The sequence below is a fragment of the Nipponia nippon genome, unplaced genomic scaffold, assembly GCF_047370975.1.
Source record: "Nipponia nippon isolate SJK-2023a ecotype South Korea unplaced genomic scaffold, ASM4737097v1 scaffold_4, whole genome shotgun sequence".
Classification (NCBI taxonomy): domain Eukaryota; kingdom Metazoa; phylum Chordata; class Aves; order Pelecaniformes; family Threskiornithidae; genus Nipponia; species Nipponia nippon.
The window spans coordinates 46,257,028-46,316,754 of NW_028262358.1; the positions used below are offsets into that span (position 1 = coordinate 46,257,028).

Consider the following 59,727-nt stretch of genomic DNA (forward strand, 5'->3'; position numbering starts at 1 on the left):
ATTCAGAGTTGGCATATTTCTGATCTGTATTATATTATCTATTAGAATTCAGGGGAATATTTTGCCTGAATACATGTAGAATTCATGTAACTTCAAACCTAGCTACTTCAGTACAAGATGCATCTTTATATAGTAGGAAATTTGAAAGTGTTATTAGGGTTTTAAACGCTAGAAGGATTAACAAAGAGCTCTCTTGAACCTAGAGTGATTTGCCCACTGACACTTCTCTCTTATATGTCAGGGACAGGTGACAGTCTGGGGACAGCAGGAGGTGAATTTGAGTCCTTCAAATGAGAAAATGCGCTGTGTGAGTGAAGGAAGCTTTTGTGTGTGGTTTTGTGGGTTTATGTTTTGTTTTTTACCCTGTGAAAATTTAACGCTGGAATCCTAGTTCATGTTTATTAATTAAAAATACCCATTTCTTACTAAAGTATTTAGAGAGCTTTGGTCTTCATGGAGGAGCTGAAAATGATGCAAATCTTCCAAGAACTTAGAGATACGTAGCACATGGCTGTTATGTAGCAGTAAAGTTGTGGTGAGCAAGCCTTTCACAGCATTAAGGCTTTTATTCCTCACTGTTGGAGAACTTACCATATTTCAGTTGAGAAGGCACAACTATGTGATTACTGTGCTTTTGAAGCGATTAGGATAGGTGATAATTACGACTTTTCTAAAATGTCATTTTAGGAAGGGGGGCAGGAGGGAAAGTGCTACTGCTTAAAATTATGTTCGTTCTTCTTGGATTCAATCTGAGTAACGGAGAGCAAGATTTGGCTCTTCCAATTTGCTTAGCATCTCTCTGTTCCTGGCAACATATACAACTGAGAGAGCATCCAGATTTATTGCTGAAGAAAGAAACAGCAAAGTGAACCAGCTTTCTGGATGTCAGATCTGTTTGTCTCATTCAGTGACGTGGAGATCCTCAGCCAGCCAAGGGCTTAGGAACACGCTACTGAATGAAAGTAGCTCTTGCTGCTTATGAACAAGAAGGTTGTTGTCTGTATTATATTTTTCCAGGCTTCTAATTGATGAGCCTAGAAAGCTTGGTCTCCGTGTGCCTCTTCATCTGCTGTTACTAAGAGTCAGGAGTAGAGACGTCTTGCTACCACTAGCTGCTGTTGTTTTCAACGGTGTTTTCTTATTATAAAATGAATGTGTAAGTCGTAGCCTGAAACCGAGCTTGTAGTATTGTAAAGGCATCGTGCAACTTCTTAGTTTGGAAGGTGTGTATCTCTGTAAATGTAAATTTCTATAACAGCTGTCACAAAAGTAGCAGATTCTGGGATCTGCATACTGGTGCTTGAAAATAGAACAGCTCTGTTTCTATCCTCCGAAATTGGGGCAAAGGATGCAATCTGTGTACCAAACCACAAAGGCACGGAAAGGTTACTTGCACTTTTGTTGCACCTGACTTCCCCCATCTTCCTGCAGTAACACCGCTTCCTACTCATCCTCATCAGCCTGCTGAGCACGCAGGCTGAATTCGGCTCTTTTCCACCGGAGACCAGCTTTAATTTCAGGGTAGGAAATAACATTGTATAGCAAATCAAAATTATTGAATGGTCCTATGATTGCTGTAAACGTCTACATCACTGGTTTTATGTCAGTTCCCCATCTTTTATTTTTGTTCACTTGAATAGCGTTTAATTTTCTTTCAGTGGAATATGATGTTAGTTAAAGATTTCTGTGATACCCCTGTCGAAAGAAAGAAGAGGTGTGAATTGCCTTTGTTTTTGGTAAAATGAATTTTAGCATTTTCAAATACTGTGGATCAGTCAGGAGGAGAGGATCTACCATGTAAGTAAGGACGTTCTGATACAGGCGCCTTCTGCTACTAATCCTCTTTCTTCTGTTCCTCAGGTGTTTTTTTTAAGTGCATTTCACTTCATGACAGTAATGCAGATTTTGTGCCTTCTTCCCTTCTAGGACTCCTAGAAAACTTGCTATGCCTTTCTAAGTCTCTGGAAGGAATTTAGCTGGAAGAGGTTTTGTATAACAGTACTGAAGAGGGAAAGAGTGGTGGCGTATTTTCCTCTAAAATGGTAACTGGATTCTCAAGTTCGTGGGTTATACCAGAAGTGGACCAGAGTGTCTTAACCTCTTCACCTGAAGATAACTAGCAATAGGTTTATTTGGCGGAACCACCCAGTATTTAGGAATATTTACTCTCTTTCCATCAGCAATTGCATTTTCATGCTTGAACTGAAGGGATGAGGAAGCAAACTGCCTAGATTTTCTTTTTTTCTTAAGCTTATCAGCCTAATTGTCTGCTATGCTCAGGGATAAACTACGTTATTTTGATGAAACTTAAAAAGCCTGTCCTTGTCTTGTTTTCTTCCTCCAAATCTCCCGTCTGTTAGAGCATGATGTTAGGTGCTTCGTTCACTAGGCTGTTGAGCTGTAGACTGCAGCTGAGAGCTCAGTGTGTGGATGATGCTTAGGATGCTTGGAACGTGCATCATTGCCTGCCTAGCAGAGGAATTTGGTGGAACAGGAGGAGAGTGAGGATTATAAAATGCCGTAAAAATTTTACATGTAAAATTGATGTCAGAAACAAGTCTCAGGACAGTATATATTGTTGGGGAAGCGGAGAGATTTAGTTGGGGGGGGGGGTTGCTTGTTTGTTTTTACCATTTGAGTATCTGGGAGAACTGGGTACGTGTGCAGATAGCTTATCTTTTTGGTACTGTAGCGCTTGCTCCAGCACCTCTCTCTTCCCAGTCCTTGCCCTGGCCGGTATACTTCTAGTTCCCTGTCTCGGCCCTTCCTTCCTTCCTTTTCTTCTCCAGGGTGTCAGTGGAAAGGTGCTCTCCACCACAAAGTTTCTTTTTGGAAAAGTGTGTGGCTTTGCCGGTGGTGGGTTTTGTTTGGTTGGTTTTCTGCCTCTAACTACTGGACAGGGTATGGAGCCCTCCAACGGCATGAAGTCCCCACCGGAGAATAATGGTATTTTCACCCAGAACTTACTGGCAGCGTGGCCAGGGGCTCCCTCTCGTTATCCTCCATCTTCATCAGAGAAATGGAACATTCTGTGGTCTGAAATTTTATCTGTGGCTGATGCTACTTTCTGACTTCAGTGAGTAAATGGGATAACTTTTAAATTGGTATGAATGCTTGGAAGCTGCCTCTCTCATGCTTACAGCTATATCACTGGCTCTATTGCATGATAATTTGCAACTTACTGTCTTAAAAAACATAGATCTGACTCGGAGGAAATTTCAGAAGCCAGAAGAAGGGATGTAGTTATGGACATAAACCCAACTGAACTATGGACAAGCAACTTGGAAGTGGTTTTATTTGCATCTTTCCATCTCTGCGTATTTGTAGTTAATTGCTTCTGTATATAATACAAGTACAGTATTTAGATGTTAGAGCATCTGGAATACATACAGTGTAACAGGATAAATACATGGATGCTATATCATAGCACTTGAAATCGTAGTATTCTCGAGAACGAGTTGTGTTATTTATTAGTCTTTTAAGCTAGAAGGATCTGCCACGTATCTGCATCACCGACAGCAAGCCACTGGCACTAGTGGGTTCGGATTAGGTAGGCATTGGGCCACTGTGGATGACAATGAGCTACTCTGCTCTGTAGGATACATCTGGCATCATATACCGAAAGGTTTGCAGTTATTTTCTAAATGCCATCAGTGCTAAAGACGGATCTAGAGATGAGACGTGGGAGTCCTTGTTCCACTGAGAGAACTTTCCTTAGTGAGTTCCTCACTTCCTAATTCAAGCTTCATCCAATCTGTTGTTCCTGTTTAATGTTTCAAGCCTTTACGACTCTGTTAAGAGTTGGATTGGACCACTGAAACCGTTTTATTCATGTGTAGCAGCACATCCACCATTTATACTAGTATAGATTATTGCCATTAATACTATTTTTTAAGAACATATGGTTTGGATATGTTAAAAGTTTACAGATCTGGGCTCTAACCAATAATGTTCTTTTTCACTACAGGGCTGTAAGAAATGCCTCTCGGGTTAGAAAGTAATCCAAGAAATGGAATTGTATTGGAAGAGTAGGCCTTATTTTTTTTTTTCCCTAAAAAAAAATTGGAGATAATTCTGTCAGGCTATGAGAATTTATCCGTCACAGTTCATTAATGCTACCAAACCCTATTTTTAGCTTTTCCATAGAGTTAAGAAATGAATGCATCCATCTGGGCTGCAGAAAGAAGAAACTTCCTCTAAATGTGTTTTTGCTTCCAAGGCAAAAAATCTTGTCTCAGTGGGACAGGCAAAGCCTGCCCATGCTGTTGGCAGCATTTTAAAGGAAAATGTTGCTGATGAAGCTAGAAATCTGTGTGGATAACTGTAAAACTTTCACTGTAGCAAAAAAGGCGGTCTCTCTCGCAGAACTGACCAAACTAAAAATTAAAAAGTGACCCCTTAAGGAATGAAGAGGTCCTTTTCTGTACCTTTCTACAGTAAATGCTGCTTGTGCTTATAAAACTGTTTTTTTAGTCAATGCCCTGCTGGCTACTACTTTGTCCCCGCTGCATCGAAAAAGGGAGCTGGGGGCAGAAGGGAGACAAAGGGGGAAGAGGGAAAGACGAGGAGCTGGAGGGAGACTTTGAGTGACCTCACGTGAAACATGAACAAGGATGAAATGTTGCAATGTCTTAGCTTTCAAAAAGCCATATTTCAAACACTACCTGCTTCGTCTCAAAGCTAAGTAGAGCACTCAACAAGATCATAAAAATAGCTGATGAATAAGAAAAAGGTGATGGGAAATGTGCATCATTCCCCTCCCTCCCCATCCCCTGTGCTTGCATTTAAACCCTGGACAGTGGGTTTGTTACTCTGCCAAGGAGAAGCATTGCCCTTGACTTCTCTTCAAAAACAGCTAAAAGGAAGGGCTTGTTCAGCGTTACTTCCAGGAACACCGAATCTTCCTTCTGTGCTGCGGGGTCTTCTGGCTGATCTGTTCCATCACTGGCCAGTTTGAAAAAGGCTTTATTTATTACCTGTAAGGCAAAACATGTAAGTAAATCCAGAGTTCTCAGAGCATGATAGTAGAGAGACGAATGAGGGTTTAAGTGCTTCCTAGCACATGAAGTAATCAGTAACTTAGGTCAGCTGTAAGCAGCACAGGGTAGACTCCATGGATGTTTAAAAGAGACCTTGGAGTACTTGTTCCGTAACCTGTGAAAAAGCTCTACAACTGCTTGTACGCTTGGGCCGTATAAAATCCTGGTACCCTTGAAGCCCCTGTCAGAACTTGAAGGTAGGACACCTTCTAAAAATAAAACTAAATAAAAGTAAAGGCACTTGAATTATACTTCTGGAACATAATTTGCCACCTTTCTATGAAAGACAGCCCTCTCCTTCAAGCTCCCCCTTCTTCCCCTTGGGACTTGAATGCTGGAGCCTGTCTTCAGGTGAGGTTGTGTGCTGCATGCACCTCTGCGATTTCCGGGAGTAGTCCCAAAGTGATGGAGGATTATCCGCAACAGCCCCGGAGCTGCTGCCTCTGCTGCTTGCTCCCGCTGCGGCGCCTGGAGGCGTTTGAGCTGGAGGTGTTAACAAATGCCGTCTAATTCGTACTCGGAGTACCTAGCATGCTCAGACCTTAAACTTCATCTCTCTGTTGCACGTTATGTTTGCTGCAGTGACGAAATTTGAATAGTTTAAAGCAAACCTGTTCCTTCTGATGGGTTAATCTAAAAAGTATTCATTATCGCTGTCATCTGGAAAGTCCCCTACTAGCGTGTGTCCCACATGTCTCTGACTGGTTTGTTCTAGGTAAATTTATACAGTTACAGAGGCTGGAACTGCGCAGGAGGCATATTTTTTAAATGCCAGTGATGTGCACTGTACCTTTCCAACTGTTAGATTGGCGTCGCGTATTTTACTGAGATCTGCCCCCTTCCCCAGCAGTGCAGGCAGTTCCATATCTGCAAGAAGCTCCTGTAGATCGGAGCTGCCTTCTAGTGTTAACTCCGGCAGCGTTAACTTAATTTCTCTGCAGAAAAGAGAGAGAGAGAGATAAGTGAGTGCGTGCTCTCCACTATGAAAGTATGGTGTTTGGGCAGTCCTGGGGAAGGGGCATGTGAAAACAGCTGCAAGAAGTGCTCAGTGTGTGGGGACAGAAGGCTACCAAGGGCTGATGGGCATCATGGTACTGTTTCCAAGTGGGAAGTCACCCTGAAGCTGCCCCAGGTACGCTATTAAACCCCAGATCATCCCACTTCATGGGTCCTGTGTTGTCAGCTACGGAAAGGCACTTGCTCGTTTCTTTGAAATACCCCCAGATAAAAAGCCGATCCCACTGAAGTCAAGACTCCCTCGGAGTACCCCCCTTCCCCCCCGGCTTTGCAGGTATTTCTCTTTATGCTCGGTGTTAAACCCTCCCTGGCAGGATCTGCCCCCGGTCAGCAAGCAGGCAGGTCTGCGCCGTGCACCCTCTCCCCTTCATCCCGACGGGAGGGCGCGCAGGCCCGAGCCTGAGCCCTACCTTGGGGCCAGCTGCTGAAGCCAGGCCGAGGACTGCAACGGCAGCTGGGACTCCACGTGCTCCAGGTCACTGCCATGGATGGGCTGCAGCAGCACCAGCAGCGCCGTCTGGCTGATGGGGACTTCCACCACAGAAAAAGTACCGCTGGCATCAGTTTTGTACTTGAATGTCCCCGTGACTGACAACATAGGGACCAAGACCTTTGTGTTTGAATCCACCCAGAACTCCTGAGGCTCCTTGAGCTGGAAGGCTTGCTTAAGGTTCACTGAAAAACAGATTGAGAAACAAAAAACTAATTCTTCTCTTTCTTCACTCCTCCCCTCTGCCCCTTAGCCGGTATCTATGTTCGTTTAAAAACAGCACGCTGTGCATTAGACAAGGGCTGTGTGTATATATCATGTTTAGCTACTGTAAACATATGTATCCTGCCTTTAATAGGACTTCTGGTAGCATCAGGCAGAGGCTGGTGCAGGCTCGCAGCACAGGGACCACGACCATCCAGCTGCTATATTTCTGCTGGCTTTGTGGCCTTTCCTGGGCACAGCATTTCTGCTTGCTTTGCTGCCCGCTTCCTCACAGGCTGCCGCGTGGCTCCCGGTTGGCTCGTAGGCCTCTGCGGAGGGTCTGCTTGGATTGCCTCTCCATCCCTCGAGTGGCGGTGATGGCACGTTTGGGAGTACATCCATCAGGGACAGCCCTTGCAGGAGCGCTCTCGGGCAGCCAGGTGGGCTCGGGAGAGGGAAGGCAGCGCAAGGTCTGGCTGAGGTCTCGCCCTTGGCCGTCTTACGAACTAAAGCAACGTGGAAGGTAGTAAGCATAACACCAAAGCACTGATTGAGCCAAGGAGGTTAAAAAGGACATACCTGAGCACTTGCTAAACCTTGATTATAAATTTCTTCCCCAGTTCACAAGTTTGGGAAGCCTTGCTCTCACCTCCTGCTGATTCTGTGCAGCTTTGCATTTCAGTACGTTACCTGCTCGCTGCCACAGATCAGTGCTGCTGCCCAGTTAGGCAGGTAATCCTGTTGGCATTAAAGAAACTGCTGCCATCAGCAAGAAGGGCAAAGATCAGAAATCTCGAGATTGCTGTTTGGTGGAATTAGGAAAACAGATGTATATGTTGTGGTAAAGGAAGGACCTCCTTGCATTAAATTAATATTGGTATAAAATAGGAGTTAGTCTAGCTGTACTGTTAACTAGTCTGTTCTCCAATAAATCCAGATAAATGCTGGACCCTAACATATTTAATATGTAGTAAGTGGTGTTGCATAGGAACACTTGCCTCTTAAATGAACTTGCATAGAAAGAGCATCCAGGCATTTTCACCTACTATAACTTTACCAAAAAGAAGCAGCAGGTAGGAGATGTGAAAGGTGTAAGCAAAACAGAGAATAAAGAAGTAGAGTTGTTCACCTTTTTTTATTATTTTATAAGAACAAGGGATGCAAGCAGAAGGGAGCCACTCTCACAGGATCTGTGTAACTGGCAGAATTTATTATCACAGGATAGCGAAAGTCAAGACTGTAACGGAGTTAAATAAAAGGAAAAAGAAATTGAGCATTCAGATAGCTAATTGTATTAAGGTGGTATAGCAATTGGTTTTAAACAGTCTCGGGAAAGATATTGCAAAATTTCAAAGCTCTGCTGTTGGCTTTGGGACTGAGTCCATTAATATCATGCCAGTTGTGAACCATGACAAATCAGCAGTCCTGTGTTTGAAACGGTTCCCTGTGGCCCTCTGCTAGGTGAGGGTCCAGGCATCCGTGCCCTCAAGTGTGTAACTAAGTGTGCATTCCCCTGAAAGTGCTCTAAAAGATGTTAGCAGTCTTAATGTGACTATTTGTTTCTTATAGATTTTTCTAGGACATGGGAGAGAGGTATTTACTAAAGAAACCCTGCTTTTTGCCTCAAGACACCTGGAATGTGAAATGAGGAAAACTGAAGAAGATGAACGTCCCTTCTGACACATTGGAAGAAATGGTTTCTTACAGTGAGATCTCTCATATCAAAACACAGAAGCTGTGGGATTGGGCAACCTTTCGGCAACCACATCAGAGCAGGGAAGAAACCTGTGTCTACACTACAGGGGAGATAACTGAAGTGAAAAAGGCTGTCCATCACAGAGCGAAGATGTAGCCTGGGAGGGTACAAGAGTACTCTGCAGTACTGACTTGGCAGTGCAGGAGAGAAATGTTGGACCTCCCTGCTTCAGGTGATGATCTCCATGTTCTGTAACACAGGCTTTATGCCAGCCTGACAAGCTTAATGAGAGGATGACTTTCTGTGGAAAGCTATGACTTTTTTCTTAAAAAAAAAAAATCAAAACAGCAAAAAGCATCCTACCAAATTTCTAGTTTAAACTGAAGTTGTTGAGGGTTGTGTGCTCAAAAGAGAATTTAAACAGAAGGTAAGAGAGTTTAAGATTGTGCAGTCCCATTTTCATTCACTAGTTTGTAATTATTTTGCAACTTCAAAAAAAAAGTCTATCAGTAAAATTTGCAACTGATGTTCTGCATTGGATTCTAAATGGCAGTCCCTGCTTGGCAGCAAGTCTACAAATATGAAAACAACTGTGTGCAAGCAAACAACAGGTGAGAACATTGGAACGTTTAGCTGTTGTTTTGTAAGGATTTCTGTCATTTTATCAGTCCTATGGCTGTTGATAGCATCTCAGGAGCACATATAATGTGTTTCAGACCAAAAAAATGTACTTTTGCCTTTCTGCAGCTATAGGGACAGACATGCAACGTGACAGCATCAGCTGTCATGGTTGCCCCTCTGCAACCAAATGGCAAAGCAAATGCTGAAGTCATCTCCTGTGTTTATTAGAAGAGAGTTGCTTATCGGATTCATTTGTTCTTGAGCCAATTTTCTCAATCCCACATGTGTTCCTAAGCTCATAAAATTACAAGTTTCCAATACAGAAGAAGAGGAAAAAATTGTTCTGCTAAAGGAAAACTCCGCTTTTGTGACCATGCCCAAGTCTGTAACATGAGAATTATTTTTGCAGTATCACCTCTACGCTAGACCTTACGCTGAAGAGAAAGCTGATGCTCACAGCTCCCTGAGGAGTTGTGATCAGTTAATGACAGCACCCATGAAAGGCAAAGAAAACCTGATACCCAGTTTACAGGTGGGAAGATGAAGGCACAACAGCATTTCATGAGCACATTTAGCAGTAGAGACCCACTTAGAAACTTAGCGCTCACTGCAAGTTTTCTGAAATACACTGGTAGGCAAGCTGTCCTAAAGCGTGTGATCTCTGATATTGCCTTCAGTCACAAGGATGTTGACAAGCAGCTACGCTCAGAAGAGGAGGCTCAGTTGTGGTACAGGGGATTTCTGGGACAGCAGCATGGAACAACCCCAGGTAATTAAGGGATTGCCTTAATTCTTCTAGCTTTGTATATGCTCCCCGCTTTCATAACTGGTAGCTTGTTTGGTTGCTTCCTAAGCCAGAAAGTACCTCCAGACTTCTGTGTTTAATAGCCACTTGAGGAGTCATGTCCATTATATATTTTAGCCTTTCTTGAATCTGCACCTCCGGCCTGTTACCCCCAGCTCCCCTGCGGAAATACAGGTGCTGGGGAAAGGTACTCCTCTGGCTTGCTTTAAACCTACTTCCCAATCATTTTTGCTGGAGGCCCCTTATGACTTTTAGTTCCTTTGCAGTCAGAAATGCCGCGCAATCCTCTCTTATTCACCTTCCCACACCTTTCCTAATCCTTAGCTTCCTGGACAAGGAAAATTTCTTGGAGGCCACCTCCCTCCACTTCCTCCCCGTTGCCCTTGCTGGCTCGTGGCAGAGTGCAGGCAGGATCCCCAGCACGGCGGTGGGGAGCAGGGCACTGTCTACAGAGCAGCGGTCCAGCCTTTCATCTGAGCCCTTCCCTCTCGCCGCTGGCCAGGCGTGACCTCGCTTCCTTCCCGAGAGCAGGGCCGCTGCCCGTCCTCCACCAAGCCTGCCCCCGAAACGAGCAGTGCTGCCTTGTACCTGCCAACTGGACATCCACCGCAAACAGCAGGTCGGAGGATGGATCGATGTCTGTCAGTAAGCACTTGCTTCGGCCCTTGCTTCGGGCCTCCATGAAGGCGTTTATTTGCTTTGCTGCCTCGCTTGGGTTTGTGAAGTCAACAGCTCGGGCGTAGAGAGCATCAGCGGAGGGGAGCAAGTCCTGCACGAACAGGTGGGATAGAGGTACGCCGGCGGCAGAGAACAGGCAGAGCGTCTTGGAAAAGAGCAGCTCCTCGTCCCTGCTCTTGATGAGGCTTTCGATCATCCTCAGGCTGGAAAGGACTTTGTGTCCATCCACCCTGGAGGTGCAGTCGGGGTCTCCGGAGGGGGGAACAAATCCCAGCAAACCCTGCAAATCAGCTGCTGTCTGGTTTGAGGCACCCAAGTAGAAAGACACCAAGGAGCCGTAAAGACTGGTTGGGGACAGGAGCACGTTTTCGCGCCGCCTCGCTTCCCGCAGCTGTCTGTAAAACCGCATGCCCAGGATGTACACAAAGTCCTTCAGGTAGCTCAGTTTCTGCCTCCCCCGGCCAGTCAGGCTCGGGGCTTCCAGCTTGTCCTTGTCGTTCAGGTCATCTTCATAGGCAGGTGTGGTTTGAGACTCGATTGAGATGGGGACAAAAGTTTTCCTTCCCTCCTGGACCAGGCTTTCTAGCTCCTCGCAGGTACTCTTGTTGAAAGAAAACAAATTGAAAGGGTGGACGTAGACCCGGTCACAAGTCACCACGGTGAGGCACGCCAACAAACAGAGAAGATCTGCTGCCAGGTTCATGTCGAAAAATTGCTTCCACAGTGTCTGCTGAAAGAAAAAGTGGGGAGGAAAGAAGCCTGTTGAGCCTGTTGTAAATACAGTTTCTCTTACTTGCAGGCTGAGGTGCTAGTGCTGTGTTGGAATTACAAAGGCAGGAATTTCAGTATTTAGTGCTGGCTGGTCTGACTCTGCCCCCTGAAAAGCCCAGGGTGAGATGGCCACCAGTTTCAATGGTGGCAGGTGGGGAAAGTCTAAGCACAGATTTGACTCCGTTACCTGCTGCGGTACCCTAACCATTTAGCACGGGAAGCAATATGATTGTGCTTGCCAACTAGTTAGGCTTGCAAAGTAGAGTGTGCTAGTTCTGGCAAAACATTATAATAACGCAAGTATGTTGCTCCTGGGACCTGGTCAGAGCTATCTCTGCAAACTGCTGCACTAAATCTTGCTGACACACGGACAGGCTAAGCGATTTGCCTGCTGTTATGTGGGAAGTGGGTTTGGAAACCAGGTCTCTTAAGGTCCGACCACTGAATGATCCCACTTTGTATGTCTAGTCAGCATAATACTTGGCACTAGCAGAGCATTTTGTGTTTTCACAGCCCAGTGCAAACATTCATTCTAGCTTCTAGGCAAACACACTCAAGGCTTCCTTATACAAATGTGCTAACACTGAAACCATTTTCATAGCACCTTCTTTATCTGAACACAGAGTTAGAAGGGGTAAGATGAGTTTTACTCTACTGTACAGGCAGTCTTCTCCTGCGGTAATTCTGACAAGAAGCAGAGAATTTTATTGGATATGGATGTCACTGGTGTTTTGGCACGAAGGATCTCATGCATATTGGGAATGAGAAAGTCACGGGCACACATACATCATAAACACATGTGCAAGCACACTGGCAAATTTTGCATTTTTATGATTCTCACTTTTCCTATATCTGACTTTTTTTATAACTAATAGGTCTGCTGTACATTCCCTGGATTTCTAGTATATGACTTTGAATTTGTGTATTTGAAATCCAAATGCGTTGGAAATTATGCATCTATAACACTTAGCATCGGTCAAAACGCTGTTATTCAGAGCTGTATTTTTATTCTACTCGTCTTTTCTTGTTTATTGTAGCTCTGCTCACCCTCTTTTGCCCTTTCCAGGCTCTGCAGACCTCATTGGATAGGCAAAATGCCAACAGCCTTGCCAGTAACCAAGCTCTGCTCTCTGCCTTCTTTCTCCAAGATTTTTTGAGTTGCGCCAGCCTGTCAGGTATTGTAATTCTGGTAGCCTGAGTCTGGTAGCCTGAGTCTTCTGAGAGGATGCAGTGCAATGCCTGTCTCACAAACACTTAATTTACACAGGGTGGAAGTGTCTGGGTTTAAATCCAGCAGTTCAAGGCCCGTCACCTTCCCAGCCTGATTTACAATGTATAACCATATTCACTTCACTGTGGGATCCCCAAGAGTTTCATGCCTAATAATACTCTGGTTTGCAGTATCACCACTCTCTTGCAAATACAAAAACTGAGATGTGCAGAAGGTTGGTAATGAGGCATACCTTGCGAAGTACATGTGCCTGCTAACGTGCGCAACTACATTCCTAGTCTGTAGGCTCCTCTCTAACAGCTTGGTTTCCAAATGGAGTTTCTGCTGTTGTGATGGTTCCTCGGGATGTCTGAGCATCTTCCTAGTGGGTGTCTGCGGGTCAGGCCTGAAACTATTTGCTCCCTGGAGGCACGCAGGGAGGACCTCCAGCCCTGTGCCTTCATCCAAGGATTGCTCTTCCCCGTTAACTCCCACCCCAGCCTCTAAACGAGCGTGTAGGCAGCGGCGGTCGGTGCTGCCATCCCCTCTGCTCCCTGACCGGTCTTCCCCTCCCCGGCCCCGCTGGCAGCGGGTGACGTGCAGCACTGCAGGGCTTCCTCATTCCTTATGACCAGTTAAAAAATTATCTTGGGAGGTGTCTTCCCAACTTCATCTTTGCAGTTAGTCCAGCCACTGTGCATTTCTAGTCTACTCTCTGCATTTTCCAGATTGGGACAGCTCAGGAAAACAAATTAAAAGGCACAAATTAGAGGCACTGCCCTTCCCACCCTGTTCTCTCCATCATACAATTCTTCTGAAGCATTTCTTAACCCTTCCTGTAGCAGCAGTGAGGATGACTCTGTGCCACCTGGTCAGCCTGTGCCATTAGGCACCGCTGGTGCCTGGTGGTTACTTCTCTATGCCAAAGAGCCAGAGCTGCTATGCCAACTCTTTTCTCATGAGCAGGAACAAGAGGGGCAGTTCTCACTGCCGGCACTTACTCTAAGCCCCATCTGTGGAAAGCCAGCGCAGCTTAATTTCCCTAAAGAAGTCAGCCCAGAACCTTTCAGAAAAGCATGAAAACTTGAGTTGAAAAATTGGCATTCAAAGTAAATCCAGCAAGCGCGCTTACTCGCCTCTGTCCTGGTGCGTGCTGCCCCTCCGCCGCTGTCCCCCCTCGGGCAGGCTCCCCGCAACACCGCTTCCCCCTGGAGCGGCGTGGCGTGATTGCTGGTGGACTTATGCCCTTTCCGCGGGAGGGCCCTTTCTACATGTCTGCAGTGGCATTGCGCAAAGCCGCTTTACATCACAGGCCGAAAAAGTTAGCTCAGGCCAGACAGGACCCGATGAAACCTGAGCACGGCTTAACACCAGCTGCATAGAAAGTTCCAGGGATGGATACGCAACCTTTAACCGGGCCCAGCACATCTGCGTAGCCCGCAGTTACACAGTTCCTGACAGACACAGGCATTTTACTATGCAGAAGAACCAATTATAGGAGGTGAAAATAACTCAGCTCATTTTGTGCCAGACTCAAAGAAATGCAGATTTCTTTGTACCTGTATTTGTTGTACAGTTGGACCAGACTTTTTTCTTCTCGGATAAATTGTCTTTAATCTCTACCTTGCAGCTTGGGTACCCATCAGTGAGTGGGACATGTACACTACTGCAGAGTAAAATGATTAAACTCTCAATTTTTACCCTTTCTTTCCCTCTTGACCTATCCAAAAGATCAAAAGTTTGTCCTTTTTCCTCTTCAAAACAAGCTGTGTTGGAAAGGAGGGGATGAAAGCTAGATGGATTAGGTTGCCAGAGCCAGAGCACTGAGACGTCATCCTTCCCAGTCTCAGCTTCCCAAGTCCTATTTGGCCACAGGCAGGGGATTTGGAGATCTTTCTGCTGCTTTTGAAATGGTCCTCCAGTTTGGCATGCCTGCTCTTCCTCTTCAAGCAAATAAAGAGTGAATCAAACCGGGGATGATGCAGTTGGGTTAGACTGGGTCTCGTTCAGTGCCCCTGTTATAGTTAGTAATTAAAATCCCATGGCTCTGATGGGAGTAGGGCTGATTTAACATCCATGCCCTGATTTCAGAAGGCCAGTCAGGCGTCGTTTGTACCGCGGTGCCCAGTTACATGTTGGCTTCAAGGAGAGAGCAGAGAAAGAGGGATGTTTTCAGTGCACCTGGGCAGTCGGAGCTGGTGGGTGGAAGGTGGAGACAGGGAGAGCCGAGTCCTGCCGGCCCAAGCGCTGTGTGCCAGGTCACTAGTGCCGAAGGGATGGGAAAGTTCTGTCTCTGCAGCCCCACTTTTCATTTAAACAATCTGATTATCTTAGCACTGATGAGGTCTGAAAGCAGTTCTGAGCACAGGCCTGTATGACATGCTATCATGCACACACGGCTTAAATAAACAGCTTGAAATATTTAAGGTGTTTTGTCTCTTGTTGCCTGAGCATTTCAGTCGAGGAAGCATCTGGCAACAGAACAGTCCCTGAGCATTTGTACCATCTCCAGACGGCTATAAAATGCATGCAGCCCAGCCACGGATCCAGGCAACGGGAGAAGTAGTTCCCCCCTTAAAAATGCATTTTGTTCAGCTAAATGCTAAGAGAACGACCTGGGTTTCAGGTTGCAAGACCCCTTCTTTGCCCTCTCCCCTGGAGTGTCCTTCCAGCAGGCAGGCTGGGGGAGAAAGCTGGTCCCTGAGAGGCCAGTGGAGGTGCAGGTGGGACGTGTGACAGCACAGCCCAAAACTCCGTCTCCTGCGCCACCACCCACGTGGGTCCATCTGAGGCACCGGGCTCCAGCGGCGTGCATGAGTGGCCAGCCCAGGGCATGCCGGTGAGCTATAGCTGGTCTGCTGCCTCCTCCTAGGCGAGGCTTGAGCACAGGGAAAAAGCAAACCCAGCCTGGTACTCTCAGTATTGAGGACACAGAAACCAAGGCTGTTTCAATGAAAGGCACCTTGTGCTCCGTTAAACACTGAAGAGTATCCTTATTCACAAGAATTACTGACTTTGGCTAATAAGCTACAAGTGATGCCAATAACATATACAACAGCTGCCAGACTTATGTGTTTGCTGTGGACAATAAACACTGGAAAGGGAAATCACATAACCCACAGGCACTGTATTTTTTTCCTTAAATCATTATGCTTCTATGCATGATTCAGAAATGCTGCTCAAGCACCTGAAGGGCGTTGCTGTTCGGGTACCTCCTGCTTCCAGCTCCCCTGCAGTCCACGACCAGGACACGCTGCAGCTCCTGGTGGTCTCCTTTTGCTATGGGCTCCAGCCCCGAGGCAGGCATCCCTGGCCACAGGGGATGCTGCCCCACAGAAGAGGGGGAGCCAGAGGCAGCAGAACAGTTGCTCCCGTGTGGTGCTCTGGTGGCTCTGTCACATAAGGAAGCTCAGGTTTTAGTTGAAAGTTCTCAGGGTTTTCGGCCAAGTCAACGTTTGGGGCTCCTTTGGTGCTTGTGCACTCAGTTCTATTGTTTTCCATCTTTGGGGAGCACAGGAATCTTTCCCCCTCCCAACTCAGTCAATGAAGTAATAGAAATAAAATGCCCAGCTTTCTCCAGAAAAAAAAGTTTCACCAGAAGCTGTTCAACGACCCACTTTCACCACAGTGCTCCTCCTGCTTCAGACCACTGGGAATTTGGCTGGCCTCAGTAATGAGGGAGAATCTTTGATTTCAGCTTACGTTCGTGCCCTACTACAAAGCTCAGACACACACACCCCCCCCCCCCTAATTTGCTGGTCACTTACGTTCACTCAATTAATATTCCCCTATTAAGATTCATCACGCACTAGTACAGTTCTTTCTTAGATCTTTGTCTTTTATCTTCTCACAGTTTCTACTAAAGGACGAGCTTTCAGACTATGAAGAACATACACTGCTACACCTGGAACATGTTTTATCCCAGTAGGACTTAATTACAGTTAGTCTTTCATTTTACTTCTGAGCCATTTTTAAGGGGGAGTGGACAAGCATTACTCCGATTACTGTATGTGGACCCTTTTGTCGGGCTTTTTTTTTTGTTGGGTTGCCATGGTTATAGGAACGAGCGTGTACTTAAAGACAGAGCTTTGACTTCAGAAAGAAGAGAGTCTCTATACTGCCTTTGGGCTCCGGTGTCCGAGGATTTCGCTCCCTGAAGAGAGTTGTGCCAGAAAATCTGTGTCGGGCCAAACTTGGGCGAAAAGCTTTCCGGCAACTAGGAACCGAAGAAGGTCAAAGCAAGGCTGTTCCTACAGGCAGCCCCTGTGCAAAGCAAGCCCAGGGCCCGCGCGCGTTTCCTAACGAATCTCACCCTGCAACAGCCACAGTAAAGGTACAAAGAAACACAGACCTCTCAAACCTGCTCTTCAGCGAAGAGGTTCGCGCTCTCCTTTTGCCCCACTCTTCCTGATATCGGGGGGACGACGACTCGGCTCCCCCTTTTATACCCCCTCTTGCATAAGTGGGGCCCTCCCCCCTCCTCCCCCCCACTGCCCTCATTTCTCTTCAAAACCTGCCTCTGTTTTTCCTGCTTGTTATTCATGGTTGCTGCTGAGAGGGAGGAAAGAGGGGTGGAAAAACACTGGTGCTGCGGTCACGGGTTCCCTCACAGCCCCGCTCCTCATCTCCCTTCCTTTACCGAGATCTCTGCTGAGAAGTGCTAACGGGGAAGCCCTCCCCTGCCCTGTGAAAATTTCCCAGCGGTGGTGCTGCTAGAGCTACTTTGTGTAAATACCGCCAAATAGGCGTCAGAAATTTTAACCCTGGCAGAGGAACACTAACCCTACAGCCAGCAGCGAGTAATTTGGTCTTGAATGGAAAAACGATTTTGTCCGAGCTAGAATTTCGATTGATCAGCCAGGCAGCTATTCTTTCGCTGAAGATCATCACGTCTCCACTCTGTCGAAAAGCGTTTTCATTGATCCAGATCATTCTGGGAAAAGCTGTATAAAATTCAGCGCTTTGTGTAGCGACAGAGACAATAGTAAATGTTTTATTCTGTGTTGTTCAGTTTGTTTTCCAGCTTTCCCAAATTTTGCTCTGAGATCTGGACTCAAAGGGGCCAGATGTACTCCTGTGATGACGTTCTTGTCTCCTGCGAGGTTATGGTGTGAGTCATGGAAGAGGGATAGTAAATTACTCTGCTCACAGCCTCGGACCACAGACCTTCACGTGAGCTCTTCCTCAGTTGAGCTGGCATGTCTGACCTACATAGATTACAAATTAATATATGGCTAACTCAGACATAATAGCACGTACATGGTCATATATCATTCATTACTAAATTTGAGGGTTTCTTTTTTTAAGACTAAAAGTACCTTGAGTGAGAAGTAGGCCACAAAGAGTTCATTTATACAACCTGTGGGTTGGTAATCGTAAACCTCTACACCCCATCAACATTCATAATGTTCCCTCTCTCTTGTGGTTTGGTAAGGGAAGACAGTGTGGGGTCTGGACAAGGCACCCAACGGAGAGGGCAAACGGGCACTGGGAAAAGGACAGGAAGGAAAAGAAAAAGAGGATGCCCGTGTGGGAGGACCCGACAAAAGGAAGACAGGGAATATCGCTTCATCGGCTGGTGCAGTGATTGCCCCAGGTATGGCGGGCAGACATGACAGTGAAAGGCCCACCTTTTGTGAGACGTCCAGGAAAAACTTTGTAGCCCAGCCAAGTGCCTACGGAGACCAAGATGCTTCGGTTTGGAAGAGAAACCACTGGTATGGGGAGTATAAACATAAAATGAAGAAGGTGAACAGAAAGTCCTGAGTCAGTGTTTTGTAACAATGACAGAATCAGTGGGTTCCCAGTAAAATTATCAGGCAGCAAATGTAAGTGAAAGGAAGGGCCCTTTCGCGTATATACACTGCAGGAGGCACTGCCGTAGGATGCTGCGGAGACTGAAAGTCTTAGCTGGTACAAAAAGAGATTAAATGAACTCAGAGGGCACGGCCATTGGGGGCTGCAGAACATGATGGCCCAGGTGTGACTGCTAACTCGGGAAATCCCTGGACAGCCGGCTGTCATGAATTCTAGCTTGATCCACCTAACAGTTCTTATGCTCTTCTCTAAGGGCTTGTCTTCAACATGCGATGGAAATAGAGATGTCTGAGCTGAGGCCAGCTTATGCTGGCTCATTTTGCAGCACAGATTGGAAATACTCTCAGCAGAGTTATGCCAGTGAAACATCACACCCAGCAAACCCGACCCTCAGCCCCAGCGTTGCTGGGCTATGCTCCTGTGCACTGCTCCTTTAGGAACCCTCTGCTGTCTCTTAAAAATCAACATAAGCCCTGGAAAATATGAACAATTTTAAAAAACTGTGGCTAGGCTCTTAATATTAGTTAGCCACTTTTCAGTTTTTTTTCTCTCTTAACCAGGGCACGTGTACTAACCCATGGCAGAGTTACTGCACTGGGGTATGAACTGTGTCTCTGTCTCCTGCCGGACCTTTGGGCTCTGTTCTCACTTCAGCTGCACACAGAGTACTCAGCGACTTTTTCCAGAGTAAATAAGTAGAGAAGAAGGGGTACAGCTCTGGTGATGGGTCAGGCAGGTTTCTATACATCAGTAAACCAATTTTCTCCCCAGTCTGTGAAAACTGTGGCAAGCTCACATGGGCCTGATTTTATTTGTTTATTTTTGCTATCTCTGGTGGGGAAAGGCTGTGCAAAGTAATTTTTTTTTTTTAGCTGTTTTAGTAAAACTTTGATAAGGAATAGGTTTGCATGTGATTTTTCCCATGTTTTCTCTGTACATCTGACCTCTGCCCTTCTTGGCGTGAACCACTTTTCTGTGAAAGCAGCTGGTGAGCACAAGGGATGTACTCAGCTTGCCCAATTTTTTGTGTAAAGAGGATTGCAAAAACGCTTTTCAATAATAGCATTCAAAGTACAGATGATGAAAGAGAGATTATCCCGCTTCTGCTGCAGGCTCTCACAGCAAGGAGCAATGGAAAAATTGGTAACGTGGCTGCTACAAACCCGAAGGACCACATGTGCCACCCCTGTGCTGGTGCAGGGGACACAGCGTGCCAGCCTAGACGATGCCAAAATGCACATGGTGAGCGGGTGGCCAGAGAGCTGACTCAGGGAGCTGGGGCTTCCCCAAAAGGGCACGTGTGGCACGGCGCTCCCTGCTCGCAGGAGGAGGTGCCCTGGCTGTGCCGGCTACCCCGGCAGCCACCACCCTGGCAGTGCCACAAACCCTCTGAGATGGAGGAGGGAGCACCACCATCTCCACGTCTCTTTCTGCTGCTCAAGGAACGGTCCCCTTAAGGGAGGTCTGTGTGCTGCTGATCCCTTATCTGTGGAGCTCTTCTAATGATTTAATACCCAAATGAGCTTATATTAACACTAGCACATATTGTTTCAGCTTATAATTACATTTGGTTTGTTATGGCTTCTGTTTGCAGGCCCTGAGCGTAGAGATTGCTTTGAATTTTTGTAACCTGTTTTTTTTTTCTCTCCCAGTGGAAGATGCAGTTTTTAGTAGAGTTTTAAGAACGGTCCATGCACAGCCCGCACGTGCACACACAGGCACGACCGTGGGCACGCTGTGTGTGGGGGCAAAGGGAACCTCCTACCCTGAGGATCTCAAAATACTTTGCTGTGTAACAGTTATATTGGCCATCTATAACTGATTTTAGGTCCTTCCCTGAGGCAGGTGCTGTGCCTGTGAGGAGTGAGAGACAATCCCGGACTGAAGCAGCCAGGACAGAGTGAGCCTGTCCGAAGCGGACACAAAGAGGGGACACGATTCACCTTCAGTCACGCAGCAGGTTGGTAACATCTCAAGGACAAGCATCCAGGTTTCTTGATGCCCAGCCCGACGCCCAGCCCAGTGTGTTAGCTATTGGATCCCGCTGTATCTGCATCCCTCAGGTGAGAGCTGCAAGGCAGAGGAGGAGGGACAGCAGTGCCTGCACAGCAAGATGCCTGCCTCAAAGAGCTGGAGCCAGCTTTGTTATCATAGTTGATATGCTTTTTATGGTACTCTCCTGCTGAATGCCTTTGTATCAGGGAGGGATTTTGCACTGTCCCAACATTTCCTAGCTGGGTCAGCCACTGAAGTCTTCAAGCTGTTCCCCAAGATGAGGGAAGCAGCCAGGTGACCACTGTCTGGAAGATGCTACAATGTTCAGCTCCAAAAGGTTTCACCACCAAACGTCCTGCTCCCCTCAGTATTGCAAGGTTGCTGCATAAAGCTCAGTGAAGATTTACTCCCTGAGGATCTTCTGCGTGAGACAGTGGGAGGCTAATCCTTGCTGGCACTACTGGGATTTTGAAACTCTCATTGCAATTTTTGGTCCCGAGCCAAATTGTCCCCAGGGTACTGTGCAGGACAGTTGTTTTCTTCTAGCCTGGAAATGGCTGCTATTCAGTGAATAGAAAGACCTTTGGAAGTTGGTCCCTATTGCATAGGGCCCCTATTCCCTATGCAAACTTTGTCTTCTTCCCAGTCTCCCTCAAGCCACCTCCACCCCTCCTCCCGGTCCTCTGCCCACAGCTTCTGGCCCTGGGTGGGCAAATAGTTGCAAGCAGCAGCACTCCGCTATTTTGGCTGCTATTCCATGTTCCTCTGAGAAGACGATCCGTGGTGGTCTCCTGCCTCACTCAAGGAGTGGTTTTAATCATATATGGTTTATGCAGTTCATTAGGAAGAAACAGACTGGCTCCTTCCCCACTGTGGGGGTTATGGGACTCTTCCATTATCTGGAGTGGTAGCTGCTGAAAGACAGCTCCCACACAGCCCTCCAGCTACAGGGGCAAAACTGCAACTCTCTTGGACCAGCAGCAGCAATAATCTAGGGTATAAAAAAGGACAGATGCCTTTTATGACCTGAGATAAGGGTGTGACCTTCAGATTCACTTTAATTTGAGGGGTGCGCAACTGATGACAGCAAAATTGTTGGACTCTCTCCTGCTTTCAGATCCTGGTAGAAAGTTGGAAAGGTAGAAAGCAGAGAGACAGACTGAGCCAGGCAGCATTATGTTAAGGCTTGCAGGGTCTCTTTCCTCGGGGCTGCGCTGCAGACCCATCACCTCCTTCAGGACCAGCTCCAGCCACTCCATGCAGAAGCGAGAGCTGACTTCCCATGCCAATGCCCATGTGGAACGATTCGCACGTCTCAAGTTTGCACTCATCCAGGCGGCTGCAGAACTGCAGGGATTGCTGCGGATCCCCTTCTCCTTAGCCAAAGCTGCCTCCGTGCGGAGTGCCTCTGCATCGCTGCTCCCAGCTCGGCAGGGGCTGTGCTGAGCGCCCGCTGCCACGGCTGCAGTGCCAGTCACATTTGGAAATGTTATTACCTTACTGCACGTTGTTAAACTAATAATTCTGAAAACAAGAGGAGGGAAAAGTTAAATTTATACCCAGTGGTGGTTTTTTACAGGAAAAAATGAAAGAGCTAGTAATTGAAGTTTCTGGGGTTTCAATAAGTGGCAAAAATCAGTCTTTTTACAGATCAGAATTTCCTGCTCTTTTGTTTTTACTGGATGATTTTTAAGCAGAGGCTTAAATGTTTCCTGCAGTTTTGGCTTCATTTTATTTTTACTTTGCTTTATTTTTCCACCTTTTCAATGTTGGTTGTAAAAACATGAAATAACATTTTAGCTTACTGCTTAGGGATAAAGCTGAGGAACAGTAAATTGAGCCCAGGATATTCCTAGTGAGAAAAGAACTAAGATTGCCTCCCAGTCAGGATGCTGAAACACACACTGATTAAATCCTTTGAAAACCATAAGCTCCCCAAAAAAAGATCAGTGGGTGCTCTTACAGCTATTCTCCCAGGAAAAGTTGAGCTGCCGTAGGGATTGCCTCTGACTCAGGGGCTGAAGGCATGCTACAGCTTGGCTCCTCTCCCACACTGCCACTTGGTGTTTCACAGTCTAAAGAAAAAAAAACATCTTAAAAGCCCTCTTTTGTTTGTAAAACGGCCCCTCCTCCAAAGTAATGAATTAATGCAGCGGTGTATGCTTAGCTCTGACAAAAGCCTGGAACAACAGCTCGGAAAGCCATGCCAGTTTGTCTGAGTAAAGCACTTAGATGGCTGTCTAATCATAATACTTCAGCTGCCAGCACAGATAATGTTGTCATTGCTTACCAAAGCACACAAGAAGATGTGTTTCGTATTTCTTTCTGGTTGTACAAAAGCGGGGGTAGCCCATCAGGGGATGCTGGGCAGAAAGGGGACAGGCAGAGCAGAGCTGCCTCCCGGACCTGGGGTGCCATAAGCATAGGGGTAACGTGGGCAAGGTGGGCTACGGTGGGGGAGCTGCCCCGGGAGGTCACCCCAACTCAGGGTGACAGCTCAGCACCCACCTCCCCTCGGCCCTGCAGCATGTCTGGCCCATGTCAGCATTTCATAGCCAGGCAGTGATGGCAAAGCTGCAGGTGGTGTGAGCACAGATTAGTCCTAAGACCACATTTGGGATTGACACCTCCCTAGGAGAGGGACCTTTTGCTATTACATAGCACACTGAAAGCAGCCAGGCTGTGGCCTCTGGCTTCTCACCGCTATGCAAAATGATAATGAACAGTCACTGTAATTTTAGGATCCTCCTTTGAATGAGATTTTGAAATCCTGCAATTCCTTCAAGATTTTTTTCTTCAGTCAGTTCAGGGCAGGATTTTCAAAGGGCACTTCTTAAAACCCCTCCCTTTGATTTTCAATACCCTTTTCCTCATTGCTCTCCAGCATTTTTCACTAGGCTGTCCCTGACATTTTGTAGGGCAGTCCAGTCCTCAGGCCTGGCTTGCAGTCTCTGCACAACCCCTAAAGCCCTGCAAGACCTTTCTCACCGCCCCTCCCTCCGCCTCACTTCTGCCTCTGGAAATGAGGGCGAGAAGGGTGCTTCAGCCCCTCTGTAGTGAACCCTGGAAACACCAGAGAAAGCATGTATTACCTTATTGCTGGAAGCTAAAGGGAAAGTTCTTAAAAAAACAGCCCCAAGCTGGGCTCAATTTCATCTGGTCTCAGCTGTTGTTAGAGCAATATAACATGTCCGCAGTTAGCAAAGACGTGTGCAGGAGCATGTGCAAACCCTGCCAGGCTGCAAGCCACCAGGCAAAAGTCCATCCTCTGCATTGAGCCAAAGTAATGGAAAGTATAAGAAAAAGCATGGTTTCATGTGACCGTGACTGCGGCATTTGGATTCAAATCAATGCAAGGTTCAGAGGGCGCCAAGCAGTATGAAATGAGACTAATCTCAGAGACGGAACAAAGACGTTTTATATAACTTCATACAAATTCAGAGGAGGGAGGAAGGACAGAGAGCTGCTGAGCTTCATAGATAGCACCTCAGTCCACATAATAACATCTACCCTTAAATCTTTGCAAATATAAAGGAGCTATAAAGGGACCAAGACAAAACCAGTCATGTCTCTCAAACCCCTGGAGAAAGAGCACAAAATGAAATCATCTAGCCTAAACCAGTCCCTTAGAGAAGGTCTTAGGGGCTTAGCCAGCAGGCAACAAGCACTGGAGAACGTGGGATCAGTCAGGTCAAAGGCTATGGATAAACCCTCCAACGTTAAACCGATGACAGGGCATGAGCTTTAATGACAACAGCGTTATGAAAGACTTAATCAGGCTGCTGTCGTTTGAACAACCAACTTTACATCCTGAATGACCAGGGTCCACCTGATGTTACTGGGGAAGGAATTACATAAGTGTGACTCAGAAAAGCACATGCCAGAGGCTGAACAGTGGGGGCTGTAAGTCAGAGCTGTAGCATGATGATAAGCAAGGAAGCCAAGGAGAAGTGGAAATCATAGTTTCCTACATCAGGCCTTTTGGGTTCCCTTTATGTCACCTTCTACTCCATGAATTACCGCTGGAGAGAGGGAGACTAAGAGTGTCTCAGATAAAAAGCAGTTAAAACCACAGAAAACCAACTCAGACTTCCTGCCTTCTTGATTAAAATGAAAACATCCGAGGAAGTCTGTCCCGATAGCATTGATGCTAGAAAAAGAAGTGATAGAAATTACTCTGCTCCTGTTCCTATCAGTGGTAAGTGTGCCTGAGGCACCGCTCTTGGCAGAGGATGCTCACCCTCCACCAGGGCCGCTGCTTCTTCAACGCAACGCCCGCCGAGTCCCCTCTGTGGATGCCGTGGGATGAGCAGTGGGGCTAGGCAGGAGGGCGATGCCTGCGGGCAGCTGCAATTGCACTGGTGTTCACACTCTCTGTGTGCTTTGGAGCCATGGCTGAAGGTAACTGATAAAACTCTCGGTGTTTCAGGAACAGGCATTTAATGGTAGTACCTGGAAGAAAACAGTGTTCAGCTCTAAGCTACATTGCCTGCCTGTGCATCACTCGTGCTGCTTACGCTGTCACCTTGAAATCTTGCCTTGTCGTGCGGCTCGTAGAGAGATATCTGCAGGCTGCAGGAGCCTAATGGTTTCCAGAGGTGGCCTGTTGGGAATTAATCGCGTTCGACCTGACATCTATCTCTCAGCCGGCAGCACCTTCACACCCTGGCAGGTCCTCACTTCGCAGACCAAGGACAGACCTACCCTATCGCCCCTGCTAGGAGAGGGCAGGTGGACTGGAAACCTACTGTTCCTGAGACAGTGTAATTGTGGAGGAAGGACTTTATTACTCAGGGCTGTCTTGTATTGCTTTAATGTCACAATATGTCTGTTGCAACGGCATGCCAAATGAAAATGTACGCAGCCTGGTGCTGCAGCCTCTTATCATCTATGTTCACCTACTGTTCAGGGAGTGTTAAAATCTACCCTGCTTTTACTCACTGGACCAGCCTGTCTAAGAAGCATTGTAGGTCAGTGGTTCAAATCCTGCCCGCTGCTCTCCCGAGGTAGTAGAAACATGTTGTTGGTGTCTGTCTGTAACCGAGTATCACAATACCTGTGTTTTGCTTTCCTCCCACCTATAACAGTCCCTGAGTATCCATAGACAGCATCAAGTGACAGCAATAACAAGAGTTGTCTTGGGGTGAAATGCACTTCTCACTGCTTTCAAAGGTAAAAGAGCAAAACCGCTTCAAGTCTCTTTCCGTGTAAAACATTTGAGTGGGATAGGTACGTAAGTGATACTGATGTCTGTGTGTTTCTGTCCTCGCAGACCAGAGAGCCTCAGGGATGAGCCCATGATTCTTAACACGTGACTGGCAAAGTGTTGTATTTTAATGAGAACTGAGATATTTTATTAGCATTTTCTGCTCATTCTTCTTTTTTCCACCTGTCCTCCCCAGGCACCATCTCTCTTGACACCAAGGCCGAGATCTCAGAGATGTAAAGTTTCCCTGCAGTGTCATGACGTGAAGCAGCAGGGGGAGGAGAGGCAAAGGCTGTCCCTCTGGGAGAAAGGCTGCAGCGTGAAAACATCCCGTATTACACACCAGAGTGCTCACATAGGAGACAAACTGCATGAATTCCCCTGCAGCAGGATGAGCGCCCATAGTGCTCATCCCACACATTTTTGTATGCAACTGAACTCTGAAAAGCAGAAATTCCCTGAAGTTATATGGCTGCTCTCCTTGGGCTGTAGCAGGTGTGGAGGCTGCATGTCTAGGACACTGAACATCTCCTTCCCCAGTCAGCATGTTAGTCTGGTGTATGAGAACGTGCCTTGGCCCACACAGAGGTGTTGTGGATAAAGTAAAAGTTCCTGGGTTTGCCACTGGCTGAATGTGGGATGTTGATACATCGCATCCCTGGGCTTGTGTTGGCACTTAAATGCCTTTCCCCTGCCTTACACCCTTGGCTGGGATCCCTCTCCCTTGACTATACCCATTTAATAGCTGGGCATCTACCCTAAGCTGGTCCATGAGGGTCCATCTACAGGCAAATGAAAGACACAGTCATCTCCAGCAGGATCTTAGGGATGAGCATGCAGTGAATCGCTTTCTGGAGGTGCCGATCTTCTGTACTGACTGTAGAAAAAGCTGAACTGAGTAGCTTGGACTCTTCTACAGACCTCAAGTTCGGTCAAATGATAGCCACGTTTGGAGCACCAGGCCTGCCTGTTCTCGCACGTTTGGACAGCATCCGTACATTTGGACAATGGGAACTCGGTCTCAGCAGGGAGTCTGCAGACATCAACAATGGATGCAATTATGAGGAATAAACATGGGAATATATGCTCTGAAAAAGAAAGCTTTCCTCACAGCACTGCTGTGAAAAATAGCAGAACAGAAAGGAACTATTTCTGTTTCACCTAATTGCTCTCCGTAAATCATCTCTTGGCAGCAAGCTTGACTGGTCCACCGAAGGGCCAATTAGAGCAAGGGGAGGGTGAGTGCTGTTTGTACTCAGGGCTGTGTTTTGTATTACGGGAACTGTAATTTGTTGCAAGAGGGTGGCATCCCTTCTCTTTCCAAGCAGAGAGGAATATCCATGCCCGTCTGGCTCTGAGCCTTGCCGTTATTCCTTCAGAGCATCCATGGTGCACTGACTGGAGTCCTCTCCAGCACAGTGTTTTACTGGCCAGTGTGAGATACGATGCTGCAGGTAAAGGCTGGGTAGCAGAAGAAGCACAGTCACAGATGAAACCTGGAAATCAGTGGCAATGACGTATATATTTGTTTTTAAAATCCCGTGTTAAAATGCACACAGAACTCCTTCAATGCACGGCCCATTAAAATCCCACCTCAGGGTAACATTTTCTGACACTTTCCCTGGGTTTGCCCTGCTGCTCTGTACCCGTCCTGCTCTGAGCCCTCCCCACTAGCCACCACCACCCCTCCTGCGCACACCCAGCCCTTGCCCTCTAGCCAGACCCCCCGGCAGAGTGTCCCAGCCGCTGGCCATCTCTCAGCCTTGCTCTCCCTCCTTTGTGTCATCTGATGAGGACGACACCTGCCTGCTGGGCTGGCCCCACCGCCAGCCACGCCGAGCTGCCCGCCTACCTGTGAGAAACAGCAGTTACACCCTGCTGTGCATCTCTGGTTTCCCTCCCAGGGCTCACCACCGCATGATGGAGGGCTCTGGCTGTGTGCTGCATACCTCAAAGTCATCCCTGGCCCAGTGGCAACCTCTTGCCCAGCCCGTGCCTACCGGAGAGTGGCACCTGGCCCTGCGCACACCCTTCCCCGCTGGGCACTCCCGCACCCGGCTGGGCGGCTGGTGTGGCCGGGGCCAGCCGCTTTCCTTCCCTGTTTGCTTTCAGGGCGTTCATCTTTGCTGCTGTTCGGAGCATCTGGAAGGTCGGTCTCGCACTGCAGTTCAAGGAGGCGCGACGGAGGAGGGCTGGAGGACGCCACCGGCTTCCCTGCAGCACGCTCTTTTCCTCCTCCTTTTCCTTCGCAAGGCACTAGAGGTATTTTTGCTCCCTTTTCTTTTTTCTCCTCTTCCCCCGCTCCTGCCCCCACTGCCTGCTAAGCCTCGGCTCCCTGGGATCTCTCTCTGGCAGGCGGCAGGGAGCCATGCCCTACCTCTACCAGGACTCAAAGCCGAGGCCGCCCGCACTGCCCGGGGCCGCCCGGGGCACCCACAGCTCGGGGAAGGCCTACAAGGAGCTGAAGGAGGAGTGCCTGCGCAGGGGGGTCCTCTTCGAGGACCCCGACTTCCCCGCCTGCAGCTCCTCGCTCTTCTTCAGTGAAAAGCCACCTATTCCCTTCATCTGGAAGAGGCCCACGGTGAGTATGCTGTTGTGCAGAGGAGGGTGAGCCTTCCTCTCCTTTCATCCTGCCAGGAGTCAGATGCTGCTGTACTTTGGGATCGCACCAAACGCGCGGTGCGTTCAGGGAGATGTGGAGGCGAAGTGCGGGGGGGAACCCGTCCCTCCTCAGGGGCAGCGGCGCGGGGTCGGGATGTCACCCACAAAGAGCTCAAGCTGTGGGATGAGAGGGCTGGAAGGCTTCACCCCATTTTTTAGATGTAGTTTGTGGTATAGCCACACTTTATGCATGTATATTTATGTACATGCATAAAAAACTTGTAATTGGCCTTCTCTCTTACATTATTGCCAAACAAAAGCAATGTTAAGATGAAAATAAGAGGACATGCAAGAAATTAAGGGTAAAATACATTATGATGATGTTCTAACTATGTAAAAATCAAGTGTCGTTAATGTAGGAAATTCATAATTAAGGTTAAACGTAAAAAATTCAAACCTTTTAGCTTTTAGAGACTCTTATACTTACATGCTTGCTTCCATCATGAAACACTGAGAGATTACAAATACATGCCATGGTTACTGAGCCATTCAGCAGTAGCCAAGGGCTTGATGAGTATCTCTTAATGCGTCTTGCATAACAATCATTAAAAACACAGCAAGAGCCTGAAGCCTCACTAGTCACATGCTCTCAGATCGCAAACCCAACATCACTCCAGGTTCCTTCTCCCCACTCCAGCTTTCTTCTCCCCACCTAACTCTGTAACTAATAGCCACAGAAAATCTGTGGCTACATTTCATTTCTTTGCTAATGATTGACTCTTTTTCTTCATAGTCTGAAAGATTCTCCTTTAGTAGAAAACTTTGGTGACAGTGATACCAAGAGAGAAAAAGAACAAAATAGGCTTAAAGATGGGTTTAAATTTTGGCTTAACTTAATCCACAATGATAGGCATTCGAATGCCTCAGGATCAGTAGTGCAGAGCAGAATTAAAGCTGTTACTCCTGGGCAAGTTTCAGCTATGAAGAAGTAGGAGATGGCTACACATGGTAAGTGCAGCCCTGCAGACACTGCTGCCTGCCTTGCCTGCCTGTGCCCCAAACCCCAGGTGGGCTGCAGAGCGGTCCCCAGGCACAGGACGGGGCTGTGGGGCTGAGATGCTTTTGGTGCGGTAGCTCTGGAGTGTTGTGGGGCATCAAAAATGCAAGTGCCTGTGACACTAAATCAGAAAGAACGGTTTTCCTTTGGCCAGCCATTAGGAGCTAGTTTGTCTTTTTTTCCATTTGGGGCTTCACAATAGTGAAACTTTGCTGTAAAATGTGACCAGAGGCAGCTGAGAGCTTGTGTGTCCTTGTGCGTGATACCCAGGGACAGCAGAGAGCAGTCTGTCTGTTGTGGTTCATAGAATCATAGAATCGTTAAGGTTGGAAAGGACCTCTGAGATCATCGAGTCCAACCTGTAAGTCCAGTTGTCACAGTCTTCTTCAGGATCTTTGTACGCTGAATTGGAAACATTTCCAGGAGGAGTAAGTTACTTGAAATGGGATCTGCCTTTACGCTCCAATTCCCACCATGCAAAATGGTGAACTTTTGTGAGCTGCACAGCAGGAAATAAAGCTGAGAGGAGGCTGAGAGGATGTGTAAGAACAGGGTTTTAGTTATGCTCTTCTTAGGCTCCTCGGCATTTAAGCTAAATCGGTTTCATCTCTATTATCGATCAGAAACAGCAGCAAAATAGAGGCACTGTAATACCATTTCAGGTTAACACTTTTTACTTTGCAAGTGGGATATAGGTCTGGAGCATGTGCCAGGTTAGTTGCCACGGCCCAGCTGGCAAAACTGTGCTGCCGGAGAGGGTGAGCACAAGAGCACGGCCTCTGCGTAGGGTCTCTGTTCAAACCGCTTTTCGCGGTGACTGGTTTTTACTGCCTCTCCTACCAGTATTTTACAGTAGCTTGGATGAAGTGTAGCACAATATATGTCGGTAGTTGCAGGGCCAAATAATGTTAGTCTTCAGATTTATACCCTGTTAGAGTTTAATCTTTAGTAATGAGAGTAGAGAAGGCTTTCTCATTATTTTGACATGCATATACCTGCATGTATACACATTGGTACGCAGTCTGAACAAGACCCTCAGCTAGCCTTAATCTGTAAATCTCCCACTGCAATCAGTGAGCTACATGGATCTGCACTAGCTGAATATCTCTCTTTCTGCATAAATCCTAAGTGCTCTAAGATTCAGAAAGATATTTGCGATTTTGTTTAGCAATCCTTTTTCATTACAAGTTAAACTTTTGAAACTGTACCTTATCAAAATTTTAGAATAATCTGAAGAACAGAAGACCCTTTTCTCATTGTATTTTCCCTTTTTCCTTCCCTTCCCTTCCCTTCCCTTCCCTTCCCTTCCCTTCCCTTCCCTTCCCTTCCCTTCCCTTCCCTTCCCTTCCCTTCCCTTCCCTTCCCTTCCCTTCCCTTCCCTTCCCTTCCCTTTTTTCCTTCTTAATTTATATCTACATTCAACTGCTGGGATAAATTCAACACCTCAGTGTCTGGGAAAGTTAGACATAAGTTGAAGAATGAAAAAAAAAAAAGGGGAAAGACAAATGTGTTTTACCAATGCCAAATGAGTCTATGGTCTACAGGAGGAAGTAGGAAGGAAATTCTCCTAATATGAAGAGCCACTGGCAACTGGTATGACAGGTACTGTATGCTGGAACCAGGCAGAGAAATGTAATCACAGAAATAAGGCCACCTAAACAGCCTCACCCTCAGCCTTTCTTAGGTTTCAACGTACCCGCCCTACCAATGTGAGACAAAGGTGCAGGGGATGCAATTTGTTTTCTTTTGAGTCTAAAGAAACACAGCTTTGAGGTAGCAGCAGGAGAGTCACGGGTCACCTTGTTTCATCCCTCTGAGGACTGCATGTCCCTACTTCTAGGCAATATCCTTGTGCAGGCAAATCCTTGAATTACTGTGCACTGTGTGTGAATGCAAGATCCAGCTCTGGGTTTTGTCCTTTAACGTGCTGAAAGCCCTGATACACATTATTATACCATCCAGTCTGAAAATCCTTTTAAAATTCATATTATTTTTGCATCATCCACTCAAAAACTGTAGAGTGTGGTTTTCTTTTGTGTAGCAGAGAACATGGCACAGGTCCAGTCAAAATCCTTTCAATTCCTTTTTATTGATTTTTTTCATTATTATTTTATTTGCTTTAGGCATAGGAGACAATTGAAAATATTTTTCCATATGTCAGTTGTAGAGCTGTGTTAGAAGCAATGAGCCATGAATCTAATGTTCAGACCCATGTCAGTGAAAAGGTTTTTTTATCTCGTTCCTTGCTAGCACATGGAGTTTCTTGGTAACAGCTAAATACAGTTCTTGCCATTAGAATTATGTTCCCCAGGAGGAATGATGTTAAAACAAGGCACATTATTAAAGATCAGCTACTTTATCAGCTGTTGTTATATTTATGTCTAAAGGCAACGAGCTGTGGTTTTTATTGTTCACACCCAGTCCCAACAAGACTGAGTGTATTTAACAAGCAGGCGGGCCAGGTAAGGAGCAGCTGCCCTTTGGATTTGCTTTGCTCTACACGCCGGGGACACGATGTGCTGCTGCGGTGCCTCCTCTCTGGGGCACCTGTGGCTGAGGCACAACCTGGCCGCCACCTCCTCCCCTGCAAAGGCAAGCAAAAAATAGGCAAACCAGCTGCCTCCTGACTATTGCCTCTGCAGGGCGAGCTTCGCAGGAGCCATGCTGGTTCGTTGGGGAGCATGTCCTGGCTCCAGCTGTGCCCAGCAGGAGATGCTTCAGCAATAAGTGCAGGAAGCTGACCAAAACTATCAAAATCCTACCCTGATGCCCTCACAAAGTGCAGTGATACGAACTCAGTTTCCTTCTAGGCAAAGAATGTGTTCTTCTGAAGGGTCTGCTTCATGCCATAGGGTCTGCAATAACATATCAGGGCAGACTGATTAACTACAGGCATAGTCCTCTAGTAATATATTAGATACCATCCTCCTCCCTTTTCTATTCAGTTCAATCAATTAAATTCAATTTACAGTTCATGGGAAAGGGGAGAAGGGGAATTCCTGCCACATTTATCGGTTTACCACTGTAATTTTTCTGTCAGCTGTGGTGCTAGTAGTTGAACTAAAACAATCAAACGAATGCTTGAGAGTTGCTTTAATGCCACCATGAGCACCAGTCCCTCTGAGCAGACGAGGGTGGGTAGTGTTAGCTCCTCCTAAAAATTAACTCTGTAAAACAAACAAGCCTGGAGTCTACCTTTGTTGTTTGCTTATTTGAGGAGGAAATGGTTGTCAGACACTGCATGTTCCAGGTATTACGTGCAGGTAAATAAAAAGCTTAATAGTGCATTTAAAGGTAAATTGCCAATTTTAGTTTTTCCAGCTGTTGGGCGAAAACAAACAAAACAAAACAACAAACAAACAAACAAAACCCCATTAACCAGGGTTGTAGCCTAACATCAATATTCTAGACCAGGTTATGCTATGATATTTTAACAATTGCCTACAGACGAATAAGAATGCCAGCCTTTCATTAGCAGCCAGCTAACTACAAAAAGATGAGGGTAGTTGATTCTTTAATTGCTCTACACTGTAATTAATTAGCAAGGATTCCCCACCTAGTTTTTTGTGGAGACCACACTGCTGCAGGATAATATAGCTCGTGGCACACACCATGTTGCACATCTGAGCTCAGAGTGATCGTGATATTTTCCTGGCACGTTCTAAGTCATTTCTGTGTCTCTCTCCCACTCCCGCAGGACATTGTCAAAGACCCCAAGTTTATCCTTGGAGGAGCCACAAGAACTGACATTTGCCAAGGGGATCTTGGTGAGTGATTCCCCCTGGGTGGACATGTTCATGCCTACACTCCGTGAGGAGCAGCAGGAAGATCCTCACACATGAAGGGATGTTGTCCCTCCTGAACTGGTGGGAGCAGTGATGCTGGAGGTACCGCCCATGTTCACCTTGCCTCCAGCCACATCTTTGGTAGCACCTTCCCATTTGTGCCAGGGACCATCCTGGTGCAGAGGGATTCAAGATCAGGGAAGGATCTCCACATGAGGGTACTGTGAGCCCAAGGGAGCCTTTTGTCTACCAGCACCTCCAAACTGCAGCACAGTCTGCCCTGGCCAGGCAGGGACACGCTTCCTGAGGACATACGGGCTGTCTTTTGGATTTCAAGAGGGGTGGCAGCTAACTGCCATAACATCTCCTCTGGCCCCTACACCACCACCTTCTCCTCTTGAAGGGAAGAAAATGAGGGTTTTTTTTCCTCCTTCTCAATTCACAGGTGACTGCTGGCTATTAGCAGCCATAGCTTCTCTCACACTGAATGAAAAAATGCTAGCAAGAGTGGTGCCACTGGATCAAAATTTTGGGCCAGATTATGCTGGAATATTTCACTTCCAGGTAAGATGAACATCCGTCACAGCATGAACATATTTCTGTCATTACATATCATGGTCTATTTTGCAGTGGGGTTGCCAGTTATTGCAGAGGAGACATTGAAAAAACAGGGATTGCTGAGCTTACGCTGTTGTTCATGTTTTGAGAAACAACCTAGAGGGCTGCATCAGCCTCTCACAGGCATGCGCATAGCCACTTTTGCTCTGTAAAGAGATATATGGCTTTAGAAATCATTTCACATTTTCCTGGGCACACAAGCCCCACTTAGGATATAAAGCCTTAAAGGAGTTAGACTGGGATCTGTAATACGTGTGTGTCTTAGAATCATAGAATCATCATAGAATTGTCAAGGTTGGAAAAGACCCTTAAGATCATCGAGTCCAATTGTTAACCTAACACTGCCAAGTTCATCTATACCATGTCCTCGAGCACCACATCTATCCATTCTTTAAATACCTCCAGGGATGGAGACTCAACCACTTCCCTGGGCAGCCTGTTCCAGTGCCTGACTGCCCTTTCTGTGAAGAAGTTTTTCCTAATATCCAACCTAAACTTCCCCTGGAACAGCTTGAGGCTGTTTCCTCTTGTCCTATTGCTTGTTACTTGGGAGAAAAGACCGACCCCCACCTCGCTACAACCTCCTTTCAGGTAGTTGTAGAGAGCAATAAGGTCTCCCCTCAGCCTCCTCTTCTCCAGACTAAACAACCCCAGTTCCCTCAGCCGCTCCTCATAAGACTTGTGCTCTAGACCCTTCACCAGCTTTGTTGCCCTTCTTTGGACACGCTCCAGCACCTCGATGTCCTTCTTGTAGTGAGGGGCCCAAAACTGAACACAGTACTCAAGGTGTGGCCTCACCAATGCCGAGTACAGAGGCCCTGGTCCTGCTGGCCACACTATTCCTGATACAAGCCAGGATGCCATTGCCCTTCTTGGCCACCTGAGCACACTGCTGGCTCATGTTCAGCTGGCTGTTGACCAACACCCCCAGGGTCCTTTTCAGCCAGGCAGCTCTCCAGCCACTCCTCCCCTAGCCTGTAGCGTTGCATGGGGTTGTTGTGACTGAAGTGCAGGACCCGGCACTGAGCCTTGTTGAACCTCATACAGCTGGCCCTGGCCCAACGATCCAGCCTGTCCAGGTCCCTCTGCAGGGCCTTCCTACCCTCCAGCAGATCGACACTTCCACCCAACTTGGTGTCATCTGCAGACTTACTGAGGGTGCACTCAATCCCCTCATCCAGATCATCAGTGAAGATATTGAACAGGACAGCCCCAACACCGAGCCCTGGGGAACACCACTCGTGCCTGGCCGCCAACTGGATTTGACTCCATTCACCACCACTCTCTGGGCTCGGCCGTCCAGCCAGTTTTTAACCCAGCGCAGAGTGCTCTTATCCAAGCTGTGCGCAGCCAGCTTCTCCAGGAGAATGCTGTGGGAGACTTTGTCAAAGGCCTTACTAAGGTCCAGGTAGACAACATCCACAGCCTTCCCCTCATCCACTAAGTGGGTTACCTTGTCATAGAAGGAGACCAGGTTAGTGAAGCAGGACCTCCCTTTCATAAACCCGTGCTGGCTGGGCCTGATCCCCTGACTGTCCCACATGTGCCGCATAATGGCACTCAAGATGATCTGCTCCATGACCTTCCCTGGCACCGAGGTCAGGCTGACAGGCCCGTAGTTCCCTGGATCCTCCTTCCGACCCTTCTTGTAGAGGGGTGTCAGATTTGCTAACTTCTGGTCATCTGGGACCTCCCCGGTTGACCAGGATTGCTGATCAATGATGGAGAGTGGCTTGGCAAGCTCCTCTGCCAGCTCCCTCAGTATCCTCAGGTGGATCCCATCTGGCCCCATGGACTTGTGAGCATTCAGGTGGAGGAGCAGGTCAGTGACTGCCACCTCTTCGACAACTGGGGCTTCACTCTGCATCCTATCTCCATCTCCCAGCTCAGGGGCCTGAAAAACCTGAGGATGACCAGTCTGACTATTAAAGACCAAGGCAAAGAAGGCATTAAGTACCTCAGCCTTCTCCTCATCCTTTGTGGCGATGTTTCCCTCCACATCCAACAAAGGATGGAGATTGTCCCTGGCCCTCCTTTTGTCGCTGATATATTTGTAAAAACATTTTTTGTTATCTTTAATGGCGGTGGCCAGTTTAAGTTCTATCTGGGCCTTTGCCTTGCTAATCTCCCTGCATAACCTCACAACATCCTTGTAGTCCTCCTGAGTCACCTGCCCCTTCTTCCAAAGGTAGTAGGCTCTCCTCTTTTTCCTGAGTTCCAGCCACAGCTCTCTGTTCACCCAGGCCAGTCTTCTCCCCTGCCTGCTCGACTTAGGGCACATGGGGACAGCCTGCTCCTGTGCCTTTGAGACTTCCTTCTTGAATAACATCCAGCCTTCCTGGACTCCTTTGCCCTTCAGGACTCCCTCCCAAGGGACTCTGCTAACCAGACTCCTAAATAATCCAAAGTCTGCTCTTCTAAAGTGCAGGGTAGCGGTTTTGCTGACCCCCTTCCTTACTTCTCCAAGAATTGAAAACTCTATCATGTCATGGTCACTGAGCCCAAGACAGCCTCCAACCACCACATCGCCCACCAGGCCCTCTCTGTTCGTAAACAGCAGGTCCAGCGGGGCACCTCCCCTGGTCGGCTCGCTGACCAGCTGTGTCAGGAAGTTATCTTCCACACACTCCAGGAACCTCCGAGACTGCTTTCTCTCTGCTGTGTTGTATTTCCAGCAGACATCTGGTAAGCTGAAGTCTCCCATGAGTCTTAAAGGTGTCTTGAATCATGTGGTCACCACTTGTGTAGCTACATGAGTGATGTTATCCAAACAAGGCTCTACAGTACAGCTCTATGCTTTTAGTCTTTTCTTCAGATAGATTACCCTTCTTTCAGAGCAGCCTAGCATGGTATAGTGGGAATGGATGATTTACACATGACTTCTAATCAAGCCTATGATTGCCACTAACTTACAATTGGAAGTTCTGGGACACCAGAGTCCTATGCTCAGGAAGTGATATGCTGTCAGCAAACTCATGCCCCATCCTTTCTAAACAGTTTTGGCAGCACAACGAATGGCTGGATGTTGTGATTGATGACCGATTACCCACCTTCAAAGATCGGTTGGTTTTCCTGCACTCAGCTGAACGCAATGAATTTTGGAGTGCCTTACTAGAGAAAGCCTATGCCAAGTAAGTCACACTGCGCATGCATAATTTGCTATTTGTACATACATTATTCACAATTTGTACATACATTATTCACAATTCAAGTGAATAGCTTCTATCCAGTATTTTTTGGTGGTGGTGGTAGTGTTTTTTGCATTTGCTGCTGCCCTGATCCAAAGACATTATGTTTATCTCTTGTGAGCTACTCCAGCTTCCAGCGCATCATTAGATACAAACCTAGCTGATAGCACTAGAGATGGATCAAAGCCTGAATCCTGCCATTTGTGTCTCTGCTGAGACCTCAATTGACGCTTCTGGCTAACTCTGTCTTTAAGTGATTTGGCAGGTAGCAAGCCACTGACACACAGTGATATTCAGTCCTTGCCAACCTGACAACTGGCACTAAAGAAAAAAAAGCCCCAGGCTTTAAGGCTATGGAGAAATGAATGAATTAAAAACACAATTAACAAGGAAAGCAGAATGATCCCAATACTCGTCCCATATATCCTGGGTACATTCTGGGGTACCTCTTTTAACTTGAGTGCCATTGCTGCAATTTTCGACCCGTGTGAGAAAGCTCTCAAACATGGGTATCTTCAAAGTTTTGAAAGTGTGTCTCATGGTCAGCATGTGTTTTCCAGGCTGAATGGCAGCTACGAGGCTCTGAAAGGAGGCAGTACAATAGAAGCCATGGAGGATTTCACTGGGGGCGTAGGAGAAATGTATGAGGTTAAAAAGGCTCCTGACAATTTCTATGAAATCCTAGAGAAAGCTCTGAAAAGATGCTCAATGGTGGGCTGCTCTATTGATGTAAGTAAGAAATGGGTCTGAATTTCTCAGTTTAGTTTTGTGGTTTCTGCATTAAAAAACCCCTACAATTTAAAGAGTGGTTAAATTCATGACAAGTAGATGGATATGCACTGAACTCTGCAAATAATAGCTATGAACTGATAGATATATAATATTAATGTAGTCCTTAGTACAGTTGTTTAAAAGAAAAGAAAAAGATTAATCACTTTTCAGCAGGTGACAGCCACTATATTTAAGGCAATAACGACATGAGTATGAGCACTTGGTGAGAGTGAACTTTATTTCCTGACTTATTTGGTCACTTACCATTAAAATTGGCCATAGCTTTTTGAGGACTTACTGGTTCCAGAGACTAAAAAAATGGTTTTTTTCAGCCCTGAATTCTGTAACAACACCTGTGGGGACTTGAGGACTCAAGACAATTTTCAGGATCAGTGTGTTTGTTTGTAAACAGGGACTGGGGTTTAGGATATGTCAGGTTTATCCCTCCAGAGATTAAAACCTCCGGCTTTCCCAGAGAAAAGGTTGCTGGTGGGTAGCACCTCCATAGGTTACTTACACTGCTCTGCCAGTGTGTCTGACCCAGGGTAAAAGGAGCCGTCCATGCGTCCTTGGCTTTCTGGTGAAAAATGCCTGAGCTGCTCAACTGCAAGAGTGAAAGCCCTGTTGCTGTTCCTTGCTGACTGTGCTCAGCGGGAAAGGCAGTTCGGAAACAAAAGTGTGCAGGGTTTCTCCACCAGAATGAGCAGCTGGAGAAAAAGGTTTCAGAGCAAATGAAAAATCCCACCAAGCACAAAATGTCTCATTTCCCTTTTGGGCACTTGTTACAAAGGCAAAGGAAGTGCCCAGGCTGGGGGAGAAGGAGAGAGGCTTTCATTTGCCCTCTGCCCAAGAGCCTCATCATTGAACATTTGGCTGGGCTGAGGGACACCTGTTGTCTCAAACCCATTGCCCACCTGACCAAAAGCAGGGCTTTCCCACAAGCTCTCTCTTTGACTCAAGACTGTGCCCTCAACTTTGGGGTTCAGTGTTTTCTGGTTTGAGTTTCCCTTTCTCTCCTGATGAAGCTTTGCTGCTTGCAAAGACTAATTAAATATTTATTGAACTAGAGAGAGAGCGTGATACTCAGCTGGCTGATGGGACCCTTCACTGCCATCACCGCTCCATCAATGTCTTTTTACAAGAAATGAGACTGTATCAACACCTGATCTCAGTCTAAGAGCACCTTTTCTCATCCCTTAGCTGACATTTGAATGGGAGTTAAGATTGAGAGCCTGGAAATGTAGGTGATGTTGATACAAAATCACAGGGGCAGGGAAGCCTGGAACCACCTTATTTTCCCTCTGAGTGAACAATGCTAAAAAAAAAGTCCTTTCCTTTCCTCAAAGGGCACCATTGCATCATCACTGTCTGCATTGAGCAGACAGACAAGTTCCCTGTTCATACTACTGGTTAGCCATTGACCTCCTGCCTGATGCTTGCAAGAGACCAGCTGGCACCACTTGCAGTCTCTGAAGAGAGAGATTCACATTTTTTTCCCATATTTCAGATCAGCAGTGCTACTGAGTCGGAAGCCAAAACCCCCTTTGGTCTTATAAAGGGCCATGCTTACTCCGTGACTGGCATTGATGAGGTATGTTCAGCAGCGCAGGGCAAGGATAGTCCTGGCGAAAAGATAAGGGAGTGTCCCCCAGCCTCAGGTGATGGGGGAGTTATCCTGGAGGAGTTATCCAAATTCCATCTTTCCCTCCCACATGTCCTGTAGCAGTCTGCACCTTTTGCCCAGCTTACACCAGCTTGCCCAGCCTCTGCACACTGGAGAAGTCCTGCTCCCTACCTACTGACACTTGGTATTTTCTCTATTTCCTTCTTCTCCAGGTGAGATATCGGGACCAGCAAGTGCAGCTCATAAGGATAAGGAACCCCTGGGGACAGGTCGAGTGGAACGGGCCTTGGAGTGACAAGTGCGTGTGCTGTCCCATACACACTGGCCTCACAAAGGCCAAATCCCAGCTGCTGCTCCACAGCTAGCTTCCTGCAACCCCAGCTGTTCCACAGAAAATCAAATGAAGAGTTTGCACATGCGTAACAGTCTTACTGCCATACCAACACGTCACCCTCAGTATTTTCAAAGCTACTCAATTATGGGGACACTGTCAGGGTTGTTTAGCCCCCAAAATCTAGCATTAGCAAAAATCATGCATTAATATAAATGGAATAAGTTAATTTTCAGACACTCCCGATTGGAAAAATTATACATTTTGAGTGATTTTTTGTTTATTTTTGCAAGCCTGTTGCTGTAGTACTTGTAACACAACATCCATACTTTGATCTACTGCATATAAGCTGGTAACTGATACTGTATTACCCCCTCTAAGTAGCTTATGAGTCTCTAGTTGCATTTACTGTTCTGGGTTTCTAAGCACATCAGGAATAGGCAGGAACCTTACAGGTTATATATGACCATTAAATGAGACTCTCTCCATGTGGTGCCCACCAAAGTTGTGAAAGGACCCAAAAACACAACAGGATTGGTCTGAGAAAGAGTCTGTTTTTAATACGAAAGGTAAATAAAGTGCAAATAATGCAAAAGAAAAAAATGATATAGTAAAGAACAACACTATGTTCCTCCCCCAACATACACTTTTCAATATATTTTTGCACATATGTATGACTTTTTATTTTTATTTCAATTTCCTCTACTAAGTTTTTTTTATTCACACAGATATAGAGGAGAGGAGCCATAACCTGCCTGGCCCTTTAAAATTGCTGAAACACGTAGTCATCTGTAGGACTACTTTGAATGTCCCTGTCTTTAACAGGACTCAGAAATAAATGAAATATTTCCACATCAGCTCTGATCCTTTGTTATCTTGAAAAAGAAAAATGTGGATAATTGGCATATATAATGAGTGCTTAAATCTCAAAAAAAAATGGAGAGGTTAAGATCAGGACAGGCCTCTGGCAATTTGTGCTGTTTATGGAAAAGGCTGTCTCTGCAATGCAGACCTCTGATTCTGCACTTTAGAGGTTTTCTGGAACTCAAGATGCAGAGGGGCTCGCAGGTCAATACAGGAATCTGTATTAACATTTCGCAGTGGTTGCTGGAATGAAAAACCTCAACACAAGGTGCCTGCTACTCCCTACTCCATCAGACTGGAAATGTAGTAGGGCATTTCCAGTTTTTCCAAAAAGCTTTAGAAGGTTTTTGTTTGGCTTTGGCCTGCTACAGCTGGAGTTGTAGGGGTGAATGAAAAGGAGGCAAAGGCTTTACCTGGAACCCCAGTTACTCCAGCAAATCTCTCTGTACAGGGGAAGGAGTCTATTCGGTTCCCATTTACTCAATTTTGAAGAAACATCTGGCCCTAAATTACTGACAAACATAAAAGATGAGATGGTGCTACAGGTGGAAAACAGATTTAAGGAGGCATGTGACTTACCAAAATCTTGAGGTTTACCAATAGCCCTATTATACCCAAACCCAACACCAGACAGCAATCTCAACTCTGACTGCAAGCAATAACTCACACAGGAACATCCTCGAGCAGCTTTGGGATCTTTGGCCTGGTCCTGCTTCCAGCTACATTAGTAGGGCCTCTGTGACCATGAGTGACAGCAGGATTCAGGAAGCCTCTTAAATGCGTCTGTGTTTGTGTTAGCCACTCAAATAACACACATCTGGAAGAACAACCGCCTGCTGCTCTGTCCAGCTGGTCGTTCTGAGCCAGGGAAAATTAATTGCCAAATACCTGTAGTAAAGCTTGGTTTTCTTTTCTTGCAGCTCTCTGGAGTGGCATTCAGTCAGCCCATCGGAGCAGAGACGCCTGTCTCAGGCAGCACTGGATGATGGAGAGTTCTGGTAAGCCACAGGTTTTTAAAGCGTGTGGCTCTAGGCAGAAATCAAAGTGCAAGTGGCCAAAACGAGCAATAAGGAAGAAGTCTCTGTGTGAGGAAACGCACAGTTTCTGCCTAGGAGAGGGCAGGTAGAACGCTGACTTCGTTTTCTGTGTGTTTCATGTGTGCGCATGTCTATTTTAATAACAAAAAGCATTTTAAAAGTCAGCTTAGTTAATGGCATTAGCATATTTCAAATACTGTGTGTCTCCCATGAATGTAACACCTTTTAAATCCTTCCCATGAACAAAGGCAGGCTCTACAGAAGGGAGCATTGTATTGCACTGTATCACCCCTGAAACACCTTCAGGGTTGATGCTAGGCGTATGCTGCAAGGGAAGGGAGTCCTGAGAAGCAATACTACTTGTTACAGAAAGTAAAAGAACACCAAGATATGTGTGAAATGATAGAAAATTTTAAGAGAAGATGAAATGAAAAGGAAAAAAAGCATGGTGGAAATTGCTTTAAAGGTGCGAAGTGTTCTTCATGCCAAATTCACAATTTCAGACAGAGCAGATGGCTGACTTGCACATGATCCCCCGCCTATATCAGCCATGCTGTGCACTACTGACAATGTGTCTGGTGACACTTTCTAGGGCCAGATGCTCATCTCTTTTACACAGAGGTAAATCTAGAGAGGTATGCAGTGGCACTATTCCAGATTTTTCCTGCAACTTAAACCAAAGTTCAACTTTAGGCCTGAAAAGTCATCTGAGATAGACAATGTAGCATGTTAAGTCACATAAAATGATTTATCTCAAACTTTGATAGCTCTGGAGCAAAGTAGGTCCAGTGGCTGATCCATTACTTAAGTATTTTTACATAGGATATTTTGAGTTATTTTGCTATTGACATTGCAAATGCAGTCAGGCATTTCCAGTTTTTCCAAAAGCTTTTGTGGGTTTTTTTTTTGTCTGTTTTTGACCTGGCTACAGCTGGAGCTTATGGGTTGAATGAAAGGGAGGCAAAGACTTTACCTGGAACCCAAGTAACTCCAGCAAGTCTCTCAATACAGGGCATGACTTAAAGCCTGACTGTGTAATGGAGGTACAAGTGTGCAAGTAGGCATGAAATGAGCAATGAAATTAATGAAAAAGTCATCTGTCCAACAGAGCTAAGCTGATAGTTAAGTACATCCTCAGAAGGCCAATAAAAATTAATGAAGTTGAGCATACCTAGACAAATGTTGGCCTTCTCATCCAGCATCCCAGCCATTCAGAGTAGAAACAAAAGCTATTGCGACTGAAATTTCTGCTGAAGGGGTTAAGTGGGCAAAAGTCATATGCAAAAGATAAGAAATGCTTCCAAAACCAGTCAGGTAAGTTTGATACCAGCTAAACCCTCCACCCAGTCCCTCAGACTTATTTTTCCTAATGCCTTTTGACTTCTGTGTATTTCTCTAAGGAGTGTTTGCCTCTTTGCCCCCTCTAAGCCACACCTTGATGGTTTCCCCATCAGGCTTCACATATGGACTTTGCATGAGCAATAATGTGATGCATCCCTAAAGACATTAAAATAGTCAGATGAGGAAACAGATGAACATAGCTGCTTCTCTCCAACTTTTGGTTTGCTCCTACTGTGGTTCTTGCTGATGCAGTTGAGCTGAGGAGATGGCGAAGGAGCTATATTCCTGCTTCTGCAGCTGGGGACCTTCAGCCAGTCTATTCACCACTCCTGGTGGTGTCTTGGCTTGCCTCCCTGGAAAGCTGGGGTAACTTTATGAGGTGCTTTGAAACCTGTTGCTAGAAATAGCGAGTAGCAAAGTAATTAGGTCCTCAAGAGTTCAAAACATGTTGTCCATGACATGCATTATCTTTGGGCTTAGCAAATAATGTAAGGTGCAATGGGGCTCTTGCCCTTGTTAACCACAAACAGTTTCTACTGCAATAGACTTAATAGTAAGTTTTACAGTCAGCAAGCTCTTTGTACAGCATTTCTTAATGTGTCTGGAAGCTGAAAGGGAGCCCAGGAAACCTACTATGCACTCCTGAACAACTTCTGTAACTGTGCTGCAGGTTTTGAACCAAGCTTATTCTATGTTTTGACTGCACACAAAGCAATGGTCATTTCTCCTACACAGGCTTATTTATGTTAAATGAAAGAGAAGAAGAGGAAGAAGAAATATACCTGTTTATTCTCCTGTATTGTGTTAGATTTCATCCTAGGTGGAACAGGACAGGTAGGAGGAAGGGTAGTGCAGCAAGGGATCAAAAACTATGGAACATTTAAAGCAAGATAAGTGTCATATCATCAGAGTGTCTTCAGTCAATGCAAAAAAGCAGCACAGCTATAGAGGACTACATGGGATAAGGCAGCCAAGGTGGGAAACGTGGTCTGATAAGACCTTTTGTCCCTTTTGATCTTTGGATTTGTGAGGACTGAAGAAAATCTTCATGGTAACATGCTGAGGGCCTGCTGACCTCATTAACTACCCCTAAGATATTTTGGCTACATATTAGCCGTTCAGATCGGTCTTGTCCAGATGCTTCTACTAGATGCAAAGAAGGCATCCTGCTGTTGGCCAACAAATCAGCTTCTCACTCACTCTAGTCCTTTCCCTCCTAAAATCAGAGGGTCAGAGTCTTCTCTTCCCTTCACCGGTACAAATCCAGGACAGCCCTAGGGAAGTCAGAACAGATGTTTTACCTCTTAGGAGCCAAATCTGATCTATAAAGTGCAACTCCTTCATGTGCTTTGCAGCACGTTTCTGAAGAGCCCAAAATTGCATACTGTGGCCAGGAAACTGAGCCACTTAGAGACAGATTTTGCTATGCGGCCCCTGCTCTAGTGTACTGAGCATCGAAGTGAGAATTAGCAGTGCCTAGGGCTAGCAATACATGGGAATAGCTGACAAGAAAGAGGACAGAGCTCACGAAAGCAAAACCTGCTGTTTCTTCCCACACTAAAAATGAGTTGTAAAATTGCCTATAGCAAGTATAAATTAATACCACCACAGATATCTATTTCTCATGCAGCAGAAAAATGGAACTAGCTGTGTTTGGTGAGCTACACTGAGGGCTAGCTGGGTCCTGTCTGCCACTGCCGCAGATAAACATGAGGTCTTGGAGAGCTTTTACTCTCCTGCTACTCCATTTTGTTGTTAGGCATCAACCACTGGAGGAAAAGGATAGTTATAGAAGTTCGTGTTAGGGAGGAGATCAATTTCTGTACTTTATTTCTGTGGTCCATGGAGAGAGACAGGCTCTTATAGATAGTGATTCAGAGCAGAGGACACATATGGATGCTAAATTGCCCACAGGAAGGCCTAATACCTCTCCCCTTTTATAGAGGTAAGTTCAGCCTACCAAGGTTACCCTCAGTCTTAGAGCTTATGGGCCTCCTGTCCTTGCAGTGCCCACCACGCAAGCTGCTGTCTCTTAGACAGCTTCCCTGCTCTGTTCCTTTTGCCCAGGGCTGCACACCATGCCCAGTGGTGCCTGGCTCTGGCTGTCCCTTCTCTTGGCTGTTTGCTCAGTCCTGAACACCAGGCTCCTTGGCCAGCAGGACTGTTGGTATCTTTTTGCCCTTTTACTTGCTAGATAAAATCATGGCTTATCTGCTTCTTGGCATGCTGAGCAGGCTAGTTTCAACCAGCCCAGCCTAGCAGCTCAAAAACATCCATACTGTGGCATTTGCTTCCTCCTTCCCACAGCCATGTATATGTGTCCACCTTGGGTATAAAATATATGTGGTGCAATCTATATGACACAGTAGCAGGCAGCAGTGTCTATACCACCTTGAAGGGCAGGTTGGAACCACTACTCAAGTCCAAACACACTTGTTGTCTCTTGTGTTTGGTGTATGTTTTTGCTAGGACAAGGTCCCAGTCACCTATAAAGGAGGGGAGGGTGAGCAACGTGAGCCTAGGCACCTTAGCAGAGGCCCAAATCTGACTTTAACTGCAGTGTGGACAGACTAATCATACCGTGGCTTGGCTAATCCATCACCATGTGTCCCTTGTAGTGCTGTCATGCGGCTGGCATTGAACACACAGCTGATTTGTAGCCAGACTTAGCTCCTGCACAGGTGCCTGCCATCCTTTGGTTGGCTCTTTGGCAACAGAGATGCAGCCATTAAAGCCAGGATGGTGTTGGTGAAATAATTCCTTCCACTGTAGGTTGTGTGCCAGTGTCACTTCTTTTCTTCTTATACTCAGCTGTAACTGAATAAAATCAATGGAGTTATAGTGTAAAAAGAAAGGTGTAAGAGATGTCAGAATCAGACTCAAACAATAAGGTTGCTTATGTTTTACACCACAGTGAGTGAGAGCTAGCTTCTCGCTGGTGTACATCAAAATATCTCCACCGCCACTGAAAATATTCAGATCCACATGAGCTGGTGATCTGCCCCTGGGACTCTGGAGAGTAAGTAGTTCTGCTGGCCATCCTTCACTGAAGTGCATGACTGCCTGTTCCTTCCCATATCTTTCGCTCAGGATGAAATTTGAAGACTTCAAAGTGCATTTTGATAAAGTTGAGATCTGCAACCTGACTCCGGATGCCCTGGAAGACAGCACTGCCCACAAGTGGGAGGTGACCATCCACCAGGGGAGCTGGGTCCGGGGATCCACTGCAGGAGGATGTAGAAATTTTCTAGGTACATAGATACTGCTTTGAAAATGAGAAGCAGGCACTGAAATCTTTATCCACCCTCGGCCACCTCTCCTGTTATTCCATAGCCAGAATTGTGGGTGAAGGCCAGCCCAGCTGAGTCTCAACTAGCAGGAACCAGCCAAAGGGACAAATGTTCATATGGTCCCACTTGAGACTTTGCAGTAAAAGAGCTTCTTTCTTTGCTCTCAAGTTCGTTGGATCTGATTTGCCTCTCATTTACATTTACATGAGCAGGACTAATTCCAAATAAGTCACTTAAACTGCAGCAGTAAGTGTAAAATGAGACAAAAATCCAGCTCAGCCAGCGTGTTTATGTGGCTCTGAAGTAGCATCATGGATCTGAACTGTGTTACTCCAGACTGGCACTAGCACTATGGGATCATTGTTGCTATGTACTTTTAAAAAAATCCCAGCTGACAACTTTATTTCAGCCAGGGTAACTTAATAAAATATCAGGCCTAAAATCTTTTCTACACCTAGTTCCATGAAGGACTTTGGGTTTTGGCTTATTTTCTGCAGAGCTTAGTGGGAAGAAGCATGACAGCTAATGGAAAAACTAAATTTGAGCAAAACCTCAGCTTAATTGTCTTTTTGTCTTCTTTTTTTTTTTTTAGTACTAGTAGTGGTGGTATTATTATTCTGAGGCAAGAAACTCTCTGGTGTTCTTTACATTGGCAGAGACATTCTGGACAAATCCACAAATCAAACTACATTTGACAGAGAAAGACGATGGACAAGATGACTGCACATTCATAGCAGCACTGATGCAAAAGGATCGCCGTAAACTCAAGAAGTTTGGCGCTGAAATGCTAACCATTGGCTACTCTATTTATGAGGTACTCTATTGCTTTTACAGCGCAGTAGCTGTACTATCAGTATTAGCATCTTTCCTTGGGTTTGTACCCCTGCCAGTCATCATGTATTTTTAGGGCCCTTGCTCTTAAAATAGCCTTCTCGGTTACATCAAACCCCACAGAATTTTGACGTGGTTAGGATGGGGTCCTCTCAGAGGAGAATTTAGGAGTCCCTGTGGGGCCATGGGTTTCCAGGATAGACGACTCAGCCCCATGATTCTGTCATCCCCTGCCTGGCTCCCGGAGAGGGGATGTTGCTTCTTACGAGCCTCTTGGGGCACATCACACACCAGGGTGCCTGTCCCTGAGTGAGGTTGGGATTGGCAAATCTGTTGTCACTGCTCTGTGACACCCCGCCTGGGATGGTGATATTTAATGGCAGGGAATGTTTAAACGGGAAGACAATGCCCCAGAGTCCTCTTAGACTGCCCTCTGGATAGGAAAGGACCACCCGTAACGGGTCCTTGCCATGAGGTGGGAGCTAGGTTGCTGCGAGCACCTGGGTGAAGGGATGAAAGTCAGGGTCACAGCTGGGGGAGAGGCTTGTGCCAGGCAGAGTTTGGCTCTGTGATTGGGAAAGAGGCAAGTATGGCCCCCAGCACACCCCAGCCAGTGCAGCACTGCCTTTGTTTCCCCTCCTAGAGCTCCGGCAGAGACGGACATTTGGGCAAAGACTTCTTCAGGTACCACCCCTCCAAGGCCAGGAGCAAAACCTACATTAATTTAAGGGAAGTATCTAACCGATTCAAGCTACCACCAGGCAATTATATTCTTGTTCCGACCACATTTGAGCCGCACCAGGAGGCAGATTTCTGCCTGAGGATTTTCTCTGAGAAGAAGGCCATCACTGAGTAAGTCAGCAGCGAGCCCCACGCCCTCCGGTGCTCGCCTGTGTGTGGGACCAGTGGCTGCCGGGCACCCAGCCCTACAGCAGAACCCTGGCATGGAAATCTCCTGATGTTTTTTTTGCATTTGCCCATTTTTACTAAACCTGACTTTTTTTGGAGAGGAGTTTAAGAGGTGGGGAAATAGGGCTTGCCATGGTGAATCTGCTGGAGGCTTGACAAAGAAGAGTTGCTAGCTGCCCGATACCATTTGGGAACACCAGCAGTGTTTGTTTCATGTTTGTTTCCTCCCAAACTTTGTCCAAATGACAATTTTATATTAAAAAAGGGTATTGAGGAAAAAGTGTGTGCACAATGAATAAACAATGAGATTAATTCTTTGGCAGACAGCATGCACAGCTGTGCCCTCCCTGAGTCCTGTTTAAAGTCTCTTTTAAGGACTTATACCAAAATCTAAACAGTGCAAAAAATCTGATTGTCTGATGAATTTTATCTAAACGTAACCTGTTCAGTAAAAAATGCAGTTTTATCATTCACCTCTGGAAAATGTAATAAGCAAGCTTCCACCCCAAGCAGATGTTGAATATCTTCAGATTCCAAATAAGGTTTTGTTTTCTGCAGGGATCTAGATGAAAACGTTGCCATTGATCTCCCTGAGGTAAGTCTACAGAGTTAAAATAGAAAGAGAATAGCTCAGCAGAAGCTGGCACACAGTGCTTTTACTGTCTTTGGCTAAAAAACGTTCATTTCACAGGAATGTAACACAATTGCCAGCTTTGTGTATATGACTGAAACAGTCAATTCTGCTGAATATGGTAAAAGAGCTGTAACAATCAAAATCATAATCGTTCTGCTTCTGCATCCGCTTCAAGGCAGTCGGTGTCAGCCAGCAGCAGAGGCGGGTATCAGCCACCATGGGCGTGCTGAAAGCACACCCGTTAGCACCGGGGAGGCACGTGGCTGTTCACATCTATTAAAACTGCATTTATTAGGAAAAAATAAGAGGCAAGAGAATGTCCACAGACCTGCATTCATTTTTCATACAAATATCTTTATTTTACTTATCAATATTTGCAGAGCTTGGGAGGGAATGCTTGATACGTGCGTGTGCCTACTGAAACTATTAAATTCTTTTTGTTTCTGAACGGCCTGGTCTGCCTGCTGAGCAGTAATTGCAGCTGAGTCTGAGTCAGCTCCTGTTTAAGTGTATCCCTGCAAATAAGCCATTAATTTTGGTGCACCTTCCCATGCAAACAAGCTAAGCCAGGATCTCATGTGTCCCTCTTCAGTAAAACTCTCCTTCAGGGACCAGCTAATAAGTGCGTCTCCATTTCTGGGATCTCAGGGCCATGTTCAGTAGCAAAGTAAATCTGTTCACCTGTCCCAGTATCATGAAGGGACTGAATCCAAACTTGAGCAGAAGGAAGCGAGAAACATACATATGGTCAAAAAAAGTGTTAGTGGCCAAGCAGCATCACCAGGGCCAGTCTGGTGATAGTACGCTAAATAGTACCCATGCTGTATCTCCTGTGGGTAGAGAAAACAAAGGCCAATTTTTTGCTTCCTGTGCTGTGCTGTTGCCTTCATTTTCCCCATTTTTGTGGCCCAAGAGCTCCTCTCTGTTCACATGGTCACCCCAACTTTAGCAGTGGCTCTATGCTATTTCATCTCTCTGCTCATCAGCATAGACTGAAGCCTGGTCTCTACACCCCTGCGACTGCACTGAGGCACTCAGCTGGCAGACAGCTGAAAGCACTTCCAAGCTCAGGATGGCGCTGAGTAACATGCCAAGGTGCAGCCACCTCTGGCTGGTGCTCTCAAGAAGGGCGAGAAGTCTCTGGACGATGCTGCTGGAAAGAGCTCAGTAGAGCTGTGGTTGTTGAAGGACTGGGGAAGCAGAGTGGTACAGGGGTGGGATGAGAGGAGAGGTGTTTGCCAGGATGGTTGCTCTTGGTTTTGACATAGCCAAGGCAATGGCACACTACGCAATTGCCCAGGCAAAGGAAATGAGGGGATGAGACTCCCCTTGGGCAGCTAGATGGTTGTGGTAGCTCAGGTCTAGTTCAGGAGCATGTGTACCCTTATTTTAAGAAGTACTATGGTCCCCTGATGCACAGAGGGGCTATGCACAGGAGAAATGTCATGTTTTACACTCCTTATAATGACTTGTGTGGTTGATGTTGCAGCCTCTAAACCCAACCCCAAGCCCACAAGAAACTGAAGAAGAAAAGCAGTTCCGGGCACTGTTTGAGCATATTTCAGGAAAGGTGAGTGCAAAAGCCTTGTGGGTCATAGCAAGATGTAGAAAGAGGGGAGACACTTCTGCTCCCACCCAGGGCCAGGTGAAATGAAAATGACATTTTGGGAGGAGTATGCTTAGTTGTAGTGTGTTGTTTGGGCACCAGATGTCACCATGCCTTATGTCTAGATGGAGAAGGGTGCAGTCCCTGGTTGAGCAAGGAGGAGGACCAAGGCTAGAACTCAAACTCTGAGGCAGCCTACCTGGTTCAGTGTCCAGCTGCAGTTTATTTTTCTTTGAATCAATGGTTCCCACTTGAGATCTCCTTCAGACAGCCTTATGCACAGCAGCACTCCTGTATTTTGTCAGCCCTTTAGTTTTCAGCCTTTTCTGGCTTTTGTATGGTTCTCTTTTCCTGAGTTGCAATAAAGTACAGATGGGTGATGTTTGTGTTTTCTGGTGGTTTTGATATGTCTGATTACAGAAACATTCAAGTAACAGATGCTGCACTTTTTTTTTACTTTAGGACATGGAGATATCTGCAGAAGAACTCGAATATGTTCTGAATGCTGTATTAAAGAAAAGTAAGTGCTGATAACCTCTAAGTTACAGGCTGTAAAGAACTGTATAAAAGCTGCCATTAAATTCACTTACAGATGGAAAAATAAAGCCTGTGTTACGACTCCTGCCTGGTATCCTCCAGCCTGCCAGGGCAGAGCCAGGAAAACATCTGGTCTGTGATCTAACCACGAGCTTGCCCTGCCTGCAGCATGATCCATGTCAGCTCCGTGAAGCCAGCTCTCCCTTGCACTACTGCTCCACTGTGGAGAGGCAGGCACTGGGCTGGGACTTGTAACACCCGGACGTAGTTCATGACCCTGCTACAGGCCCTTTGTGCAATGGGAAACCTATTGCTCTGTGAACCTCATCTCCTGATGTACAAAACAAGGACAGTATTTCCTGTCACATCTTCAGTAAATACCTCTTCTGTCTGGACTGTGACTTCTCTATAGTGAGGGCTGTCTTCATCTTCCAGTGCACAGGTCCTCCCACAATGAGGGCTAAGAGTCAGCTATCCCTGCTTGTGAAAGCCTGTTTTCTACTTCCAGTTTATAAAAGGCAGATTTGCCCAATGACTTCTTTCTTATTATTGTCCTTTTTCAGCAAAGAACATAAAATTCAAGAACTTAAGTCTCATTTCATGCCGAAATATCATTTCTCTTATGGATGTATCCTTTTGAATAAGTGCTTGTGAGATTAAATGAATACTGAATATAATTGTCCATAACATTACCTGTCATGGATATCAGAGATGGATGCGGTAATGTCATGACAGAACACTACCCAAAGAAAAAAATTATGTGAAAGTTGTATCCTGATTTTTATTTTAGAAATTTAGGGTTAGGAGCTTCAAGACAGACCATTTTCTACTACAGACTTAGAGGGAGATGCTTTAACGCTGAGCACTTTGAAATCTCAAATTACTTCTGTATAGAACAGTGCATTTTTCAAGCTGTGGTTTATTTGAAAAAGGTCTAGAAGAGTGAAGTCAAGAAAAGTCTGTTGTCTGGAGGGTTAAATTCACCAGACTTGTGCATGCAAGTTATGGGTCAGAAATTAAGGATCAGCAGAGTCCTGAAAATTACTGATATCAAAGCTGTGGGGTTTTTGACAACCAGACTAAAAGCTGGAAAATCTGGTCTTTCAGCTAGGTCCTGGATCTCCAAGAAGCAGACATGTGGGCGAGAGTAGTCTGTCCAAATTTAGGCATTTGTGGTGTAGGTGTCTACATCAAAGCCAGCTTTCTAGACTTCCTCTGTAGACTGTGAAAAGGATGGTGTAATTATGCTTGTTCTGGATGTGCCTAACTGTGAGGGATGCTAAATGACTGCTCAGACATTAGGTGAGATGAATCACAGCCCTGGTACTTCCCCACCAGATTTGTCCTTTGCAGTGTTCTGGTGCCTGATGAGTTTGCTTAGCATGGCTTCTCCTCAGGTAGAGCTATTTTTTGCAGTATGCTTTCCTGATAGACAATTTTGCTACACAGGAGACAAAACAGATACAGTCCTAACAAGGCAAGTATCTAACATTTGGTTTATGTCTTGCTTGTTCAGCTGAGAAGTTCTTATCTTTTGCTTTTGTTGCTCCAGTCCATGACAGAGGTAACAGCCTCTCAAACATTTCTAACAGAAAACCAAAACAGACAAAACTTTATCCTGTTAAAGCTATGTCCATAATGTTAAAATTCAGTGCAGATCAGTCACCATGCATATGCAACGAGAAAAAGGGGACCAGTCCTAAATTTCCTCCCTTAAAAACTGAGCTTCAGTAGGGAGCTGGTCCATGTTCACATCTCATCCTTACATGGTATTGGGACAGAGCCAGGGTCTGCACTTGACCTAGGAGCATGGCAACAGTCCTAGGTTTACTATTTAGGATATAACTAAATAGTTTCCGTGATTTGCAATGCTTCCAAGGAAATCTCTACACAGTTTTGAATACATGGGGAGACGTCTCTTCCTCTACTTTGAAAGCACAAGGAACACAGACACAACCATTCCACTCTGGACATGGTATTTGGAGCACAATGGAGGAGCAAAATGACACAAATGCAAACCTGAGTCAACACTGGCAGAGTCCCCTCCATGTCATACGCCACTAAATTCCCTGGCTATAGTCACCATGCGGTGGCATGGAGTGGGGGCAAAGTTCTACGTGACCCCAGGAAGAAGAACCTGGCTGGGTAAAAAGACAGACTTTTGCAGGAGTGATAAAGTCCTTGGGATCTGTGGGTGCCCTCAGTAATGTCACCAGTGTAGGTGCCTAAATAACAGCAGGCATTACCTAGACCCCACTTGGCATGTTTTGACCTTTGTGAATGCTGGCTGAGCTAGTGTCCATCTGAGCAAGGGCTTTGTCCTGGCAAGTAAGATGGAAAGGGGAAGGGGAATGGGCCCATTCTTTATTTAGCATTTCAGAGCAAGTGCCCCATCCTGCAAGTGAGCTGTGCTTGCGTGACATCAGTAACTCATTAAAATAAGTATTAAGACCCTCTCACTTCGGGCAGAGGGAAGGCCAGGCAGATCTAATCACTGCCTCTCAGAACTGCTATACAGACATGTTTTTTCAGACCATAAGAACCAGATTTTGCCACCCTCACCCCACAACTCCCATTAATTTTTGGTTGAGCTATTGCAACAGAGCCTGGCCTCTAGATAAAAATACCGAATAGCACGTTGGTTGACTAACTCCTTTGAGTACAGTAGCAATTTGTTTCAACCAGGTAATTTAATGCTCTGAATCATTTATATCCCATTTACATCCAAAGCTGTTCTTGCCTTAGAATAACCTGTCTTTCTTTCTTCTGTGGAGCCTGCATTGCTCAGCTGTGTTTTTATATCACATAATGTTCCGTATCACAGCCACAGCCATGACTGTAACTGCTCGAGCTGCACCTCATGAGAAATCCCAATATCGGTTTCAGTGGCACCGTAGGCTTTCCAGGCAACTTAACATTTTCTGCTTAAAGGAACAGTGCTGATAAATTCAGACAGAATTTGGACCTTCATGTAAAAAATCCTTTTCCTTAATTCAGATTACCAGACTAGTGGCAACGGGAAACTGGAATTCAGTGAGTTCAAAGTTTTCTGGGAAAAAATGAAGAAATGGATAGTAGGTGACATTATTCATTGTATTTGTTGCTCCATTTCATTAGCTATTTCCTGCATAGTTTATTATGTATGTGCAGACAAAAATGGAGACAGGAGAGTTTACAAGCCACGAATTTTAACTCAAAACAAATGTTTTAAAAGTATGGGGGCTTGTTTTGGATAGTCAAAGACATTCTTAGCTTTCCATGATGCTAAACCATAATGGTTTTCTAGAAATAGCAGAGATTTTTGTAAGCAACTCAACTATGTTTGGGATAAAGAATGCAATGGGCACTAATAAGCAAGCCAATCAAAATGAAACTCAAGGAGTTTCCATTACTGCTGTCGTACAGAAGAAGAAAGTGATGATTCATGACTAATAGGAAACAATCATTTCCTAAGTCACTGCATTTCCACTATTGATCTCTCAGGAGTCAACTGTACTGAAGTCTGGGAAAGTGTTGGTTCTAATTTTAAACACATTTCCCTGCCACTGTCTATGGCAGTAAGAATAAGCAGGCTCGCAGAATCAGGCCACAGAATGAATATTCAAGTAAAGACATCATAATTGTTTCCTCACGGTCATTAATAGTTTCTTCTTAATTCATGCTTCACCCAAGCATTCAAAATATGCAGTTCTCTGCTTCTTGTCTAGCCCGTCAGAAATGGCAAACACTTTTTCTGGGTACAAATACCACATCTCTTTTAACAACGGACACATTGTTTTTTAACAAGGGGGCTTGAGAAATCCTTGTGTCCTGTAGGAAGATTTGCATGTATGTTTGCTGGAAAAATTTAAGCTGAATGTGACGACAGCTCTAAATAACTCATATTCCAAGGGAGAGTTGTTTTTGTCATTTCATTAAAAGGATGGAATTTAACTCCAGCTTAATAATTATTTAATATTTAGGTCAAAATTCAAACCATTTGTATCAGTTCTCTTGGTTGTACCATGAATGTGGCTGTTTAGATCTTTTACACCTAGAAGCAAATGAGTAAGTGACAATCTTAATTTCATGTCAAACAATTTGTCTCTAGCCTTCAGAATTATAGAGAAAAACAGAAGAAGAGATTAAGAAAATGCATCCTTTGAGAGTTAAGAGACAAAGAACAATACATCCTTCCCAGATAAAATAAAACTTTTTAAAAAATCGTGGAATTTTTTATGAAGAGCAACTCATTATTTTTGAATGCTTGGGTTTGGCAGTACTTGTTTAAGTTTCACAACTTGTTCATATGACAAAGAGAATTGGGACCTAGATTTGCTCCTCAGTTACAAAATCAGGCTGGATCTAGACCAAAGTCTTGTCAGCTTTCTTAAATGCTTATGCTAAGCAGTTAGAGATAAACACCTTGCCTTTCTATGCCATATCTCTGCTCCCTTTCATATGCAAATACTGAACTTTCCATGTGCTCCTTTCATAACAGGATATCTTTCTTCAATTTGACTTTGATAAATCTGGTTCCATGTCCTCCTATGAGTTTCGCAGTGCTCTTAAAGCTGCAGGTAAGACTGCATTTTATCTGGGAAACCTGTCAGGCAGATCGGTTGTGGGTGAAGGCGGCTGCAACCAATTACGCAGACCAGGTGCCCCTGAACAGAGAGGAGGTCTAAACCCCAGATAGGACCTGGGTGCCTAGAGAGGACATTGAGTGGGCTAATTTTGCCCCAGGTATCCCCAACCCTGCAGGGCAGTCAGTCAGAACAATCTTTACATTTTTATTGAGCTCTGTTAAACTCAACAGGGCTGCACATGTGCAGGGTTAGACCCTGAAACAAACCACTTCAGAGTCCATCTCCACTCAAGGGTTGGAGGAGCAGTGAGTAAGCTGTTTGTTATGAAGAGCAGTCAGTGCATTTGTATTTCATCACAGATTATTTTTATTAAAGCACCTAGTTTTGCAGAAATCCCTACAAATTTTAGGAGACAGAATGGGCCCTCACACATCAAAGTGCATGGACTAGAAACTGCAGTGACAGCAAAATTTCTTGTTCAGAGTTTGTTATTCATTGCAAGCTTAAAGAACTTTGTGGTCAGATCGCTTTCTGGATGGATGTGTGCCACAGAGTATCCTCCTATTAACCGGTTTTCAAGATTAGTTAGTAGAGATCTGCAGATTCCTCCCTGGCCCACGAGGTTGCTCATTTTTCCATTGTGCGTGTGTCTTTGGGAAGGATACCAACTCAACAACTATCTGCTGCAACTGATTGTCCTCCGATACGCTGACGAACAGTTCCAGATTGAATTTGATGATTTTCTGAACTGCTTAATTCGCTTAGAGAATGCAAGTCGTGAGTATCTTCTTCCTCTGGAATTTCTTCCCCTTTGAAAAAAAAATTGTTCCACTTTCAGCTGTCGTTGAGCATATTGCACAATATCTGAGATCAAGTGTGTACATGGCTAACAGAAAGGAGCTGTGTTTAGCATTTGCTTTTGGGATGGCTTCTCTCCTGTAAAGTGAAAAATGTTCTGCTACTAACGGAAAATTTCCCCATGTGAATAGAGCCTGCTTCATAAACTTTGCAGCAACGTAGAAGGCACGTGAAGAATGCTGGCAAAGTCCATGTTATAGCCTTCCTTGTGGCTCACCCACGAGCTTAATTTGGGATCACAGAAGTTCAAGGTTCAAATATTGCTTGTGCTTCATGCAAGAGATAATTGGCATGCACTTGGGCAGGTATCTCCTGTACCTTTTACATAACTTGTCCACTTTTGGCTGAAGATATGGTTCCCTGTACATCGAGGCACCCTAGGTCTCCATTCAGTTGCGTACAGGGTCACTCTCATTCCAGAGCAGCAGTAGTAGAGATAGGTAAAATGGCTGGATAAATGCTGAAGTGATCATTAATGTGGCTCCAAATTCAAATCAAATGCAGCTCACTCTTTGAGAAGCAAAATCAACTTTCTTGACTGATTTGTTTTTTTGTTTTGTTCTTCTCTCTACTTTCTGGTTCAGTCTGTGGTAATAGAAGTATTAAATTACTGAGATAGATAGATAGAAAAGTGAAATAAGCTATATAAAGAAAGGCAAATTCCTTGGCTTCATTTTGGAGTATCATCCAAATCTGACTGTTTAGCACATCCAGGACACCCTCTTCCAGTCAAGGTCTGAAGTGAGACTTGCACAAAGGCCTTACGTCAGCAAGACATTTCCTCTTGCAAGGACTTCATTTTGTCGCAGCAGCTACCACCACCAAGCAATCCTAAGCAATCCGCCTTTGCGCCAGGCCCTCCCTCTCCTTGGCACGGCCACTGTCGTTGTAGGATGGGAAGCTCATGTATGAATATGAATGAGGTGTATTTATAGCACCGGTGTCCTGTTTTTCATTTCAGGAGTATTCCAAGCACTGAGTGCGAAAAACAAGGAGTTCATTAACCTGAATATAGGCGAGGTATGAGCACGGCTTCATAAACACTGACAAAATGATAGGGCTTCTCTAGAGCTTTGTCTTCTTGTAAGAACCAGAGTATTTCTGCACAACACTTCAGGTGACATCTATGTCCGTGAGAGTGCAGGGGGCATCTGCCATAGGCTTTAGCAGGGCTGGGATTTTACAGTGCATGCACTGATTACATCTCCTCCGTGCTATTTCCTTCCTTCCTTGCCCTGTGGCATATTCACAGCTTCCCATCCCCCTTTCCAGATTCTCTGCTTTTTCCTTCCTCGGGTGCCAGCTCTTGATGGGGGAAAGGGGAGGCAGCAGATGGGGACGGGGGGTCTTTCAGTCTCCCTGAATCCCCCAGGAGTTCAGATCAGCCTCTCCTGTGCATGCCCATCATCAGCTTCTCACACTGCTCAGCACAGGCTTCTTATTTTCGTGTTCTCTCTTTGACTCCCTGTTGCATATGTGGGTTGTCTCTCATTTTACACTAAACCAGAGCTTCCTGGGGCAAGGCACACTGAATTCCCTGGCACAACAAATGTGGGACTCCATACGGACTGCTGGGGTGCAAATAAAATCACTGTCGTTATTGGCATCTAGCACTTGGAGAGCTCTGCCTGCTTCCCTCCAAACACAGAAGTAAATGCTGTCTGAGGTCTCTCCTTAGTGACAGGAGATAGAAGCCTAGTGAGCAAAGGTCCTCTTTCCTGCATGGGGTCAATTCAGAGCAAAGCACTGGTTTTGAACATCTCTCTCTCATTTGGGGAAAGGGAGGGAAAGGGAGAAGGGCCTGAAATCATTTATTGTAAAGTTGGTCTTTCTTCTGATATTAGTTTATCAACCTGGCAATGAACATCTGAAGAAGTCCGTCTTGGATGCTGGGAGTTTCTTGCAACATTGCTGCCAAGACTTCTGCCCCAGCAGCTGAGGTCCCTTTCGCATGCAAACTTTACCAGGAGATTTCATGCAGATGAACACGCGTGCTGCCCATCCTTTCTGGTCTCCAGCCCTGTTGATGAGTTCAATAGTCAGATCACATTTTGTTTTTATTTTTAGTAAAGCCTCTCAAGCAGACTGAAACTGATGTCCCTGAGTGACCACATGTTTTTGTGAAATAATAGGATTGCATTTAGTTTCAGCACAACACAGACTACAGTGATTCAAAGTCTTTATTGCTGCTTGGCTACAAATTGCTGTAAGGTGCTTTTGAAAATATAAGGTTGCATAAAACTTCATTCAGTTTGGAATTTATTTTCAGGCATGCTGTGTGGCTACATAACAAGTCACCTGTCGTAGCCACATGAATTGCAGTCTGATAGGCTGCCAACAAAGGAAGACTAGGGAATATATGGATGAAAATTCATCCCTGAATATTTATGACAGAGGTCTCTGATCCAGGCTTCCTTAGAAGAATGCTTAAGCTAAGGTTTGACATTCATCACGGGTTTAATTTAGGGAAAAATTGTTGCGTCTCACCTTCCCTTAGTCCTTCCTCTGCTACCAACAAAGTTCCTGTGCTACACACTTTGCTCTGTGGCCAGAGCGTGTCCCACAAGCCAGTCTCCGCAGGGTTTCACGCAGCTTGCCTTCATCTTCGGAGAAACACGTGGCCCCCGAGACAGTGAGCTCTTGCATGGAGCCATTTTCCTCCAGGCAGTCCGAGATTGTGTCCCACACCAACCATGCTCCAGAAAAGCAACTATAATAATTTTAGATTAATTAAATGTATCCATTGGTAAGGCCCTGATCTCTGCAGGTATTGCTATTTTGCGTCTGACTTACATAGTACTATTCATGTGATGTGGGTAGCCGGTGCTGACTTAAAAATAACAGTAATAACAGCCAGGGACTTAAGAGATCTTCATAGGATTTGTTTCCATGATTATCTTCATAACTTATGTCTATTTTATAATGAATCAACTGTCTGGATTTGTTTTCTAAAACCTTTCTTGCAGTGAAACAGATGGCCCGAGAATAGCCTTGCATTCCCTACTGTCCAGCATCACTGAGACAGCCAGGGTTTTGTTTCCTCTAGATTTAGACCTAATGAGCAATTCTGGAAGGAAAAGCAAGCTGCAGTAAAGGTGAAGTTCAAACAATGAAAAAACATGGGGATCATGATGTTTAAAATACCCACTTTCTTTTTTTCTAACAATTACAGTCCTGTGACTATGCAGAAAATGCTCTGGAGCTAACTGGAAGCTGAGTAAAACCTAATGGTTGTAGTATTTGATTAACTGAGGTACTCAGCCCCATGAGGTGGATTGATTTTCAGATGTGCTGATTGTATGCCCTCTTGACAGCACTGGAGGCAGCTGTCTAAATCTGTGAAATTTAGATTAAAACCTAGACTGTCCTATAAACATTCAGCCACATACTTGAAACAAAAAATCACAGATCCTTAATTGGTTCATTGTGCCAGCTTAGATGCAGTTACAAATTTGTTGTAATATAGCATTGTTCACAAACGATACAGAAGAAAAGAGATGTCTCAATGCCTGGCATTGCCAGTGTAGCTGTCTGTTCCTCTACACAGAGCTGGAAATGTCTTGGCGGAATCAGGACCGATACAAGAAAGTGATAAATATTGAGGTGGGAGTAATGGGGCACAGGTAAAAATCTCCTCTGCATTTAAAAGAAAATTCATGCATTTGAGAAAAAACATCCTAAGATGTTTTCTGCCCACTCTGACCTGTTGCCTGCTGACTGTATCACAA

The 59,727-nt window shown here is 45.8% G+C and overlaps 2 protein-coding genes across 4 annotated transcripts; one reads left to right on the top strand and one right to left on the bottom strand.

Moving 5' to 3' along the window:
• Nucleotides 1-3,267: 3,267 nt before the first annotated feature.
• On the bottom strand, nt 3,268-16,978 carry AGT (angiotensinogen). 2 transcript variants are annotated; one of them, XM_087777183.1, is made up of 5 exons: nt 16,883-16,978; nt 10,461-11,280; nt 6,467-6,731; nt 5,830-5,974; nt 3,268-4,976 (listed from the first exon to the last, which is right to left on the bottom strand). In XM_087777183.1, exons 2-5 carry the CDS (start codon nt 11,251-11,253, stop codon nt 4,785-4,787), a joined length of 1,395 nt encoding a protein of 464 aa, XP_087633309.1. In that variant the 5' UTR covers nt 11,254-11,280; nt 16,883-16,978; the 3' UTR covers nt 3,268-4,784. The 2 variants fall into 2 exon arrangements, with proteins under 2 accessions (XP_087633309.1, XP_009469162.2); XM_009470887.2 differs by having other exon boundaries at nt 10,461-11,277; nt 16,883-16,963.
• A 10,482-nt stretch (nt 16,979-27,460) lies between these two features.
• CAPN9 (calpain 9) lies at nt 27,461-58,245 on the top strand. 2 transcript variants are annotated; one of them, XM_009470897.2, is made up of 21 exons: nt 27,461-27,811; nt 27,905-28,130; nt 32,905-32,974; nt 33,438-33,556; nt 36,608-36,741; nt 37,359-37,527; nt 39,077-39,160; nt 39,406-39,491; nt 41,309-41,386; nt 45,857-46,017; nt 46,713-46,870; nt 47,531-47,739; nt 48,355-48,391; nt 49,920-50,000; nt 50,499-50,556; nt 51,137-51,201; nt 53,579-53,647; nt 55,054-55,132; nt 55,802-55,918; nt 56,961-57,019; nt 57,844-58,245. In XM_009470897.2, the coding sequence occupies exons 2-21, from the start codon at nt 27,918-27,920 to the stop codon at nt 57,868-57,870; spliced, it is 2,073 nt and encodes a 690-aa protein (XP_009469172.1). In that variant the 5' UTR covers nt 27,461-27,811; nt 27,905-27,917; the 3' UTR covers nt 57,871-58,245. The 2 variants fall into 2 exon arrangements, 1 of the variants encoding a protein (XP_009469172.1); XR_015708070.1 differs by lacking the exons at nt 56,961-57,019; nt 57,844-58,245 and having other exon boundaries at nt 53,579-53,651.
• Nucleotides 58,246-59,727: the final 1,482 nt, after the last annotated feature.

Excerpts from the sequence above, each read along its gene's own strand:
- CAPN9 (XM_009470897.2), top strand. The coding sequence starts at position 27,918 with ATGCCCTACCTCTACCAGGACTCAAAGCCGAGGCCGCCCGCACTGCCC. Across the intron at positions 32,975-33,437 it reads CATTTGCCAAGGGGATCTTG|GTGACTGCTGGCTATTAGCA; the intron begins GTGAGTGATTCC and ends CTCAATTCACAG. Across the intron at positions 39,492-41,308 it reads AACGGGCCTTGGAGTGACAA|CTCTCTGGAGTGGCATTCAG; the intron begins GTGCGTGTGCTG and ends CTTTTCTTGCAG.
- AGT (XM_087777183.1), bottom strand. The coding sequence starts at position 11,253 with ATGAACCTGGCAGCAGATCTTCTCTGTTTGTTGGCGTGCCTCACCGTG. Across the intron at positions 5,975-6,466 it reads CTTCAGCAGCTGGCCCCAAG|AGAAATTAAGTTAACGCTGC; the intron begins GTAGGGCTCAGG and ends TCTTTTCTGCAG. Across the intron at positions 4,977-5,829 it reads CCAATCTAACAGTTGGAAAG|GTAATAAATAAAGCCTTTTT; the intron begins GTACAGTGCACA and ends TTTGCCTTACAG.